Here is a 63,661-nt window from a genome sequence, read left to right on the forward strand (position 1 = left end):
AAACATTTTGCTTTGATTTGTTATATAAAAATATAATTCAACAATCTCCCCTTTTTGATATAACAAAATATTTGAAAAATTATTTTTGGGAAAACTCCCCTTAATAAAATATTTAATGGAAAATATACCAATTGTTGGAAAATGTATGAAATGTTCAACTCCCCTTTTTCATTAAGAAATTGAATTTTTCAAACCATACTTCTCCCCCTTTTTGTTATATAAAAAATAATTCAACTTTAAAGTTCAAAAATAACAATGGAAAGTAAGTGATAAATTTTAACATAAAAAGCATTTGAAAAATCAAAGCTCCCCTCAAAAACATCATTCCAAACAAAATTTGACTTTAAAAGCTTGACAATTAAACAAAATTGAATTTCAACAATGAATAACAAATATGTTAGTAGCATATGAAATTCAATATATCCAAGTCTAAAATACTTTATTCAATACCAAATGTTAAAATTAAGTGCATATGCATAAAACCTTCCAAAAATGTTATGCAATTGAAAATTTTGATATCAATTGTTAGAGAGATATCATTTGCATTTTTAAATTACATGCATAAACATTTAAATTTAGGTCAAAAACTTAAAATTTTTAAAATCAAAGCATTTGGAAAATTGATATCAATTGTTAGAGAGATATTATTTGCATTTAAACCCAATTTTGACCAAAATTCATTATGATGAACAAACATTTATGAAAAAAATCATTAAAGCTTTAAAGTGTTCATCATAACACGTTTTTAACATACATGAAATAGAAAACATAAAATAATTTAAAATCAAAACTCATGTATGCTTAAACTAAATGAGTAACCAAATAATCAAAATAAAGAACATTACGCTTAGAGGTTACACATTCTTTTTCTAGTGTGGCAAGAGCATTTGAATATCTTCATTTTCATCACCATTGCTCCCACACACCTACTAGAGACATTTAAGTAGATTTTGGTATCCAAATTGCTTTGGATCCTTGAACATTAGTTTCAATGCCCCTTGTTCCCTTAGGAACCCATACTTGTCTAATTTTAAAAGATTTTTTTTCTTTATAGGACAAGCATGTTCCAAATGACCATGAAAATGGTAATATGAACATTTTTCCATTTTTAAACATAATGAGTTGTTTGTAGAAATTGATTCTTTTTCTTTTTTTAAACTCTCAAGCTAAACTTTCAAATCAAAAGTTTCTTTTTCTAAATCATTTATTTTGACTTTTGAAAGCTCTAAATCATTTTTCAAAGATTCATTTTGCTTTTCAAAATCAACTTAGCTTTCAAAACCAAATCATTTTCAACTTTAAGTTTTGAAATTAATTTCTTATATTTGGAATTCATGGTCTCAAATTCCAAATACAACTCATTGTGAGGAACTTGTAACTCATCAAAAGAACAAGAATCTAATTCATTTGAGTTAGAAGTTACTAATGAATCTTCTTGGATGGCCATAAGACATAGGTTGGCTAATTCATCTTCATCCTCGAAGTCATCTTCATCACTCCAAGCTGCCACAAATGCCTTTTTCTTGCTTGATCCCTTATTCTTTAGGAGAGTACATTCATACTTGACATGCCCCGTTCTTTGACAATTAAATCACATTGGAGGACTCTTCTTCTTACCCAATTCATGCTTCACTTCCTTAGAAGTCATGAATCTATTAAATATTTTGAAGAGCTTAGCAATCTATTCTTCAACATCATCGTCTTCATCCATCTCTTCACTTGAATCTTGATTGCTCTCATTGGTGGACTTGAAGGCATTGTCTATCTCTTTCTTCTTCTTGGTTTACTTCTCTTCATATTTTTCTTCTTCCTTCACCATCAACTCATGCATGAGAAGAGAACCAATCAGCTCATCGAGAGTGAGAGACTTTAGATTCTTGGCCTCAATTATCGTCGTCTTCTTCGATTGCCAAGATTTTAGAAGAGAGTATATCATCTTTCTCACAAACTTCTCATTAAGGATTACTTCTCCAAATATCTTGAGACCGTTGACAATCACGGAAAATTTATCCGTCATAGCTTTGATGTCTTCATCAGGTTTCATCTTGAAATTCTCGTAGCTATGGTTAAGAACACTTATATTGGTTTCCCTCATTTCATCGGTTCCTTCATGAGTGACTTGGAGCTTATCTCACATCTCCTTGGCATTGGAACAAGAGGAGACTCTTCCATATTCATACGAGACTAATGCACAAAAGAGGATGTGCATAGCCTTAGCATTAAGTTGGAACTTCTTATTCTCTCCATCACTCCAATCATCCATCTCACCAGGTGGAGTGTAGTAACCCTTCATGTTTGATTTACAAGCTCCTAGATCATTAGCTTGAATGAAGAGCATCGTTATATTCTTCCAATAGGTGTAGTTTGCTTCATTGAAATACGGTGACTTATTTACCGGTTGAGAATCTTCAATATAGTAAGAGTCGGAGGTCGAAGCCATCTTCTTATTGGTTGCGTTGGGAATCGGTAGAACTTCTTCTAGGATTGTCTTAAGGTGGTTAAACCTTATAATGAGTCAAGCTCAGATACTAATTGTTGAGATTTTCGAAGCTCAAATTGGACAACAAAAAAGTGTACAAGGGGTGAATTGGCAAAAATTAGTTTTGGGAGTAAGGAGAATAAAAGATAGAAAAATTGACACAACGATTTATAGTGGTTCGACTTCTCAACTAAGTCAACCTCTATTACCTTAGTTTATCACAAAGGATTTTCCAACATATTAATTAATTTGTTCTTTTTTTTCAAGGACAAAGAGATAACCTTTACAAGACTTCCTAGCTTTTCAAAGGCTCATCTTGAACCAAAAACCCCTTTTTCAAAGAAAAATATGTAAACAAAAAAATCTCTAAAAGGTAGGGTGTTTACAAGAATTTTGCTCACAAGAACATAATATTTACAAGAGAAATGAAAATAAGAATGAAAAACTCTTCTCTTGTGTTTGAATGCATGGATAGGTGTTATAACCCTTCTTCAAGTGTCTTGCACTTGTATTTATATGTTGGAATGAGTTTGTGGTCATTTCTAGCCATTGGGGATGTTTTTATCTATAAAATAAAACTACCAGTATAGAGGGTATCGATACTCCTATAGGGAGTATCGGTACTATCTTTGCTATTTTTAAATAAAACAAGCAGTTACTAGCCGTTAGGTACTACTATATAAAGTAGCATTGGTACCCCTTTGGGTATTATTACCATTTTTGCATTCTGGAATTTTTGAGCCAACTGAAAGTATCGATACTCACTAGGTAGTTTTGATACTACCTAGTGAGTATCAATACTTCTTTACCTTTGGTATCGGTACCATATAAATAGTATTGATACTATTTATGAGGTATCGATACTGTAAGAATAATATCGGTACTTCTTATCTAGAAAAGCATTTTTTGCTCAATTCCAAGTTAAATGGACTTTGAATTATTTTTTAAAACTTTGAAAAACTTTAAATAAATTCAATTCAAGTCCAAAAACATTTTGGTTTAATTTGTTATATCAAAATATAGTTCAATAAAATTCTATGGAAAATCGAGATGTTTAGAGTGTAGCCAATTAAAAATTTTAAAGCAAAATAGATTGAGGATTCAGGGATAGGTAAGATAGTTGGCAGTCCTCACACAAACAAGCTACAATGAGAATGAATGGTGTGGTATTAAGGAATCCTAAGCCTTCCCTTTCATAATGATTTAAGCTTCTATAGTCTATTTGCTCAACATCGTTTACTAAGAGTGTCACTATGTTATCTCTAGTCATGTAACCTGACAGATAAAAATGCCACGATAATACCTCTCAGCGTGAATAGTAACATAAAACCTATCGAATAGGCACTATTTCTTTTAGTCGTTAAAATCCTATCCTTATCTCTAAGGTGGATTAGGTCTTAGTTAGCAGCTAAAACTCATTACTCACGTTAATATTCCCTTAGTTTCTCTTGAGCACTAATGATCTTTTACCTAGTTTCTCTCGAACACCAAGCATTCTACCTAAGAAATGGCTACTTTCATAGCTCTTACAATCATAAGTAATTAAAAACAATGAGCAAAGCAAGTAATAAGCATAAAAACTTATACCATTCATTAAAACAAACACTTAATCATCCGAAAATAACATACACCAAATAAGGTTATTTCATGGTGGGGGTACAAATCATCCATGGAAATAATTTGTTCCTACAACCCATAAAATAAAAATAAAAATAAAAATGAAAGCACAAGGATAAAGGAAACTTCCAACACGCGCACTGCCGTGAGCTCTCTTGGGCCACCGTGAACCACCTTAGTGATGCTAATTCCTCTCAGATACTTATCTCGCCACTCCCTTGAGCTTTGATAAGGAGGTTACCACCAAGAAGATAAAAGGGAAAAAATGAAAACTTTCAACCCCCTTTTCACTCTTTCCTACCTCACTTTTTCCCTCAAAGAATCCTATCTTGATTTTTATGGCATCATTTTCTATTTATACTAGGGGAATATCCTAGGGTTTTGTGCCAAAATTCCATTAGTACCCTAGGGTACTTTCCCATCATGTGAAAGGTAGTGTAAAGGTAACAGTGGTCCCCTCCTAGGTGGATGGCAGCAAGAATCACGTGGTGAAAAGGACAGTTGGCCTTGTGTGGAAATATCTTCAACTTCTTTGTACTTTTCTGCGCCCAGAAATGCCACGGTATGTTTATTTACACTCGCCACAGCATGTTTCTTTGCACACCCTTGCTCCTAAAACGTGCACATCAACATCCAAACCATACCTTCCCCGTAAAATAGCATCATTTACAAAATAATTTGTCACGACAAATTCAAACTACCAAATGCAATTATATGCTTCTAAATGCATCTAAATGAACCTACATGTACCTTAAGAAAACCAATAACTTTAGTGAAAAGACCCTAAATATAGCATTTTTACGGAGATATCAATTATGCATTTATTTGGTTGAAGGAAATTAAACAAAACTTATCTTAAATTACAAGCAAGTTTCTGTTTTAATTAATCGCATAAACGACAACTTTTACTGAATACAGGGAGGTTTTTTTCCATATTTAACTGTCTTTTATGTAATGAAACGGGTTATTTTTTTTATATTTTTGGAACTTCAATTGGGTCTTAAAAATATACATGTATTAATGTTATTATTTTATGTCAACTAAACATAATGTGAAACATATAAATGATTTCCATTGAAGTTAAATTTTAATTGATATTAGAACATATTTAAATATAAAAATATTTTTAATTTAGGTTTTTAAGGGATATATGCTTATTTTGTGGGTTTAAAGTATGATATGTTAATAAATAGTGTATGGATTTGATTGTTTTTATATATATGATTCTATATCTTTATCTTTTAGGAGATGGAGTTTACAGCTACACATTGAAGATAGAATCATGTTTAGGTTGAGTTCTTATGGTGTTAATGGATTTGGACTGGTGCACATTCTAGATTTCATAATTAATGCATGAATGCATTTTTTAAAAATATTTGGATGTATTAATTATGAGATAATTACAACATATATTTTATTTGATTAATCTTTTTTGAACATGTCAATGGAGAGCTTACTATTTGTGAGTTTTCACTCATTTTTAATAATCATAAATTGAATGATATCATTTTCATTATTTTTATATGTAATCCTAGGAGCTCGTGGACTCACCTCACAAAGCGAGGGCGGCTCCGCGTTCGTGTTTTTTAGAGTTGACTTAACTCCCCATCCCTCCATCTCCGAAACCCTTTTTTATACTGTATATTTTCATTATTCCTATTTATTAGGATTACAACGGGTCGGGTTAAGTCGAATTTTTGGTCAATTCAATTCGATTCGAAAATATGTATCATCTTCCTGAACCTAACCCGAATATTATATATCTTTCATCCGAGCCGAGCCAAGTCGACCCGATTAGAAAACTATATATCTCTGCCCAACTTCCATCCGATCTAAATTTTTAGAGTATAATTCTGAACAGATATAAAATAAGAACTTAATTTAAAAAATAATAAAATTTTAAAATAATTTACATTATTATCCCCAGGTCGGGTTGGGTCAGAATTTTTTTACGCTCCACCCGAATCTGACCTCGCCCCTTAAAAAATCTAACCTAATCCAAATTTAAAAAAAAAAATCAGATCCAATCGGATCGAATCAAATCAAAACCCATCGATTTCGAAGTAATTGCTGCTTGTAATTATTTGGACTTGAAATATTGGTTTTTATTAGTCTATTTTAAATATTTGTTTAATTAAATAATTTATGTCAACTCGAATTGGCTATATTAAATATTATTAATATGACTTTACATTTTAGCATATATATATATATTGTCATAATTATTTTTAAATCTATTTTTATGACTTATATAATAAGTTAATATATATAAATATATATAATAAGTTAAAGTTAGAAATGGGTAGGGGCAAATTCTTAGAGTTAAAATCAAATTGTTAGAGGGGACGGTGGGTGCTAGTTGTAAGGGAACTAGGAATCAGGTTTAGATTCAAATGACCAAATCTGTTGTGATCTTAAGTGCAATTTATTCAGTTTTTGACTCTGCAAAGTCATATATTAAAATAACCATTTCTTATTCCTTAATTTTGATAAAGTCCTAGCTAGCTACCACCTCATTCAATTATAGTATTATATATACATACATGTTATATGGAATCAAAATTTAACTCATAATCAAGTTAAATTTTATTATAATTTTAACTGTTAAAGATTATTTGATGGTTTAATTTATTTAAATATGAATTGTTATGAAGTCAGAATTTATTGTGAGAAATTTTATTTTCTTATAAATTTAGAGTATTTGTTTATCTTTAAAATCATGAGAGGATCATTTTAGAGAGATATTTTTTTTGTGGTCACTATAACTTTAAGGTGTCATTTGCAAAGATAAATCCTATATTTGTGTGATTTAATTTATATTAATCTCGCTTTAATTATTTTATTTACTTTCAAATCCTTAACAATTAGTATCACAATTATGATTGAATGGTAGAATTTCAAAGAAATTTATTGATGCATATTATTTTAGTGATATTGAAGACATGTTATAGGAGTCTTGGTACAATAAGTTTTCAGTTACTTGAATAGTAATTCTCAATCTATCTAGAGATAATTTTTTAAAGGTCAACGATTAAATTTCACTTAAAAAAAACCAAGGTTTGTAGATTAAATTTCATTCAATTAGTATTATCATTAATACAATGCATAAAAGGATATTGTTAATTCAGAGGAATAATTCTAATTATAAATCCTGAAGCAGACAACATTGAAAGTTATTCTGAACGAATTTGATGGACTAAACCCAGAATAATAAATTCAGTGTAAATAAAATGCAGAGAATTGACATTTATTTGAACTTAAAATTATAAAAGTCGGTTTGTAAGTAGAAGTAACCTGGTACGTTGATGATGAAATCTAGTTTTTTTTTTCCCATTTGGACGGGGATTTTGTCTCATTTTTTATTCGCTCGAAAGAAAAAGTCAGCTCCATTCCGTTAATCTTACGATGTGGGATCACCGGCAAAAGCGGCCAAAAAACATATTCAAGGGGCGGCAGCCGAAAACCACCTTCAACCCTCCCCCCTCGGTGCCTATATAAACAAATCAAATCCAAGCTGAAGCCTCATGCAACCCTACCTACATACTCTCATTTCTCTGCAGAAAATTAAGCTCTGAAAATGGCTAACACCCGATCATCTGCATGCAAGATACCCGTCATTGATATCTTTGATGAGAATTCCAAGCCTGGTACCAGCGCTTGGATCTCCAAATGCAAGGACGTTCGAGCAGCGTTCGAGCAATACGGATGCTTCTTGGCAACGTACGACAAAGTTTCTTCACAGCTCCAGGATGATGTCTTCTGGTCTCTGCAACAATTGTTCAATCTGCCTACACAGGTTAAGGTTCAGAACACTTCTGATAAACCTTATTTCGGTTACTTTAAGCACCCTTGCATCCCTCTCTCTGAAAGCACGGGCATTGATAACCCCACCATTCTTGAAGGAACTCAAAGTTTCACCAATCTCATGTGGCCTAAGAACAACAAAACTTTCTGGTATACACATACTACATATATTTATATATACATACACACACACACACACACACAGTCCATTTCTAAACCCTAAATTTTGACTGTCTTTTACTAACCCTTTTTTACATGTTTGATTAGTGAAAGCATACATGCGTACTCGAAGCTGGTGTCGGAGCTGGATCGAATGGTTAAAAGAATGGTGTTTGAAGCTATGGTGTAGGGAAGTACTATGGTTCCCACATTAAAGCTACTGATTATCTTCTTCGACTCATCAACTATAGGGTGCCCCATGAAGATGAACGTGACATTGATGCATGTCCCGATCACACCGACAAGAGCTTCATGACCATTCTTCACGATAATGAAGTTGTAGGTCTGCAGGTGAAAACTAAGGAAGGTGATTGGATCGGCGTCGAGCCTTCCGGTTCGATGTTCCTTGTCATGGCTGGCGATGCATTCTTGGCATGGAGTAACGGAAGAATACACTCTCCGATCCATCGTGTGATCGCGACGGAAGCTGGAAAGGAAAGATATAGCCTTGCGTTCTTCTCTTTTAGTGGGGAGATTATACAAACGCCCAAGGAGCTTGTTGATGAGGCTCATCCGCAGCTTTTTAAGCCATTTCATAATATGGACTTGCTTCGACTCTATTCCCTTGATGATGTTCAGAAATATGTCGACTTTATTTCACAAGCCAAATGTGGAGCATGACCACTTCTATGCTTTATATATATATGTATTTCTTCATTGAATTAAAAGGCTTTACCACATGTAATCTATTCCTCTTAGAATGGAAGTGTAATTATTGTTTTATTTTATTAATCTGTAAAATTGCTCATAATTCGATTGTCTTGGTTAAAATAATAGATTCCATGCATTATTAATAACCATGGCAATTGTGAAATCAATGAATTATTCGATCCACGAACATGTCTAGTTTGAATGTTGGATTTAAAGGAGAATTTTTTTTATTCAAGGTTTTTGAAATTCAAAAAATAGGATCACTTGTTTAGGTAAATATAATAGAGGATTTTTAATCAAGTTTGTCAAACTTAACCTGTGGGGCATCAACAATATGAAGATTTTGGAGGAAATTATCGTATCCGGAAACTTGGAAGGATAGAGAAACCACTTGTCAAATAAACTCAGTACTACGTAAGGATCAATAAATCAACTACGAATCCCAACTGCATTTAACTAATGATCCAATCTAATTAAGCTAATCAAGGGCACGTTATGTGCATTCAAAACACATGACAAGTTACATGCATGTTATCTTCGTTAGAAACAAAACTAGGAAACGATCCAAGATGATAAATTGATTGTTTAAGTCATCACATTTTGCCCATAATTTCTATTTCTTTTTTCAGGTTACTAGCTCCATTGCTCATTAAGTTGAAGATGGAGGCCAAGAAAGCATATTTAGGAAACGATTAAAGATGATAAATTGATTGCTAAAGTAACCCAACAAAGCATTTCCTACAAGATTAGAACATAACAAAGCGTTTCGTCTTGACATCCGACGACGATCTCTCCGATGAATTGGAGTTCACGGCAGAGAAGTCTGAGCATCCTTGCTCCCCAAATCCTTTTTTGAAAAATAAGAATAAATATTTGGTTTGAATTAGTTATATTAGATATTAATAATATGATGGGAAGTCCTATAATAAATTTTAATAATATTCTATTTGAATTATTTGATCAATAGATTAGATATCGATGATTATATATATATATATATATATATATGATAATGTGTTAAAATTGGAAATGGGATGCAGGCAAATTCTTAGCTGCTCTTAGAGTTAAAATCATTTTATTTGAGGGGACGGTGGGTGCTAGTTGCAAGGGAACTAGGAATCAGGTTTAGATTCAAATGACCAAATCTGTTGTAATCTTAAGTGGGAAATTTTTATTTATTTATTTTATTATTTAGTTTTGACTCTACAAAGTCATTTATTAAAATAATCATTTCTTATTCCTTAGGTAAAGTCCTAGCTAGCTACCACCTCATGCATACAATTATATATTATATAAACATGCATACATAGTATACGGAATGTTAATAATTTAAAATAAACATACTGTATACTGAAACTTATATTTAGTATTATTACATATTGATTCAATTTTAATTGATAATTTGTAACACCCCAATTTAGGGGCTAAAATTTAGAAAATATAAATTGATGGATTTAATTGGTATTTTTGGAAGAAATTGGGGATTACATTGTAAAATTTCAAAGTTGGCAGACCATTTTAAGAAGTGTAGGAAGTTCAGTGACTAAACTCATTGTTTACCCATTTTTATTATGGGATGAATTATAAATCCATTGCCGTGCCCAGTTTCCAGTTTATTTCCCAGTTTTCCTCTCCCGGTCAACCAACTTTGAACTCCGATCTACTCACCGTTCGACCTCCAAACGACGAGCCGAAACCACCATCGTGTTCGTTGTCAACCGAGGAACAAAACCCCTCAAACCTTTCGTCGTGAATCATCTTCGTTCATCGTTAATATCAGTCGGAAGTATCGTCAGTAATAACTCAGTTTTAGTTGGTTTTTCATCGATTCACGACGATCGGGTCATCCGTTTACGACACCTCCCGCACCATCGTGTTCGTTGCATCGTTCCGAGTTCGCCGGTGTCATCCTTGGTCTCCGTCAACGGCGGCGCGTGAGGAGGTAAAGCGGTCAAAGTTTCCGATTTGTTGAAATCGAGCTCTCCGCCGTTCAAAATTGTGAACCGAGCTTTGTAAGTATCTCGAAATCGCTCAAAATAATTTTTAGAAATTTTTCCGGGAATTAAGCACTGCTCACGCGCCTCCACTGCGCGTGGGGAAGAAAAAATGACCGGTTTGACCGGTTTTGTAACCCATTTGACCGGTTTGACCGGTCATAACCCGACCCGACCCATTTACCCGACCCGTTTACCCGACCAGTTAACCCGACCCGTTGACCCGTTGACCTGTTGACCGTTGACCGACGTTGACCACTGTTGACCAAAACTTTGACTGACTTTAACCGGGCATTAAACGACCTTTGACTTCGACCGAGTATACCTATCCTAACATTTTTCGACGTTCCAAATCCGATTTCGCTGTCTGTTTTTCAAAATTCAAACCCGAAGGCCCCGTAATTTCCGGTCAAACCCATTGACTTCGATTTTAACCGACAATTCCAAATTTCTGAAAAGTCATATTTTATGCTTTCGACGTCTTGAATCCGAATCCGAAGTCCGTTTCACCAAATTCGAACCCGGTAAGCCGTCTTTCAATGATTTATTACCCGATTCGATCCGTTTATCGCAATTAAGCTCCGTTTCTGATATAATTTATGTTGATATGATTCTGAGGAATTATTGGAAGTTGAATTGAAGATCAAAGGCGTTCGAATGGAATTTTTATGGTTGATCAATATTGCACGAAAATCGAGGTAATACTTTACTACCTCTTTATGCTTTATAGAACATGTTGGTATTGGTAAATGCATGAATGGAAATGTTTGGTCTCATATTTGTAAATAATGAAGTTATACACTCGATCTGAATACGGTAAAAAGGTTCAGTAATTGATTATGGTTCAGATGACTTTTATAAGAAATTAAGGGATTGTTAGAATTAAATTACAAGTTATGTGCTTAGTGATAAAGAAATCAACCTGGATCTGTAACTTATAATTTAAAGATCCTATGGTTAATTGCTTTCTCCAACATTCTCTAATCTTGAAAAGATTCCTTAACAGACTTCTAGCATCTTGCTCAACTCCTCTTGGGTTAAAACCGGTTATCCAAAATATCCAAGTAAAAATAACATTTCTTATGCACCTCAATATTTTTTTATCAGATCGATATGTCTGTAAAAACCTCTTATCCAACTTCCATATTCCAATCTTGTCTTTTTATAACACAAGGGTATTTTCGTAATTTTACCCTATCGGAGTATTCTCATAATTTCTCGTCCAAATACCTTTAACATTTAACCTTTGATGAAATAAATTATAAGTTACAGATCCAGGTTGATTTCTTTATCACTAAGCACATAACTTGTAATTTAATTCTAACAATCCCTTAATTTCTTATAAAAGTCATCTGAACCATAATCAATTACTGAACCTTTTTACCGTATTCAGATCGAGTGTAGAACTTCATTAATTACACATATGAGACCAAACATTTCCATTCATGCATTTACCAATACCAACATGTTCTATAAAGCATAAAGAGGTAGTAAAGTATTACCTCGATTTTCGTGCAATATTGATCGACCATAAAAATTCCATTCGAACGCCTTTGATCTTCAATTCAACTTCCAATAATTCCTCAGATACATATCAACATAAATTATATCAGAAACGGAGTTTAATTGCGATAAACGGATCGAATCGGGTGATAAATCAGTGAAAGACGACTTATCGGGTTCGAATTTGGTGAAACGGACTTCGGATTCGGATTCAAGACGTCGAAAGCATAAAATATGACTTTTCGGAAATTTGGAATTTTCGGTCAAAATCGAAGTCAACGGGTTTGACCGGCAATTACGGAGCCTTCGGGTTCGAATTTTGAAAAACGAATAGCGGAATCGGATTTGGAACGTTGAAAAATGTTAGGATAGGTATACTCGGTCGAAGTCAAAGGTCGTTTAATGCCCGGTCAAAGCCAGTCAAAGTTTTGGTCAACAGTGGTCAACGTCGGTCAACGGTCAACGGTCAACGGGTCGGGTCAACGGGTTGGATCAACGGGTCGGGTCGGGTCAACTGGTCAGGTAAACGGGTCGGGTCATGTTATGACCGGTCAAATGGGTTACAAAACCGGTCAAACCGGTCATTTTTTCTTCCTTACGTGCAGTGGCGGCGCGTGGGGGCACGTGAACAGTGCTAAATTCCCGGAAAAATTTCTAAAAATTATTTTGAGCGATTTCGAGATACTTACAAAGCTCGGTTCACAATTTTGAACGGCGGAGAGCTCGATTTCAACAAATCGGAAACTTTGACCGCTTTACCTCCTCACGCGCCGCCGTCGACGGAGACCAAGGATGACACCGACGAACTCGGAACGATGCAACGAACACGATGGTGCGGGAGGTGTCGTAAACGGATGACCCGATCATCGTGAATCGATGAAAAACCAACTAAAACTGAGTTATTACCGACGATACTTCCGACTGAAATTAACGACGAACGACGATGATTCACGACGAAAGGTTTGAGGGGTTTTGTTCCTCGGTTGACAACGAACACGATGATGGTTTCGGCTCGTCGTTTGGAGGTCGGACGGCGAGTAGATCGGAGTTCAAAGTTGGTTGACCGGGAGAGGAAAACTGGGAAATAAACTGGAAACTGGGCAAGGCAATGGATTTATAATTTATCACATAATAAAAATGGGTAAACAATGAGTTTAGTCACTGAACTTCCTACACTTCTTAAAATGGTCTGCCAACTTTGAAATTTTACAATTTAATCCCCAATTTCTTCCAAAAATACCAATTAAATCCACCAATTTATATTTTCTAAATTTTAGCCCCTAAATTGGGGTGTTACAATTCTCCCCTCCTTAAAAAGAATTTCATCCTCGAAATTCATTCATGTCACATAATTGCATAAATGACACTTCCATCAGTTTTTTTTATATCTTTCATGTATACATTCTCATCAGAACTCTCTTATTTCAAGTAAATAATCAAAACAACTTTATCCTTGTGGAATCAATTCAGCTTTAGTTACGAGAATAGACTCATGCATATCCAATTTCATTTCCAGAGTCGAGTCAGAATTTCTCAAATGAATAACTCTCACATGGCTCGTGAGGTACTTCACAGCGTTTAGATAGATGTTACTGGTATTCCTTTTTGTACAAGTATAGCCTTAACAGATAGAAACTTTGGTTTACTCGCTACAGATAGGGACTCAACCCTGGAGTTCCGGCTCAGAGAGGCACGATTGCAGTCTAGGGGCATGTACTGATCAGACATATTTTGACATTCAACCGGTCGGTATATCTTGAAAAATCTTGACTCAAACCATAGCTCTGATACCACTAAATGTAACCCCCAGACCGATGCGGGTAGCCCGATCCGATCCGGGAAGTCACATTAGGGCCACCGGAGTGACCCACTGTAAAAATAGCGGAAAATTTAAAACTTTTTTTCAGAACATGTAAACTTATAAAATCAGTTTTCACTATTTAAAAATAAAACAGATTTCCAAACTCGTATATAAATCAAAATACAATTACATGCCCCCTTATCACATGTACCATACTCCGCAACAACGCCGGACGAATTCCTTTACTGATGTCGATAACTGCACTGGTATAATTCTTTTAACCTAAAAAGGTGAGTAATAGAGTGAGCTTTGGAAAGCTCAGTAATACAGAACTACCAGATGATGCTGATGAACGTGCAGATACAGATAAACATACATATCCTTAGGGCCACCGGAGCGACCCACTGTAAAAATAGCGGAAAATTTAAAACTTTTTTCAGAACATGTAAACTTATAAAATCAATTTTCACTATTTAAAAATAAAACAGATTTCCAAACTCGTATATAAATCAAAATACAATTACATGCCCCTTAATCACATGTACCATACTCTGCAACAACGCCGGACGAATTCCTTTATTGATGTCGATAACTGCACTGGTATAATTCTTTTAACCTGAAAAAGTGAGTAATAGAGTGAGCTTTGGAAAGCTCAGTAATACAGAACTACCAGATGATGCTGATGAACGTGAAGATACAGATAAACATACATATCCTTATTATTTCTGAACATTTACAGATTTTTATACTGAGCAGAGATCCTACTGATATTTCAGATGGTAACAGACAATGAGCTTTCAGTTCAGAGAAATATTTCGGATGATTGAGTTAAGGAGATCAGAATAGATTTTCTAGTGTGTTCCCAAAAACCATGTAACTTTTTAGATCTTTTTAAAACATATATATATATATATATACCTCCATCCGTCACGAACAAAATGTGTAGGTTCCCCAGAACCATACAACCCCGTCACGTCCAGTAAGGCCCTGAGCACACAGCCGAGGAACCGGTAAGTAAGGCCCTGAGCACACAGCCGAGGAACCTCCAAGTATTCTTCCTCCAACAATACCCCCCAATAAAACATGTTCCGTCCGTAAACGGATATATCAAAAATCAAAACATAATTCAAGTCAAGTATCATATCAGAATCCAGGTCATGTATCAGATCAGAATCCATGTCAATATTAGATCAGAATCCAGGTCAGGTATCATAACAGAATTCAAATTTGAAATCATATAAAATATTCATGTAATTAGGGAACACACCAGAGTTTACAGGTATTATTTAGAGGTACTGTATCAGGCAGAGAAACACAGTTCTTCATTATGTTGATAGAATGTTGGAATTTAGAATCACTATTGGAAGAGTTCATTAACTGACAGAATCATCAGTTATTCAGAATGTGAATTATCGGGATATTATCTTATTCAGATAATTTTCAGAAGTTGTACGTAATCAGAAGGGTATTCAGAATCCTTTACATCAATGTCAATTGATCGGATAATCGAACAACTTGAGAACGAAGATTCAGAACCTTAACAATCTATGTCGACTGGTCAATTCATTTTCCTTCTAGGGTATTTACTCTTTAATACCACAAATTCTTGTCCGTAGACCATTTTCGGAATTATCGTTGAATAAATCTTCCAATGTCTTTATTTCATTTCCACGCTTCCACAATATCATGAAATGCTGACGTACTTGATTAATTTGTTCATAACCCATTATAATTGTACACTACGTAAACTCATCAGAGTTTCTAGACTTATCCAAATCACTTATTAAATCCTCAGTCATTGAGGTTACCTAGTTCATTTAGCAGCCATGTTCATTCCAGTTACTTCAGGATTTTCCAGAGTAATTCAAACGTTCCTGAATTTCAGATACATGTTGTACTTCCATTCTATTCAATTTGGTCTTCGTGGTTGATTTGTCGAACAAACGTCCAATACTTATGCTTACTTGGATTCCTTAATTAATCCAAGACATTTACTTAATTTAGGCCATAAGGGTATTTTGGTAATTTTGATGTTCAATTTTATTCCATTCATTTCAGAACTCGAGGATATTCAATCATTCATGAGCTTGGTGATATTCTTGAGTCATTTATATTAGAGGGGTATTATGGTCATTTTACAGATCTACGATATTTCAATCTTTTCCTTCCATCCGGTCTTATTATTTAATTCAATCTTATCATTTACTTTAGTCCTTTCGAACAATTCTGACAGCAGAATACCTCCGATAAATTATTCTTCAAGTATTTACTCATTATTCAGATATTTTCGAGTCAAGTGTCTTCTCAGATTTTACAAACGGAATATCATGAATTTTCTGTACAAAGACAGGATCTTAACAATTAAATTCTTACTTAATCGAGTTAAGTACAAATCCTCAAAGTACTTTCTCATTCAAGGTCAATTCAAACTATTTTATCTCTCAAGGGCATTTTCTTAATTTCTTAACCAGATAATTTCGATATTGGCTCTTAACGAAAATAATTATAATTTAAATATCCTATGGTTAATTGCTTTCTCCAATATTCTCTAATCTTGAAAAGATTCCTTAACAGACTTCTAGCATCTTGCTCAACTCCTCTTGGGTTAAAACCGGTTATCCAAAATATCCAAGTAAAACTAACATTTCTTATGCACCTCAATATTTTTTCATCAGATCAATATGTCTGTAAAAACCTCTTATCCAACTTCCATATTCCAATCTTGTCTTTTTATAACACAAGGGTATTTTTGTAATTTTACCCTACCGGAGTATTCTCATAATTTCTCATCCAAATACCTTTAACATTTAACCTTTGATGAAATAAATTATAAGTTACAGATCCAGGTTGATTTCTTTATCACTAAGCACATAACTTGTAATTTAATTCTAACAATCCCTTAATTTCTTATAAAAGTCATCTGAACCATAATCAATTACTGAACCTTTTTACCGTATTCAGATCGAGTGTAGAACTTCATTAATTACACATATGAGACCAAACATTTCCATTCATGCATTTACCAATACCAACATGTTCTATAAAGCATAAAGAGGTAGTAAAGTATTACCTCAATTTTCGTACAATACTGATCGACCATAAAAATTCCATTCGAACGCCTTTGATCTTCAATTCAACTTCCAATAATTCCTCAGATACATATCAACATAAATTATATCAGAAACGGAGTTTAATTGCGATAAACGGATCGAATCGGGTGATAAATCAGTTTGACTCTACAAAGTCATTTATTAAAATAATCATTTCTTATTCCTTAGGTAAAGTCCTAGCTAGCTACCACCTCATGCATACAATTATATATTATATAAACATGCATACATAGTATACGGAATGTTAATAATTTAAAATAAACATATTGTATACTGAAACTTATATTTAGTATTATTACATATTGATTCAATTTTAATTGATAATTAGATTTAAGTTTTATTATAAATTTAGTGATTAAAGATTAAATATTTTTAAATTAATCAAAAAAAGTTTTATTGATAATTTTCTTTTATAAATTTAGAGTATATCTTATCTTTAAACCATAAAAAATAATTTTTTTGGAGAAAGATAATTTTTTGTTGTTTCTATAACTTTTGAGTGTTGATTGTAGAGACGAGTTTTGTAAAAATATTAAAAAGAATATTTTAGGATATATCAGATTTTGATATATATATATATATAAAGAGTTTGTGAGATATAATTATTTTTGTACTTATATTGTTTCGAATCTTAATATTTATAATAGATTATTTGTCTCAAATCCATAAAGGTATGTAAGGGTAAATCACAATAAATCTCATATGATATGTGTGATTTATTATATGTTGATTTCACTTTGATTATTTTTTTACTTTCAAATTTTTAATAAATGGTATCAGAGCTATGATAAGAGTTGTAGTGTAACGTCTCGAATTTTGGGTTAGTAGTTCGGTTTAACCCGAGACCCGTAAATCAAACTCGATGGACCTATTAGAATAGTTTAGACCTAGTTACGTTGAAATTGGGCTTAAGTTGAGGACCAAGTGTTAGAGACGAGGATGAGTTATTAAGAAATAATATTTAAGAGGGACCAAAGGTGAAATTTACCCATTTCTTTAATTAAGGATGAAAACCCCTTATTTTAGGTGTTTTCCACGTGAAACACTCCAACCCAACACTCTTCCACTTTATTTCATCTTTTTTTTTCCTTTTTCTTCTTCTTATCCAAGGTGAAACAAAAGAAGGAAACTTTAAGAAGTTTAAGCATAGTTTAAGTTAGCCAAGGTAAGAACCTTAATCATCATCCCTCAAGCTTCATTTTAGGCCCCTAATCTTAAGTTTTGGTCATAGTTTCAAAAATGTGTTTATTAGAGGTTTAAGGGAATCAAAGGATTCATGCTTGTTCTTGGTATATTTAAGTTTTATGGAGTGTTTTTAACTTGATTCCAAGTTCTAGACAAGTCAATAATTCCTTTTCTTACCTTTGTTTATAGAAATAGGTAGGAGAAGGTTCTAAGGCTAGGGGAAAGAGAATGTGACTCCTAGTTGATTTGGGAGAGTTTTTAGCAACCAAGAAAGCAAGATAACACATTTACAACATTTTCATACCATTTGTGAGTCTTTATATTGCATTCAAGCTAGAAAATATAAGTTGTAAAGCATGTATGATCATTTATGGTAGGTCCTAGCATTTGATGTTATTTAACTTGTATGAAGCCCCTTTATGATCCATTCTTTTATATATAAACTTATATTGGTCAATTGGAAATGTTGGTATAGTTTTGTGAGGGTTTTGAAGTGTTTAAACGTGTAAAAAATTTAAGTTACAGAAGAGGTTTTGAAACCCCCTCTAGCTGGTTTCGAAACCTTTTGTCCAAAAGGTGAAATTTTAGAGAGGTTTTCGAAATCACTTGGGGAGGTTTCTAAACTACCTGACCAGAATGTTAAAAAATGCTAAGGTTTCGAAAACCCTTAGGCTATTTTTGAAACCCCTGTATGAAATTTGCCAAATAAGCCTAGAATGGTACACAGATGACTGTGGACTTATAGTATGCTTCTAATTGAGAAATTTCTAATAAAATTACAAGTGAGAACAAGAATATTGTTAATTACATTTAGAAACGAGATAAATTAGGGCGACATAAAACTAGTCTTATTTGAATACTAGGGAAACAACGAGGACACTGGGGTTACATTAATAAGTGATACTGGTATCGATGAATAGAATCAGTTCATATATCATTAGGTAGTGTGCAAGACACTTTAAATTGACTAACTATGGCCAAGGCCCGACACTCGCGAGGGGTAAGTTAGTGGAGGGTGTTGTGTCAGATGTAGAGATTTCGGGCCTCATCCTAGGTATACTAGAGAGGTGTGTGGGCTCCGAGATTCAGAATTGTAATACCATAAATTTTAACTAGTGACTAAAATGTAAGTTTTGAAAGTTTTATGGCTAAAGTATAAACTTGTAAAAGTTCATAGACCAAAAATATAATTTTGAAATGGGATAACTCCGTAAAATGACAATATTTTGGGTCTTTTTACTTAATTTATTGATTATCTAAAAGTCATTGTTGCATATAGTTGCATTTAGTACATTTATTGCATGTAGTGGAAAAGTTTTGTCTCTACTAGTTTTTCTTTATAAAACTGATGTTGTTGATAAGAATGGTTGTGTGTTGGTTGTGATGATGCAGGTGATAGGAAATGATCGAGAAGGAAATTATTTGCCATGACAAATTTTTTGTGAGGGCCAAAGAAACTGAAGTCGATGACCGTGAGGAACAATTTTTGCTACGCAAGTTTTATCTTGCAAACCTGACGCAGTACGAGACAAGATATTTGATGTCGTGTGACCAGCTGTGCAATGTACCTTACGTGAACCCCTGCCCTTGCCAATGATTTGGGACCGCTGCCAGCTGCTATATTATTCACAAATTGGGCATAAATTCAAGGTTATTTAGAGGAATTTCAAGGGCATTAAACCTTAGAAATTCCCCACTATAAATAGCACATCATGCCCTCCATTTTGAGAGACTCTTCCACCTACCCTAAAGCTTTGAAAAGGTAACAACAACACCATTCTTCTCCACCATTCTCCTCTATTATTTTCTTAGTGTCCTCCATAGTCGGGCTTCGCCGGAGTCGCGACTAGGCCCTTGAGAGAGGCCAACCCACTGGAGCGGTCCATGGTGGTGGTTTGAAAGTCACGACAACAACCTTTTTTTAGAAGTTTTTCTTCTCATTGTTATTCATTTTTTATATTTTTAATGGGCTTGTACTTAATGACGATTTGGGACGATTTTAGCCACACCATGAATTGATTTATTTGGTGTTGGATTTGTTGGGATGATATTTTATTTTGTGTTTAATAGATGATCAAGTATGTTTATATTAAATGTTGTTTTGTTCACTGTTTTAACTTTATGACATAGCATTGTAAGAGTTTTTAAGAGATTGCCTTATGCCACGACATAAAATTCTTACTCTTTGTAAGAGCTATTGAGAGATAGTCGTTTTTCTAGGAGTTGATGCCTAATATCGAGAGTTAGGTTAGATCTACATGAACAATTGAACTAATCTAGGATGGTGAGGTTCTAATCCTCCTTAGAGATAATGGGCGGGTTTCAAGATACTAGAAGGGATAGTACTCAATTGATAGGGTAGAGTCACAGTTTACACTAAGAGGTATTGTCGTGGCAATAGTTTTATTAGGTTCCTTACTAGAGATAGCCTAGGAACACATCTAGTAAATCCTGTCGGGCAGCATATACATATTGTACTTATATCATTCTAAGTATAGAATAATTTCTCACCGCACCAAATCCAACCCAAATGCTCTATTAGAAGTCTAATTGTGTGAGGTTTCTAGTCTATATTCAGAACTCAAACATTTTTTGCCTTAACAACTTTAATTTACTTATTCTTGCAATTAATTTTTTCCTTAGCAATTTTTATTTGTTTACTTTTGCATATTTTTCTTGCCAAGACAAAAATTATCTGCTCACTTCACACATTTCTTACCTCAGCAAACTTTTTCCATCTGTTCATACTATATGCAATAGCACATTTCTCATTTGTTTATATCATTAGATTTAGACACTTATGAATAGTTAATGACGCTTATTCCTATATGTAGCAATTTTTAAAGAATTTCCCCGATCCCTGTAGAGACGATACTCACTCACTATTGTATTACTTGCATTGATTGTGTATACTTGCACAGATTTACGTGTCATAGAACACACATTTACACGTGATCAAAAAGTTATATATTTTAGCCCGTAAACAAACAGATTGGCCTAAAACAAGAAATTTCATGGTAATTAGATTTTCGATACATGATTTGTATTAAAAGCTATAAAGCGAAAAAGTTTGGTATAGAAATTGGGTCATCAGATCGAGTTGGAATTTCATGAAAATTTGAAGGATGTTACTTAAGGGATGTAAATGTTATTTACTCATTTTATATTTGAGAAATTTAGCTTAGATTGATGTAATTTTTAAGATTTCTCTTAACAGTGGAAAATTTAGTGACTAAAATACAATTTTCAAAAATTGTATGGCCAAAGTAGAAAGTCAAAGACAAGTTTATTCATCTTTGACTAAAGAATATTTTAAAGGAATATAATGCAATGACATTTGGTAATTTTTAAGATTCATTCATGGAAAATTAGGGATTTCCCATAAATTGAATTTTATATTCAATTTAATTAGTTTAAATGTCATGTTTATTATGAAAATTACTAGAAAAATCAAGACATCTTCTTCCTTCACCAGCTGCTGTCATGAACCCCTATAAGGTGAGAAAAAAATTATTTTTTCATTTTTGAGTTATTTTAGTAGGATTTTGAATTAAGTTGTGAAATAGAAAAATGTTCTCCATCAAATTCTGTATCATTTGGTATAAGAAATTCATGTTAAACATGCTTGGATGTTGAGATTTGATGATTAGAGTTTATGATGAGTTTATGGAGTTTGAAGATTTGATGAAAGATTATTATGTTTTTGAGATTGGAGATTAATTCTAAGGCATGTATGATTATTGAAATTATTTTATACATGCTTATATTAGGTAGGTAAAATTTAGGGCTTATGGATAATTGATGGAGTTGTATTTAATTTGTTGTTATGATGATTAGAATAACATGAATTTAATGTAAGGAAGTTGAATTAATGCTTGAAATTGAATGGAAATCAAGCTTTATGGTTCTTGGAATATTCGAATATTAAAAGAAAAATAGGGGAAATATTGAAAATTTTCCTATGGTTTAGAAATTATATTAGAAGCATTCTATGCGATTTGAAGATCAATTTGAATCAATTTGGAAGCATGAGTTAGTAAAAGTGCTAATATACAAGTTTTGAAAATTGTGGGATATTATTGCAAGAATGTGAAATTTGGGGTGTTCAATGTTAATTATTAACATTGAAGTGATGGAATTTTAAGTTATAAAGTTGATTGGAATCAAATTACAAGTTTGGTAAAGTTGAGGGTGGAATTCGAAAAGTCTCAATATTATAGGGACTTGATTACAAGTTTGTTAAATGTAGAAGTATCATTTGGATAAATTATTGCAATGCTAGAAATTTTATTAGTATGCTGATTTTTGAGGTTAAATATTTAGGATTGAATTGCAAGTTTACCAAAGTGGGTGTTGAAATTGAAAAAGTCTAAGAAAGTTTCGAATGAAATTGCAAGCTTTTGAATGTTAAAGTGTTGATTTGAATATTTTATTGAGATGCTAGAAATTTTATGTAATTAATATGAAATTATCATAATGGTGAAGAGCTCTTATAAATTTAATGGAAAAGTGAAGATGAATTCTAGAAAGAATTCATAATTAGTGGCCTGATTATGCTGTCGAGGGGTTAATGTTGGAAATAAATATTTATGGAATTTTAAGAGTATGTTGAGAAGTTTGAAACTATGATGGAAGTATGATTTAGTTTTATATTGATTAAGTATCGATTTTATTTTTCTAGACTTTATATTTTAAGTTTAGATTATGTTAGTTCGATACTAACATATAGTTTAAATATGTTGTATTATTATGTTACATTGTTAGACTATGAAAAATCTAGTGATCCGAACGATATGAAAAGAAAGGATAAAGCTCGTGATTAGGAGTATTGCATAAAAGGTTCGGTAATGAGGCAAAGGTGAGTGAATTTTATTTATTTAATTATTTTGATCAAGGACGACTTGAGATAAGAATTTTTTCAAGCTTTTTTCTACTTTAATTATGGATTATTTCCATAATGTTTATATAAATTTTTTATGGATGATTTAGGGTATGAACTACCCAAGTACGAGTTTTATGAGAATGAATATTAAATGTTTATGATTTTCAGACGTTGATTAATAAATGATTAGATTATGAATTAAAAGCCCATTGTATGTTGCATTGAGAGTCGTAGGTACATTTGACATGCCATTAAGTTGAGTACTTTCAAGTCAAGATATGGTACATTCGTGTACTTTATGATTTTGCACCATTGGTGCATATGTTATGATCTGCACTTGGAGTGCATCTTATGATATGTTATGATTGGCATTGTGATGTGCCTAGTGTGCACCTTATGTTCTACTCGCGTACCTTATATTCTCTTAAATATACTTTGCGCTATGAAAATTAAATATAAGCTACGAACGTGTTAAGTTGGCACGAAATATGTTATATTTATGTTATCTTATATGATTTTATAAGAAAATGGAACAAGTTTATTTTCAGGTTACGAAGAAGTATTGGAATTGAATAAGTCGGTTTGAAAGTTTAATGTTTTATTCAAAATTTATTTTAATGTTTTACCGTATTTATGATATTTTCATGTTTTATCTCACCTTAGTTTATTACTGCCTCACTAAGTTATACTTATCGTGTGATGATTTTCATGCGTAGTTTCTGATAGATAAGAACGAGTAGTGAGAAACCTCTCAAACATCTTTTTAGAAGTCATACCTATCATCAGTATCAGTAAGACATCTATGATGTTACTTTTGACTTTTAGTGGCATGTATAATTATATTAGTAGTTATAGTTATCAAATTTGTTTTTAAATGGTCTGTAATAGTTAAATATGACTATTTTATCTTGGCCAGTTTAGTTTTATCAGTATATATATATATATATTATGTTTTTGAGTGGTTTGAAAATTTAGCAGAAGTTAGGCAATTTTTACTAGTTTGCGAAACATCACTAAACTGCCTAATTACTTTATGAAAATGGATTTGTTTTCGATGTTTAGATATTAGTTTATGACTTTATCTATTAAGAAAATAATTTTATAAATTTAAATAGGAATATTTTAAAACGAAATTTTTTTAAGTATTTATGTTCAGTGAATGTTTGTCAAGTTGATGTGACATATTTAACTCGTATTTTGAGATGTATACGGACTATGGGTGTTACAAGAACCCTCAACCGCACCATGATGTTTACCATAGAGTAGAGAGTGGGTATACGAGTATACTTACTAATGCATTGTTTTATATAGCTTGAGCATTGGATGAACATTTAGTATGACTTAATTGTTATTGTGGCACTCGGCTAGTGAGCTTAGTGTTTGGAATTTGTTTCCTTACGCAGGTTAGTTGGAGGAGCATTCGAGGATCCTTTTTAAACAATTGATGTCCGGATCAAGTGTAGCCGAGTACATCTCAAGTTCTACTTTAGAGGGCATGTATATTTGTGGACCCTTATTGAGTCGTAACTCTATTTAAATGATGGTCTGTTGATATACTTATTTTGGGAGCTCCCCAATAGAATTATTTGTATATATATACTTATGGTTGGTTATTTATTTTTAAGTGGCTTTAAATTATAGTTTTTAAATGAGTATTAAAAGGAAAAAAATATTGTGTTACCCACTCCAGTGGTTCCATGTGGTATTCTAATGGTCGATTATGTGTTGAATCGGTTTAGGGTGTTACATATAGAGTTTCAAAGAAATTTGTTGATGCATATTTTGTTAGTGATATTGGAGATAAACCATATGAGTTTTGGTGCAATAAAATTTTAATTGTAGAGATGTTAAGTCTCAATTGATCTAATGGTGCTTGAACAAATATAACACAAAAGTTGAAGTTGTCAAAGACTTGATGGTGATGCTTTAATGAATATTTGACTATGTGAGAATAAAAGTTATTGAAGACTACTAATATTTTGATAGACTACTAAACTATCATTTTTGGTCTATTTTAGTACCTAAAATTTAATGTTTTAAAACCATACCCAAAGTAAGTATTTCTTTCATTTTAGTGTCATCGTTCAAAATTTAACGTTAAGTTTAACTTTTTTTTGAAAGTTACAAGTACTAAAATGGATCAAAACTAATAGTTTAGGTACTAATCACGTTAAGTTTTTAATGAAAGGGTACTAAATGAAACAAAAATTAAACATTAGGTATAATTTTGAAAAAATTGAAAATTTGGGTACTAAAATGGGTCAAAATTGATAGTTTATGTACTAAATACGTAGTTTACCTGAAATTTTATTGTAATTATAATTATTAAAAATTATTTAATGATTAAGTTTCTCAAGGTAAGGATTCTTGATGATCAAGTTTTTTTTTAATATAGGGTATGTCTTAATCTTTAGAATAATGAAATGGAATTATTTTGGAGAAATTTATCCCTTTTGTTATCAGTGTATTTTGGGTGTAGATTACATAGACAAGTTTTGCAGAGATGATGATTAATCTAGGGTAAGTACAAGACAATATTTGTTCAAAGATAAGTACAAGGCAATATATGTTTAAAGATAACTCTCAATCACTTGACATTGAACGCTCATACTCCTGACATTTCTGATTCTCGAACCCGATATCTTGGCTTTTTTTGTGCTTGAAACCGGCCGGAACCTCAAGGAATAGTAACAATTCATTTACTATCAAGGTATAATCATTGATATTCTTTCTATTAATTTACCTATTGATATTACCACTAGTGAAATTAGTAAAAATAGAAAAGGGGGGATTTGACTTTAATTTGAACTTAAAGTAAGTATAAGTGACCTGGTACGTTGATCATTAAATCTAGTTTTTCATTTGGACGGAGATCTTGTTTCGTTTTCTTAAGAAAAGTCAGCTACATTTCGTTAATCCTACGTTGAGGGATCGCTGGGAAATATACAAGGGGCGACAGCCGAAAACCATCTTCAGCCCTCCTGCCTCGGTGCCTTATATGACCTAATCAAATCCTCATGCAACAAATATCAGCTCAAACCCTATATCTCAATATCCATCAACACCTACATACATACACTCATTTTTCTGCAGAAAATTAAGCTCTGATAATGGCTCACTCCAGTTCAGCTGCAAGCAAGATACCCGTCATTAATGTTTTCGATGAGAACTCAAAGCTTGGTAGTGAGGCTTGGATCTCCAAATGCATGGACGTTCGAGCTGCGTTCGAAAATACGGGTGCTTCTTGGCAACGTACGACAAAGTTTCTTCACAGCTAGAGGATGATGTCTTCTTCTCTCTGCAACAATTGTTCAATCTTTCTACAATGATTAAGGTTCAGAACACTTTTTATGAACCTTATTTCGGTTACTTCAAACACCCTTGCATCCCTCTCTCTGAAAGCATGGGCATTGATAACCCCACCATTCTTGAAGGAGCTCAAAGTTTCACCAATCTTATGTGGCCTAACCTCAACAAAACTTTCTGGTATACACACTTGACACACTCAATCTCATATATATATATAGTCCATTTCGAAACCCTATATTTTGAGCATGATTTACTAACCCTTTTTTTTGGAAATGTTTGATCAGTGAAAGCATACATGCGTACTCGAGCTGGTGTCGGAGCTGGATCGAATGGTGAAAGGAATGATGTTTGAAAGCTATGGTGTCGGGAAGTACTATGGTTCCCACATTAAAGCTACAGATTATCTTCTTCGACTCATCAACTATAGGGTTGAAGAGTGTTTTATTTGGTTAATATTTTTTTATTAATTAAACATTGTTATCTCCTTTTATAATGATAATTTGGGTTGTTTTGATTCGAATTTGTGCATGACTCTATTTTTCAGGAAATAACAATTAAAAGGCAAATTAAACAAATTTTCCTACATATTTGGGAAAAGTCGACACCAACTCAAATTCAAAGGTCGATCTAAGTACAAACTCTAATTAAATATTCCAAGTAGCAATATCAAAGGAGGAAAGCAAGGCGAACCATAATTCTTTAGGAATTTAAAAGTTGTAATTGAATTCAAACATTTGAGATTTTATTATTTTATTAGGAATTTAGTTTGCATATAATTTTTATTTAGGATTTTTAATATTTATTAATTAAGATTTTTAGTTTGTTAGAATTAAGAGTTTGAATATTTTAAGAGTTAGTATTTTATTTTCATTAAATTAACTCAAGACTATAAATACCCCTAGGGGTGAAGTTTGTGGGAGGTACAAGTTTAAAATACAGTATATAATTAGTTCTGGCCTTTTCTTTGTTTTAATTTATTTCAATAAAATTATTTTTCTTCTCCGTCTACTTTCTTTCTACAGACCAAGCGTGATTTCTATCATGCTTGACTAAACTTTTCGTTAGCTGATAGTTGAGAGACAACTCAATCCAGTCTCGTGAGAATAAAAAAGGTACGTTGATAGAGCACATTGGTTTGTTCGACGTTGTGATCTACAGTTGAGGAGAAGAATCTTCTTGTACCAAATTCAATTCCCTAATAACAATCTTAGCGGCAGTCCGCTAAGGGCAATCAAGATCGGGTTCGATTCTCATTGAGACACTATGATCTGAGCACGGGCTTTTCCAGTTCAAAACCATCATTGGCATTAATATCGATAGTCGATATTAATCCAAACAAGGGCTAATTTTCAAGCATTACCTTTGGAAATCAGTTCACAAGAGAGAAGAGCAAGTTACAAGGGTTGGGCCTTTTAGATTGTAATCGGAAAGTATCCGAAGAAAAATCTATTTCAGTGATCAAGACAGATTCAGGCGAAGCGAATATGGAGGCTATTTCTCATCTTTATTATTCTTTTACAATTTTCTTTTCTCAATTTTTCTTATTTTTTGCATCTTAGTTTTACTTTAATTTTATTTTACTCGTTTACTTTAAAACCATCTTTCTTTTTAATTTACTTGTTTTACAGTTTTCTTGGTTCAAGATCAAATCAAATTAGAATTAGAAATTTTCGAATCCCTGTGAACCGACACCCTTTTTCTCTATATTAATTTCTTAGCATAATTATCCATGAAAAATGCTTTTCAAATTGGTGTCGTTGTCGAGTATCACTGCAAAAATATTAATTAAAATTTGTTTTGATTTATGACAAGGAAAAATCCACGCGAACTAGTTAATTAGGTACCTGAGATCGAAGTACTAGCCCAAAGAATACGTTCACATACGCTACAAGAAAGGAGACAACAATCACAACAATCTGAATCCAATCTAGAACCTAATATGGAGACACCCTTTGATGTCAAAACCTTCTCTGACACTGAAGAAGACTTTGAGAAACCAATTCCAATGGATCAACAAACAATCCAATAATTAGCTGCGACACTTGCCAAACAACAACCGTTATGCATCACATTCCCTCATGGAGAAACACTGTTTGAGCTGAAAACGAGTTTAACTTATCTTCTACATACTTACTGTGGACTGCCCAACGAAAGTCCTCACAAGCATCTTACTGAGTTTCATCTAGTTTGCTCTAGCATGAAACCATAGGGAGTATCTGATAATCAATTTAAACTCCGTGCTTTCCCTTTTCCTTTAGCTGACTCGACCAAAGATTGGTTATATTATTTACCTCCTAATTATGTTAATACATGGGCTAATATGACTCATCTTTTTCTTGACAGGTTTTCCCTGTAGCAAAAGTGATTGAATTAAGAAGAAAAGTCTTAGGAGTACAACAAATAAATGGGTAATCGTTATACGACTACTAGGAACAATTCAAGAAACTTTGTGCAAGATGCCCACAACATGGACTGTCAGAACAAACACTTCTTCAATAATTTTATGAAGGATTACTTTTGGAGATGAAGATGATTGAAGCAGCTAACGGAGGAGTACTTGTTAATATGACTCCACTAGCGGTCAAAAATCTAATTTTAACTATGTCTGCTAACTCTCAACAATTTGGCTCTGCAAGTGAACCCACTCGACATGTTCACGAGATAAGTACAATTTCCTTGGAAAATAAAATTGATAAATTGGTTGATATTGTTCAAACTCTTTTTTTAAGGAAAAATGACTACAACTAGACTTTGTAGAATATGCACAATGTCAGACCATCCCACAGATTGATGTCTGATGTTACAAGAAGACTCTACAGCACAAGTCAACACAGTTAGAAATTTTTTTGGGACCTCCCCATGGACAATACAACCCTAACATAAATACGTATAATCCAAGGTGAAAGAACCATCCGAACTTCACTTATGTGCAAAACCAAAAGCTCCTCAATAACCATATTAACCGAGTCCACCTCAACAATAGTAGTAGAAACTAACAAAGTCTTCACTCGAGTCCATTGTAGAGAGCTTGGCATTATCTCTAGAAAAATTTCAAAACCAAACTGAAGTACATCTACAGGAAATAGATAAACAAATAAGTCAACTGGCTCAGACTGTGTGATGAATGGAATTGCAGGGAAAATGGTTTATCTTAAACCGAGGAAAACCCATGAGAGAACATTAGTGCCATCACCCTTCGAAGTGACGTTGTGATCATGCTAATCCCTAAAGAATCCGTTGCAAATTCCAAAGAAAAAGAAAAACCGAGATCCTAGAAGGATCAAGAAGGAGTTGAAGTAGAAGATGAAGATGAAGAAAAAGAAAAGAAAGAAAAATCTCAAGAAAAATGAAGCTAACACCCAAAAAAAAGAAATATTTAAAATCAACGTCTCTTGTAATCTCTTCTTATGCCACGCCACCTCTTTTTCCCTCCAAGTTAGTAAAACGCAAAAAACGAGACTAGGGAAAGGAAATTCTTGATGTTTTCAAAAAAATAGAGATTAATATACCGCTTCTTGAAGTAATCCGAAAAGTACCAAAATACACTAGATTTCTAAAAGATCTTTGCACAAATAAAATGAGACTTACCGGCACTAGAAAGGTAAATTTAGGTGAAAACGTCTCAGTTTTTGTTCAACGTATACTTCCAATGAAATTAAAAGACCAAGGTATGTTCACTATCCCTTGTAAAATCGACAAGGTAGGAATTAAACGTGCTATGTGTGACCTTGGTGCTTCAATTAAAGTTATGCCTTTATTTGTTTACAACTCACTTTCTACTGAGCCTTTGAAGGAAACTAGAGTAACGATTCAGCTAGCTGATAGATTCGTCATTTATCCCAAAAAACTTCTTGAAAACGTTCTTGTTAAGGTAAATGAATTATTATTTTTTTCAGACGATCGAACTAATTTTTCTTCCGAGATCCTTCTTGGTCACCCATTCTTAAGCACTGCACATACAAAAATCAACGTTAATAGTGGAATTGTTACTATGGAATTCGATGGTGAGGTTGTAAAATTTGATGTTTACAAAGCGATGAAACATCCAGATAATGTTGCAAGCATTAATTTTATTGATGTTATTGAACCTTTGGTGGATGATTTTATTGAGACTGACTTATCCGATGATTTGTATAGGGAAATAGAAAACTACGATGAAGAAATCAGGGAGCTAGAAAAAATATTTTCTATACAATCTGATTTACGCCTAACCCCGAGTAAATCTAAACTTTTACTTCAATTTTACAGGCACCATAGATTGAACTTAAACAATTATCGGGATCATCTCAAATATACATTCCTAGGAGAAAATGCCACCCTCCCGGTAATTATCTCAAATAAGCTTTCAAAGGAGGAGGAAGAAGACTTGGTGACAGTTTTACACGCACATTAGGAGGCAATCAATTGGACTATAAATGACATCAAAGGACTCAATCCATCGACATGCATGCATAAGATTAAAATTGAAGTAGCCGTAAAACCATCTCGAGAATGACGAAGGCATTTAAATCCTCCAATAATGGAGGTAGTGAGGAAATAAATTCAAAAACTTTTAGAAGCCAATATCATCTATTTGATATCCGATAGTAATTGGTTAATCCCATTCCATGTGGTTCCTAAGAAAACTGAAGTTCCCGCTTCCTTTTATTGATCAAATGATTGAACGATTAGCTAGTAAATCTCACTATTGTTGTCTAGATGGTTTTCAGGATTTTTTCAGATTCTAGTCACACCGAAGGATCAAGAGAAAACAATGTTTACATGTCCTTTTGGTACCTTCGCTTATTGGCAAATGTCGTTTGGCCTATGTAATGCACTATGTACATTCCAGAGATGCATGCTTAGTATCTTTTCTGATTATGTAGAAAAACGAATTGAAGTTTTCATGGGTGACTTTACGGTATACGATAATTCCTTTTATGAGTGTCTCTTGAATTTAACTAATGTGTTAAAATGATACCTTGAATATAACCTTGTGCTTAATTATGAAAAATGTCATTTTATAGTTGATAAAGGTTTAATTCTTGGTCACATTGTTTATATTGATGGAATTTTGATTGATAAAAAATGATATTATTTGCTCACTCCCATACCCCAAAACTGTGAGGGAAGTTTGTTCTTTTCTTGGACATGCATGATTTTATCGAATGGTTATAAAAAAAATTCCAAGATAGTGTAACTGTTTTGTATGCTTCTGCAAAAGGATATATCTTTTGAATTCGATGATGAATGCAAAGAAAGGTCACAACATCCTCAATAAAAAACTTATTTCGACACCCATAATCATGCTCAGACAAAAGATCGACAAAGAACCCCAGGTCATTGCCTATGTGTCTAAGACACTGGACACAACTCAACAGAATTATTCAACCATTGAAAAAGAACTATTTGCTGTCAATTTTACTTTGGATAAATTTTGTTCTTATCTTCTCGGTACTATTATTACTATTTATTCTGATCATGCAGCTTTGAAATATTTACTAAGCAAGAAAGAGGCAAAACCACACTTAATCTGATGGTTTTTACTCTTAAAAGAGTTTAATCTTCAGATTAAAGACAAGAAATGATGTGAAAATTTAGTCGTAGATCACCTAAGTCGATTCCCCACCTCTAATGTCGATGAACGAATTCAGGAAAAATTCCCTGAGGAAAAATTATTTTTGGCTCAGACAAATATACCGTGGTATAAAGATATTGTTAATTACTTAGCCATGGGTGTTCTTTCATTTGATATAAATCGTTCTAAAGTAAACTGTATCAAATGAGAGTTTCCATTTTATATATGGGATGATCCATACCTTTGGAAATATTGCTCAGATCAGGTAATTCGACGGTATGTTGACAAAAACAAGGTAAATTTTATCCTTAAATTTTGTCATTCTTATTCTTGCGGATGACACTTTGGACCAAAAAGAATTGCACATAAAATTCTTGAATGTGGATTTCACTGGCCTAAAATTTTTCATGATACATATATATTCTGTCAATCTTGTGAAAATGTCAGCTCGCATGTAATTTAAGTTGACATAATGAGATGCCTCTTAATCCGATACACGTTTGTGAAATATTTATTGTATGGGGCATCGATTACATGGGTCCATTTATTTTATCTCACAGGAATTATTACATAATTCTAGATGTTGATTAAGTTTAAAATGGGTATAAGCTAAAGCTACTCGTAATAATAATGCTAGAAATACCTCTAAATTTTTGAAGAATTCTATTATTTTTAGATTTGAAACCCAAGGGTGATAATTAGTGATCGAGGAACATATTTTATCAATCGCATCATCAATGCATTAATGAAGAAATATGGAGTCACCCAACGAAACTCCATGGCTTATCATCCTCAAACTAATGGACAATAAGAAGTTTAAAACCGATAAATTAAATTAATTCTTGAGAAGATTGTGAAACTGAACAGAAAAGATTGGAGTTTGAAACTTAACGATGCCTTATGGGCATATCAAACTGCTTACAAAGATCCCATTGGCATGTCTCCATATCACCTAGTCTATGATAAACCTTGTCATTTACCAATTGAATTGGAACATAAAGCTTACTGGGCAGTTAAAGAATGCAATATGGAGATGGATGCAATCGTTGAAGCACGAAAGTACACATTCAAGAACTTGAATAAATTCATCGCAATGCTTACGATATTGCTCAGATTTACAAAGATAAAACTAAAGATTTTCATGATCGTCGAATTTCATTTAAAACTTTTAATATCAGTCAGAAAGTCTTACTGTTTAATTCTAAATTGAAATTTTTGTAGAAAAATTACGAACGAAGTGGTCAAGACCTTATATTGTGACTCAAGTATTTCCCCATGGCGCAGTTAAAATTCAAGTTGATTTAGAAACTTGTTTCAAAATAAATGGTCAGTGATTAAATCCATATTACGAGAACAATCAAGCATGTGTGATCAAGGAAATAATTTTAGAAGAAGATGTAGTATGAATCAAGTCATCGAGCTAAACGACATTAAACAAAGTTCTTGATGGGAGGCAACTGTCCGCTGTTTGTGAGTACTAAATATGAGTGCGGATATATGTGCAAGTATACACAGTCGAACAAGTAATACAGTGATAAGTGAGTATCGTCTCCATAGGGATTGGGGAAATCAAATAAGTTTTTAAAGGCATTTTACTTTGTCACCCAAGTAAAGTTAGTGATGGTATGCACAAATGAGAATGTTGTGGCAAAATGAAATAGATGGTGTGAAAATGGAATGGTGGTAGTATGAAAGCAAATGGATATGTTGTGGCAAAATAGATTGTGTTAAGTGCAAACAATTGGAAATGTCAAGGCAAAAAGAAATGTAAATATACAATTTGATTAATATGACTTTATTTTTCTCACACAACAAGCAACTTTGGGAATGATTGGTAGGACTCACTCTGGAACACCTAAGTTTACATCTCTGAATGGTATTCCTTCTATGCCTAGTCTGCTCGACAGAGTCTACTGAGGTGCCCTATGGTATCTTAGTAAGGGACTCAATAGATTGATGATTCCCTGGAAAAACCGATTGGCGTAAACCCATGCAGTGATCCTATTGGTCCAGATAACAGGATATGTCTCGGTAATACCTTTTTGTGGTAGCATTAACATCTAACCTATCGTTCATGTACAAATCCTTTTAGTCGAATGAAATCATAGCCTTATCTCTAAGGTGGATTAGGCCTAGTTACTACCTAGAACCCCTTGTTTATGTAGTTCCTCCCTAGTTTCTCTCGAACACTAAGGATGTTTTATCTCGGTATTCTCTCGAACCCAAAGAATCTTCTAATGAATGACAACTCTCGTAGCTCCTACAACCTTAAGGAACTAAGTCTCATAAACAAAATAGAATATAGCATATAAAAACAACCATTCATTGAAATAAAACTTAAACATCCAAGTGAGCTCCCACTAAATAGGCTTAGTTCATGGTGGGGTTCGAAATAAACAAGCACAAAGCAAGTTTCATCCGTTCCTTACAACCCAATAACAAAATATGAAAGCAAAGAACTAAAGGAAGGAGAAAAAGCCTTCGACGTGCACTGCCGGAGCTTCCCTCGGCCACCACAAACTGCCCCCAACGAACTAGTGCCTCTCGAACGCCTTGAATGCCACTCACTCAGGCTTGTCAAGGAGAAATGCCACGGTAAGTAGGATTGACGGAGAAAGGTGAGACCTTCTCTCTCTAACTTTTAAGCTCAAATCAACGTGGAACCAAAGTCTATAACATTGTGGCTTCAACCTCTATTTATAGGGGAAAATTAACCCTAGGACTTGGTGTTTAAAATCCTAGGAAACCCCAAAACCATGGTTAAATTGCTTGGGAGTCGGGCAGAGCTGGCTATGATCTAGCCTGGGTTGCTGGCTGAGTACCATGCATGATCCCGCTGAAGAGGCCAGAGTACAAACAAGATCTTCAGAGCATGTGGCGTCATTAGCAGGACCGGTTGTAGCAGTGTTGATCCCTCTAGGCAGATCTTCGAGGCAGATTTCTCGGGTAGAGATCTGGGAGAGTAGGAGACAGTTGGTTCAAAAATATGTTCTTTCACTTTGTTCGCTCTCAAAATGCTAGTCCAACGTGGCATTTTCATTCTGCTCAGCAGTCTTAACATGCCACGGCATTTCCTTTCATCTTTTCCTTGCTCTCAATTCATGCACATCATCAAACAAGCACATTTCCCATAAGGCTACACCGCTTTTAAAAAAATAAAATGCCACCGCAAACCAAATTCCACTACATGCAACTAAATGCTTCTAAATGCATCTACATGGTCCTAAATGAGCTCTTAGAAATTCAATAACTTAAGTGAAAAGGTCCCAAAATGTGACCTTTTACGGAGTTATCACACCCCAAAACTTAAGCTATTGTTTGTTTTCAAGCAAAGGATAGTAATAAGCAAAAAAAATACCATGAAAGTTCAGAAGCATAATAGTTTTATGGAATAAAATTTCAGCCCTCAGCACATATGGCTTCAACATGCTAGACTAGGTCGAGAAATCTAGTATTGTTCCCTAGAACAAGATTCTTTGTGTAGGTGTGTGCGTGTTTGTATCCAATCCATGCTTAACAAACTTAAAAATTTTCTAAGCAAGTTTTTTTAATTTACCATGATATTTACAAATTTTTACTCCCACCTTGTTTTCTTTACTTTAATTCTACTACGAGGGGAGTCAACTCATCACTTTACCATCCCACACTCTAGGTGAAAGGGAGCATACCTTTCACCCCCGAGCTAGTCAGGTAGAGTCATCCCGTGACATCTTTTATTCACTCATATGCCATGGCACAACATATAAGAATTCTCTTATAAAAAATTTCTAAGTTTCTCAAGCATAGAAAACATACAATGGTGTATTCAAGGATTTTAAAGAAGCAAGTCCTAGAGTTGGCTCTATCATCCTCAACCAGTCATGTACATTCTATCATATCCATCAATATTCATCATCATCGGGCATCCTTAACAAATTGTAGAAAACTATTCAAACATTTACTAATGTCATGGCATATTTAATTTACTAATATTATCATGTAATGATGCGAGAACCCTACTTCCCCCAAACTTGAGAGAAGCATTATCCTCAATGCTTACTAAAACTAGGGAAAATGAAACTACATGCATTGAATACAATGCAATGCAATGTACCTTGTCTTCATGCGGGTGGTGTGCAGCAGTCCGCGACGAGTGTGCTTTCTTAATTTTGTGGGGCTGGAGTGTTCGGAGTCAGAAGAGGGTGCAGCAGGAGGAGTACTGGGACAGTTGAGATTTGGGACTCCTCGCGCTGAGATGCCTTCTTCAGGCGGCGTCGGCTCCTACGCAAAGGAGTTTTCCGTGGCATCTCAGATTATGTCTCCTCCATTGACTCGGTGGGCTACAGTACTTCAGGGTGCTCTTCTTCCATTGGTGCGGCAGGTTGCGGTATATCAGTATGTTCCTCTGCTAGGGGTTCAACAAATTTTGGTGATTTGGGAACATGTACGAGTTGGGGGTTGGCTTCTCGATCTGCTGCTGGCGATACAGCATGGAAAGGTTCATGGTCAGTAAGCTCTGCTTCTGCGACGGGCTAAGTAACTTCTTCACTGGCTGATTGATGAGTGCATTCGGTGGCAGGATGGGGCGCATCTGCGGATGCCTTGGTATTTTTATTTGGAGGCACGAGTGTTTCAGGGAAGACATGAATGGTGAAATTCACATGTGGGAGAAACTCCAAGAAGGCGTTAGTGAGATGTCGGAACTTGGCGTAGGCGAAGTATGTCATCATTTTGTCGGACAGCTGCCCGACTTGCTCTTGAGTACGCTGAATGGCCTATTCCAAGGCATCTGGTTTTTCCCTGGCATGTGGAGATGCTATAGCGCGAGATGTGGTCGCCACTTTTTCCTTCCATTTGGCTTTCTTCAAACCCAACAACATAGGGATTTTTGCCTTGGTAATTCCAGCAATACCCGGTAAAATCTCGTCAAACTGTTCTTCAAGCATATTCTTTTTACAGCGTAAAGCTGTGATGAGATTCAAAAATACCAGGGCACTTGCAGGTCGCTTCAGGCATAAATGAGCCTGCTCCACAATGATTTTCCCTACATCGATGGCTCGCCCAAAGATGATTGAGTGCAATAGAAGCATTCGCTGGCAGGAAATAGTAGTGTTGTGGGAAGTGGGTAGAAGCTTGTGCTTAATAAAGTGGTTCCACAAATTTACTTGCGGTAGAAACCGCTCTCGGTCCACAGTCCTGTGGCTAAGTTGCTGGCCATTCCATTGGGTATCGAGAAGACAGAGGTCTTTCAGAATGCCTTGGTATATTTCATTATCTCTTCTTGTGCGAAAGTGGTATGGCAGTCTTTAGCAACCTGCAGTTTAAAGTAACGATTAATAGCAGTGGAAGTAAATCGAATAGAAATGCCACGAACCACAACGACATACTGGTTTGGCTCAATGTTGTTTGAGTAAAACTCCTTCACTAACGACGCATTGACATCACTCCTTAAGTCAGCCTCCTCCTCATTGGAGAAGAAAAACCCCAACTCAAAAAATACTCTTCAGTTTTTTATGGTTTAGAACCAGTCTCGGGCGGCATCATCCACGAAACATGGTGGAGAGATAGTAGTAGAGGCAAACGGACGAGTTCGTACCATGATTAAAGCAAAAAATAAATAAAGAGGAAGAAAACTTGAAGCTTGGTCGACTATGGAGGTTCGGTCACAAAGGAGGGAAGAAGAAGATGAAAGAAAGTAAAAAGTTAAAAGTGAAGTGAAAAGTAAAGAAGATAAGAACAAAAGAAAGATTTTTTGGGGGGGGTATTTAATTACTCGGTGGGGCATAGGCGAGAAAAAGACAAATGAAAAGTGAAAAATCTAACCCTAAAGGAAAATTAAAAATAAAAATGGTTTTCCCTCCCCTTTTGTTTTAATTGTCGCCCAAATTTCCTTTGCTTTAACCGTACGCCTCATGTACTAGCCAAGTGGGATATTCCTTGCAACAAAAATAAAATAAAAATTATTAATTAAAAAGATGATATACTAAAATAATGGCAAAGTAAAAATTATTCGCGCATATGAGTAAATTTAAAATGTCCTGGCATCCTCAAGATGATGGGCCAGTATCGACGTCACGCAAGAGAAACGCCGACTTGTCATGCAATGGTGGGACTCCTTGGTAAGCCTTCAGGTGCTGGTCATTGACTTTAAAGATGGACCCATCGTCTATGTTCTTGATATCAATAGCGTCATACGGATAAACATTGTGAACTTCAAATGGTCCCGACCACCGTGACTTCAGTTTGCCTGGGAAGAGTTTGTGTCTAGAGTTAAACAGAAGAACTTTCTGGCCCACATGAAAATGTCGTGGCAAAAGCGTTTTGTCATGCCACTTTTTGGTTTTTTCTTTGTAGAGCTTGGCATTTTCATATACTTGCGCTCGAAACTCTTCCATCTCGTTCAAATCGAGCAACCGTTTTTCCACAGCTAGTTGCGCGTCAAAGTTCAGTTTTTTGATCGCCCAGTATGCCTTATGTTCTAGCTCAACTGGCAGGTGGCAGGCTTTTCCATATACCATCTTGAAGGGCGACATTACCAGAGGAGTTTTGAATGTCGTCCAGTAGGCCCAGAGTGCTTTATCAAGTTTTGGGGACCAGTCTTTCCTTCGAGCGTTCACCACCTTCTCGAGGATTTGCTTGATTTCTCGGTTGGACACTTCAACTTGCCCATTTTTTTGTGGGTAATATGCCGTGGTAATTTCATGTCACACTCCATACTTTTGTAATGCCTTGGCGATTAGCTTGTTATCAAAGTGGGTACCCTCATCACTGATAATAGCCCTTGGTACTCCAAATCGAGTGAAGATGTTCTTGTGAAGAAACTTGAGCATCGTCTTCGAGTCGTTCCTTGGTGTGGCAATCGCTTCAACCCATTTAGATACATAGTCCACCGCAAGCAAGATATATAAGTCTCCAAAAGAATATAGGAATGGTCCCATGAAATCATTTCCCCAAACATCAAAAAGTTTTATCTCCAAAATATTTTGCATTGGTATTTCATGTCGTCAGAAAATGTTTCCAGTGTGCTGACATCTGTCGCATGCTTTGAAAAATTCATGGGCATCCTTAAACAGTGATGGTGAGTAGAAGCCTGATTGGAAGACCTTTGCAGCAGTCCTCACACCTCCAAAATGCCCTCCACAGGGTATTGTGTGGCAATGGTGTAAGATCTTTCGGTGTTCCTCTTCGGGGACACATCGTCGAATCATTTGATCGGCACATTACTTGAACAAGTATGGCTCGTCCCAAAAATAGAACTTGGCATTATGCATAAACTTATTCTTTCCCTGGCTGCTCAATTCATAAGGAAAAACACCACTAACAAGAAAATTAACAAGGCCAGCGTACCACAGAATTACCGTGGCATATAAAATTTTCTCGTCAGGGAATTCTTCTTTAATATAAAAAATGTCATGGCATTCTGAAATGCTTTGTAGCCTAGATAAATGGTCTGTAACCTGGGTTTTAGTACATTTCCTATCAATTACCTCTAAGTCGAACTCTTGCAGTAGTAATATCCACTTAATAAGTCTAGGCTTGGCATCTTTTTTGTTCACTAAGTATTTTATAGCTGCGTGATCGGTGTGAACTATGACTTTGGTGCCTATCAAGTATGGCCTAAACTTGTCAAATGCAAATACCACTGTAAGTAATTCTTTCTCAGTGGTAGTATAATTAAATTGTGCCTCATTCAAGGTACGACTAGCATAATATATAACATGAAAAAAAATTACCTCTACATTGCCCAAGCACAGCTCCCACGGCAAAATCACTTGCATCACACATTAATTCGAACGGTGCTGTCCAATATGGGGGAACCACGATCGATACAGAGATAAGTCTTTGCTTCAGCTCTTTGAATGCACCATGGCATTTCTGATCGAGCACGAATGATTGGTTCTATTGTAGCAAGGTGCATAAGAGGTTGGATATTGTGGAGAAGTCCTTGATGAATCGTCTATAAAATCCAGCATGTCCAAGGAAACTTTGAATGCCCTTGACAGAAGTTGTGGGGTAGCTTCTTGATCACTTTGATCTTGGCCTTGTCTACCTCAATGCCCTTTGCAGGAATTTTATGGCCTAGAACAGTGCCTTCGGTCACCATGAAGTGGCATTTTCCCAGTTCAGCACGAGATCATCCTCCTCGCATCGCTTCGGTACCTTCGCCAAATTGCCGAGGCATTTTTGAAAGTCATCTCCAGAAACAGAAAAATCATCCATGAAAATTTCCAGAAAATCCTCAACCATGTCAAAAAATATGGCATGCATGCAGAGCTGAAAAGTTGTTGGGGCATTACAGAGTCCAAAAGGCATTCTTCGAAAAGTATAAGTTCCATAGGGACACGTGAATGTTGTCTTCTCTTGGTCCTCCGGTGCGATGGTAATTTGGTTATACCCTGAGTATCCGTCCAAGAAACAATAAAATACCTTTCCAGTAAGTCGATCCAGTATTTGATCGATGAACGACAAGAGGAAATGATCCTTCTTGGTGGCCTTGTTGAGCTTGCGGTAGTCTATGCAGATTCGCCACTCGGTGACTGTGCGTCTAGGTAACAATTCATTGTCTTCACTCATCACCATGGTCGTGCCTCCCTTCTTCGGCACACATTGGACAGGACTCACCCAAGAACTATCTGAAATGGGGTAAATCACTCCAATGTCAAGCCATTTGAGAATCTCTTTTATCACAACTTGCTTCATGATTGTGTTTAATCTTCGTTGTGGCTCTATGGATTTGCCATGGCATTCTTCCAGCAGGATTTTGTGCATGCAAATTGTTGGACTTATTCCCTTTAGATCTGCCATCGTTCATCCTAACGCTCTCTTATGTTGTGACAAAATACTTAATAAACTAGATTCTTGGTTAGGAGTAAGGGCAGAGGAAATAATCACAGGCAAAGTTTCATTACCACCTAGATAAACACATTTAAGATGTTGTGGCAAATTCTTAAGTTATAAGGTAGGAGCATGTTGTAATGAGGGCTTAGGAGGGACAAACTCTTCAAAATTCAAAGGTTCAAAATGCGTACCTGGGCTAGCTTTGAGGAAGCTAGCATGTTGTTCCTCGGAAGAAAAATTATTAGGCTCTTAGGCCTTTAGGTCTTCAAGTAGCCTCTCATCAGGTCCCAGCTGAATAAAATTGTCCTGGCAAAATTGATCTGCTTCTTTTATGATTACTGTATCCACTTTTAAAATGCTCTGGCATTCTTTAGAATCATCCATGTACTAGAGAGATCAGAAGACATTTACAGTGACATGTTAATCAGCCACTCTCATAGTTAGCTTGCCCCTTTCGCAGTCGATGAGAATACGACCGGTAGCTAGAAAGGGTATCCCAAAATTATGGGTGTTATGGCGTCGGCCTCACAGTCCAGAATAAGAAAATCAATAGGAAAAATGAACTTGTCAACCCACACGATGACATCTTCAATTCGCCCTTCAGGACGTACATGTGAACGATCGGCTAATTACAAGATGGCATATGCTAGTCTCGCATTTCCTATCCTAAGCTTCACAAAAATTGACTTAGGCATCAAGTTTACACTTGAGCCAAGCTCACATAGTGCCTTCCCAATAAATTTGTCTCCTACCGAACATGGGATGATAAAACTGCCCGGATCATGTCTCTTTGGTGGTAGCTTGCTTAAGGAAGAGCAAAATTCTTTTGCCGTGGCAATTGTCTCGTACTGCTCAACCTTTCTCTTCTTGGTAACAATTTCCTTGAGGAATTTAGCATATGTAGGCATTTGTTCCATGGCTTCCAGAAAATGAACATTGATTTGAAGTTGACTCAGAATGTCAACAAACTTTCTGAATTGAAAATCCTAGTTATGCTTTTTCAGTCTTTGTGGAAAAGGAGGTGGGGGTCTGACTTCCTGTATTGATGGGTCTTAACAGAAGTTGCTTGGAATTTTCCCCCCTCATTCATTTTACTTGATGAACCCTCAGCCTTGTCCTCTTTCTCTGGTACTTCTTCCAGCACTTCTTGCTCAGCTTGCACGGTCTCTGAGGTTCAATTATCCTTCGGGCTTCCCCTAAACTTGTCTTCAATATTAATTTGTGTACCACTTCGGAGTGTTAGCACACTGCATTATTCTCTACCATGAGGTTTTGTGACTTCAGTGTCACTCGGCGAATGTTCTGGTCTGCGTTCTTGTAATGCAGCAGCAATTTGACCAACCTGACTCTTCAATGCCCTCAGCGACGAACTATGGCTCTGAAGCAGGGCACCTTGATTTTTTATGGAGGTCGAATGGTCTTGCAGCATTATCTTCGTTGTTGCTATGAACTCTTGCATTGTGGCTTCCAAATAACTAGTGGTAGATGAAGATGGTTCTCCTTATTGGAATTATGCCATAGCATATTTGATTGAAAACCCTAGGAGTCATTGAAATTCTGCTGCCAAGTTGGTTGATGTGGATTGTTGGTTCCTTGATTTCCCCATGAAAAGTTTGGATGTTGACGCCATCCAGGATTATATGTGTTAGAATAAGGGTTGTTGTTACCTCGGTTGAAGTTATCGACATAGTTGATGGATTCTTGATTGGTCGGGCAGTCACTCTCATTATGATTATCGTGGCATAATAAACATGCTGAATTGGCTGCCTTCACTTCTCTCACCTCACTCGGCCTTTGCAAATTCTTCAGCATATTGGAAATAGCAGCAAGTTGGGCGGACACCGAATCTTTATAATCTAGCTCGAAAGCTCCATGTGATTTACGCCCAAGTCCAAGCCTTGTAGATAGAAACTGATAATCGTTGGTGGCAATCTTATCCAGAATGTCAAATGCCTCTACTGTTGATTTGTTAATTAGTGTCCCATTTTCGAGGCATCTAGCATCATCCTCGTGGCGCATTAACTCTATTGTAGAGCATCACCACTTGTGTCCAATCTTGAAAACCATGATTCGAACATTTACGAAGCAATCCTTTGTATCAATCCCAGCACTCATACATCGACTCGTCATCAGCTTGACGAAATGAAGAAATGTCGTTCCTTAGTTGGGTGTTCATGTTCGGAGGATTATACCGCAGCAAAAGTTTTTTGCACAGATCCATCCACGACTCCATTGAACTCACTGGAACGCCACTTAACCAAGCCCTTGCTTGGTCATACAGGGAATATGGAAATAATTTTAACTTCAAAACATCTTCGTGCACTCCTTGTAGGCGAAATGAATCGCACACCTCTAAGAAGTTACGAATATGCTACTTGGAATCTTCATTTGGCATGCCCCAAACTGCCCTATAAAATTCAGCATATTGAATATGACAGGTTTGAGCTCGAAGTGGGCTGCCTGAATTTCTGGTGCCACTATTCCAGGATTTAAGTCATCTAAGATCGGATTTAAATGATCATGAATGGCACGAGGTCTGGTTGTATTTCCAGCATTTAGATTTACCTCAGTATTCTGATCTTCCTCGTGACCAATGCCTTGATTTCCGATTTGATACATGTTTGCACGTTGAGTTCACCTTCTTCTCCTAAAGAGCCTCTCGATCTCAGGTTCAACCGGTTCTAATGGCTCGTCAGGATTTCCTCTGGTCATATACCAAGAAAAATCTGAAGAAGATAAGAAAAATAAAAGGTAAAACTATATAAAAGAAATATAAACAAGTAAAATAAAAATGCTATGACAAAATAATTTAATTTCCAGTTGCCAATCCCCGGCAACGGTGCCAAAAACTTGTCCGTTGTTTGTGAGTACTAAATATGAGTGCAGATATATGTGCAAGTATACACAATCGAAAAAGTAATACAATGATAAGTGAGTATCGTCTCCACATGGATTGGGGGAAATCAAATAAGTTTGTCAAGGCACTTTACTTTGTCACCTAGGTTAAGTTAGTGATGGTATGCACAAATGAGAATGTTGTGGCAAAACGAAATGGATGGTGTGAAAATGGAATGGTGGTAGTATGGAAGCAAATGAATATGTCGTGGCAAAATGGATTGTGTTAAGTGCAAACAATTGGAAATGACAAGGAAAAAATGAAATGTAAATATACAATTTGATTAATATGACTTTGTTTTTCTCACACAACAGGCTACTTTGGGAATGAGTGGTAGGAGTCACTCTGGAACACCTAAGTTTACTTCTCCGAATGGTCTTCCTTCTATGTCTAGTCTGCTCAACAGAGTCTACTGAGGTGCCATATGTTATCTCTAGTAAGGGACTTGATAGATTGAAGATACCCTAGTAAAACAGATTGGCGTAAACCCCTGAAGTGATCCTATTGGTCCAGATAACATGATATATCTCGGCAATACCTTTTTGTGGCAGCATTAACATCTAACCTATCGTTCATGCATAACTCCTTTTAGTCGAATAAAATCCTAGCCATATCTCTAAGGTGGATTAGGCCTAGTTACTACCTAGAACCCCTTGTTTATGTAGTTCCTCCCTAGTTTCTCTCGAACACTAAGGATGTTTTATCTCGGTATTCTCTCGAACCCAAATAATCTCCTAAGGAATGGCTACTCTCATAGCTCCTACAACCTTAAGGCACTAAGTCTCATAAACAAAACAGAATATAACATAGAAAAGCAACCATTCATTGAAATAAAACTTAAACATCCAAGTGAGCTCCCACCAAATAGGTTTAGTTCATGGTGGGGTTCAAAATAAACAAGCACAAAGCAAGTTTCATCCGTTCCTTATAACCCAATAACAAAATATAAAAGCAAAGAACTAAGGGAATGAGAAAAAGCCTTCGACGTGCACTACCGAAGCTTCCCTCGACCACCACGAACTGCCCCCAGCGAACTAGCTCCTCTCGGACGCCTAGAACGCCACTCCATCATGCTTGTCAATGAGAAATGCCACGACAAGTAGGATTGACGGAGAAATGTGAGACCTTCTCTCTCTAACTTTTAAGCTCAAATCAACATGGAACCAAGGTCTCTAACATTTTGGCTTCTTCCTCTATTTATAGGGGAAAATTAACCCTAGGACTTGGTGTTTAAAATCCTAGAAAACCCCAAACCATAGTTAAACTACTTGAGAATCGGGCAGAGCTGGCTATGATCCAGCCTAGGTTGTTGACTGAGTACCAGGCATGATCTCACTGCAGAGGCCCAAGGACAGACAAGATCTGCAGAGCAGGCGGCGTCATCAGCAGGACCGGCTGTAGCAGCGCCGATCCCTCCAGGCGGATCTTCGAGGTAGATTTCTCGGGCAGAGATCTCGGAGAGTATGAGACAGTTGGCTCAAAAATATCTTCTTTTACTTTGTTCACTCTCGAAATGCCAGTCCAACGCGGCATTTTCATTCTTCTCAACAGTCTCAATATGTCACGGCATTTACTTTCCTCTTTTCCTTGCTCTTAATTCCTGCACATCATCAAACAAGCACCTTTCCCATAAGCAGGACCGCTTTTAAAAAAATAAAATGCCACGGCAAACCAAATTCCACCACATGCAACTAAATGCTTCTAAATGCATCTACATGGTCCTAAATGAGCTCTTATACATTCAATAACTTAAGTGAAAATGTCCCAAAATGTGACCTTTGACGGAGTTATCAGCAACCCATTATATTTTATTTTTATTCTGATTTTTTTTATTTTATGCATTCTTAATTATTTTCATATGAAGCAATTTTTTTAGGTACCCAAGCACCTTGATCAAGCTAAAGTTGAAGCAAAACAGGTGAATTAGAATTTCACAAGAAACAAAATGGCGCACATTAGCAAGTTGGTGTAGGTTAGCAATTATATATATATATAATTTTAAATCAAACCCCATTACTGCCGCCCCTACCCATAATTTTTTTCCTTTTCATCGATTATTATTATTATTATTCTTTTAAAACCTTTTTTAACCAAAATAACCTAAACCTTTTTAAACTCCTTTAAAGCTCCATTATTATTATTATTATTATTTTACTCATTATCTTTCTTTTAAAACACCTTAATCCACCAAAATTCTTTCTTTTATTTTAGTTCTCCTAGAAATAATTAAACATCTTCAACACAAACTCTTTTCCTCTCCTTATATAAACTCACTAATTTTTCTTAATCTCACAAATCAAATGAACTACTTCTCTTGTTTTCTTTAAAATCGTTAAAACCTTTTTCTTATTTTCCCCTCTTTTCTATCGTGCACCACCTCTCGCACGCCATCAATCGCAACCGCTTGTCAATCATCAAAAGTGTCACCGATCTGCGATGCTTGAACACGATGTGATTACTTACTGGAACACCTGATGCGCCTTTCACTATACCTCTTGGCACCACAATACCTTGAAACGAGTGTATCTTCCTCCGAAGACATGAGCCACCTTTGGCATCGATAGACAATGCATAACCGAACATGCAACATCAATTTAACGAAATTCACGATCGTCTCAACTCCCTTGAGTCTACTCTTGAAGAGATTCTCTCCTATCTTCGCCCGACTACCTCTAGCCAAAGTCGAGGCCGTCACTAAACACGGGGAATATCTTTATTTCTTCTCCTATGCTTTAATATACATATTGGGACAATATTCTTTAAGTGAGAGGGTAGAGAACATAGATAAAACCTACATCGAATTATCTCTCAATTATCTACATTCTTGAAATTGAGTTCCATTGATTAAATTGTTGAAATATCTTGTTATGAATTTTGAATATTGTTTTGTCTCATTAAATACCTTAGTAGTTTGTGATCACACTTTTATCGGATTTAAGGTGCATGATAGTAAAAATGGCATTCCTAGTATTTTTCCTAAAAAAATTTGCTTGATATTCCATGAATCCTTTAGTTGATATGTTTCTTGACTCGATACACATTACCCCTTCTTGTGAGATTAAAGTCTAAATGAACATATCTTCTTATTTTTGCTCATTTGTTTGATTGAGTATTCCAGATTAATTTTGACATTATAGAACTTGTGATTAAATGCATATCGAGACCACATGTTGAAACTTGATTCTTTAAAATAATTAGGGCTCTTAGGATTACCACTTCTCTACCCAAATGGCCTACGCTTTCATTTACATTCACTAGGGAACCAACTTTGAGCCATTACCTTTTTCTTTGTTTTTTTACGACATTACAAAACCTGAAGCCTTATTTATTTATTTTTTCTCCTATCTTGTTACCCTTGTCGAGACATGATATAGATTTCCTCCACGAACAAAAAAATTAAAAGAAGAAAGAAGAAGCAGTTTGAAAAAAAATCTGGATCAAGCAAAGAGTCGAACAAAAAATAGAAAAAAAAGAAAAAAAATTATTTGGTTACGCTTCCTTGAGTGTGTTTACTTTGTTGAATTTGTGGCTTGAACTAATATATTTTACATATCTTGTTTTGACCTTTGAACCCAATATTTCGTCCTTTCCCTACCTCAAACTAAGCCCCGTTACAACCTTGTTACCTTTGATTATATGTATCTTGTTCGAACAAGTGGTGGAGACTTGATTTTCTTTCAAGCCTTTGGTAATGTCCTTATAAATCCTGACTTTGAGAGATTTCTTTTACCCCAAACACTTTGAGTGATAATGAGTGATGCCTTGGCTTTTACTTAAAATTCTTGCTAGTTATGCCTATTTACTTAATTGTTACCTTGCTTCTGATACTCGATGTGATCATTAGCTTGTTTGGTTTTCCTTGGTACATTGTGAGATAAAAGATTAATGATTTGAGATTTTTACAATTCATTGAGGCATGCTTGAGGACAAGCATTGAATAAGTGAGGGGGAATTTGACGAGTGTTTTATTTGGTTAATATTTTTTATTAATTAAACATTGTTATATCCTTTTATAATGCTAATTTGGGTTGTTTTGATTGGAATTTCTGCATGACTCTATTTTTCAGGAAATAACAATTAAAAGGCAAATTAAACAAATTTTCCTACTTATTTGGGAAAAGTCGACACCAACTCAAATTCAAAGGTCGACCTAAGCACAAACTCTAATTAAATGTTCTAAGTAGCAATATCAAAGGAGGAAAGCAAGGCGAACCATAATTCTTTAGGAATTTAAAAGTTGTAATTGAATTCAAACATTTGAGATTTTATTATTTTATTAGGAATTTAGTTTGCATAGAATTTTTATTTAGGATTTTTAGTTTGTTAGAATTAAGAGTTTGAATATTTTAAGAGTTAGTATTTTATTTTCATTAGGTTAACTCAAGACTATAAATAACCCCTAGGGGTAAATCTTGAGGGAGGTACAAGTTTAGAATTCAGTATAAAACTAATTCTGGTTTTTTCTTTGTTTTAGTTTATTTCAATAAAATTATTTTTCTTCTCTATCTACTCTCTTTCTACACGCCAAGCATGATTTCTACCATGCTTGGCTAACTTTTTCGCTAGCTAATAGCTGAGCGAACAACTCAATCCAAGCTCGTGAGAATCGAAAGGTACGTAACATCTTCAGATTTCTTTCTTGATTTTTCTGCAAACAAGGAGAGGCAATTGACCTTTCTTCAACATCTTAATATCTTCAATCCAAGGAGTGTATATAGCACATTGGTTTGTTCAAAGTGGTGATCTACAGTTGGGGAGGAGAATCAGCTTGTAGCAAATTCAATTCCCTAAGAACAATCTTAGCGACAATCCGCTAAATGAAATCAAGATCGGGTTCGATTCTCATCGAGACACTATAAGTCGTGCACAAGCTTTTCCAATTCAAAACTAGCATTGGCATTAATATCGATAGTCGATATTAATCCAAACAAGGGCTAATTTTCAAGGATTGACTTTGAAAATCAGTTCACAAGAGAGAAGAGCAAGTTACAAGGGTTGGGCCTTGTAGACTATAACTGGCAAGTATCCGAAGTAAAACCTATTTTAGTGATCGAGACGGATTGAGGCGAAGCGAAGCTGGAAGCTATTTCTCATCTTTATTATTCCTTTACAATTTACTTTTCTTAATTTTCCTTATTGTTTGTATCTTATTTTTACTTTAATTTTATTTTACTTATTTACTTTAAAATCCCTCTTTCTTTTTAATTTACTTGTTTTACAGGCTTCTTGGTTCAAGATCAAATCGAATTAGAATTAGAAATTTCTGAATCCCTATGGACCGACACCTTTCTTCTCTATATTACTTTGTTAGCACAATTATTCCAGAAAAATTGATTATTTATTTGACAATTACGTCACTTGTCAAGGGTGCCCCATGAAGGTGAACTTGAGATTGACGCGTGTCCCGATCACACCGACAAGAGCTTCATGACCATTATTCACGATAATGAAGTTACAGGTCTACAGGTGAAAACTAAGGACGGTGATTGGATCAGTGTCGAGCCCTCCGGTTCCACGTTCCTTGTCATGGCTGGCGATGCATTCTTGGCATGCAGTAATGGAAGAATACATTCTCCGATCCATCGTGTGATCGCGACGGAAGCCGAAAAGGAAAAATATAGCCTTGCGTTCTTCTCTTTTAGTGGGGAGATTATACAAACGCCCAAGGAGCTTGTTGATGAGGCTTATTCGCTGTTGCTTAAGCCTTTTCATAATATGGACTTGCTTCGACTCTTTTCCCTTGACGATGTTCAGAAATATATCGATTTTATTTCCCAAGCCAAATGCAGAGCATGAACACATTTATGTTTTTTATATATTTTCTTCCTAGGATTGGCTTTATCCGGTGACTGAGCCAGAATTAAATATTGACATGGTCGAAATATTAGACAATTTAAGAAAAATATAAAGACTTATTAGGTATTTAAACTCGAAATTCAGCATGAACAAAACGATCTTAGTGATTAAGAGATTATTATTATCATTGACATCTTAGGTTTAAGCATTGTGTATGTAGGGGTATGAGCGTTCATTGTCAAATAGTTGAAACTCTTTGTACATATACTACCTTGTATTCACCTTAAATTTATAAAGAAAAAAAACTCAAAATTCACAAGACAACTTCTATTTTTTTCTAATATTTAAACTTACAATGACCTAAATTATAATTAGACAAAAAATTTGAGAATACAGACTTATCATTCTTTAGTTCAACCCCTACTTGATTAAATATTTAATAATTTTTTATATTTTTTAAAATTAAATATTTATTTTTATATGAACCAAAATACTATTAAACGAAAATTATATTGAATATACAAATTTTAACAAGGGCCGGACCCGCTCCGTCTCTAGGCTTTATCACATGTAATGTGATCTATTCTTCTTAGAAAGAAAGTGTAATTATTGTTGTCTTTTTAATATGTAAAATTGTTCATATTTGATTGTCTTAATCAAAATAATGGATTTGATGCATTATTAATGACCAAAATTGTGAAGCCAATGAATTTAAGGATCAATAAAAATCAACTGCAAATTCCTACTGCATCTAACTAATGATCTAATCTAATTAAGCTAATTAAGGGCTATGAGCATTCAAAACACATGAAAAATTCCATGCATGTTATTATATTCATTAGAAACAAAAGCATACGAAATTCTTTCCATTGCTTTTTATACTAACTTTTGTTTACTATATTAGAATTTTTGTAATTTTATGCGGGGTGTGTTTGTTTCTTGAGAAAGTTCATGCTCATTATATATATTGTTATGTTTACCCTTCACAACGTTAAATTGCATATTATTGGCCATTTATCCACATATTGAATTGCGTCACACTTATGACTTCTTTGCTAGCTACATTGCTCATTATGTTGAAGATGGAGGCCAAGAAAGCATATTTAGGAAACGATTAAAGATAATTGATTGTTAAAGTAACCAACAAATTCTTTCCTACAAGATTAGAATAGAACACAACTACAGACAGATAAATTCTAATTCTACATTAGTTTTCTGGAACATGAAACAACAGAGATGCTGTTTCAGATAATGCCCTAAAGTTCTATTTCCACTCTTCACTGCCTTCATGGAGAGACAATGTCTGCACGATTTTGGATTCTGGCTGATCGTCTCACCGGAGTTATCACCTCGTTGTTGCTTCCCAACTCTTTCCCTAAACGTTTCTTCTTGGCAGTCGACGTTGATCTTTCGGATGAATTGGAGTTCACAGCGGAGAGGTGTGTGTGTCCTTGTTGATCCTTGCTCCCCAAATCCTTTTCTGAGAAATAAGAATAGCTGCTCACTTGATCTTTCATTCTTCTGTTTATAGCAGAACTTCTAACTGATCTACTTATTTCACCAAAGTCAAATTCAGTCAGCAACTCAACTGAAGGTGCTCGGCTCCTAACTGCAGAGGTAGTACTAATCAACGGCATGGTGTTGGAAACAGCAAGCTTTATTGGATCATCTGCAGGAAGTGGCAAACTTGCCTTCTTCTCCTTCACAATTGGTTTGATCGAATGCTTATCGACCGGAGAAGAAGACGGCTTTGGTGCAATTCCCTTTCTCCTGATGTTAAAGCCAAATACAAAAGGTGCAACAATGGCAGCACATGTTAGAAACCCAAACATAACTTTGAGAAACATTTCAGTTTCCATGGCAGCACATGTTAAGAACAATGGATTTTCCCCACTTCTGCAGCATACTGATTTGCAATATTATAACTTGAACCATGTCGGTATCACTGGTTTCCTTGTGAAGATCTTCATCTTCCTCCTTTGGAACCTCCCTGATTTCCTCTGAAGATTCTGTTCCTTCAGAAAAAAGACTTGCCTGATGATCAACTTGTAAGGATTCAATGTCTTCATCTACATCTTGGGTTTCTTCAATCTGCTCCTCAGTTTCTCCCATCTCCTGCAACTCAAATTTCTCCGATTCATCTTCAATCTTTTCTACACTTTTTATCTCGGTTTCTTCCATCTCTAGTAACTCAATGTTCTCTGCAAATTCCTCAGAAGCTTCTTCAACCATCTCTTCAGATTCGACAACTGTATTCTCTATCTCCAAGCTAACTACGTGTCCCTTTATCTCAGTTTCTTCCATCTCTAGTAACTCAATGTTCTCTTCAAATTCCTCAGAAGCTTCTTCAACCATCTCTTCAGATTCGACAACTGTATTATCTATCTCCAAGCTAACTACGTGTCCCAAGTTAGCCTTTTCCTCCTCAATTACCTCATCTTCCATAGTTTGGGTGATGCTCAATAAACCCAATTGCTCTTTTTTTCCATCCAAGAACTTATACCCAAAACCCTCAGCTATTCCAAATGAATGGTTTTGAAAACCAAGTGCATGAACCTCAAAAGCTGGAGCAGAGACGGGGGAATTCATGGAGGAAATATGTGATGTACTCAGTAATAACACAACCGACAAAAGGAAATATTTCAACACTCCTCCCAGACTCCATGCTGCTTCATCCTCTCCCTCTTCGAATTCTTCATCTTCATTCTCCGAAAGACTCTCACTTTCGGCGCCGAATTCTTCATCTTCTTTAGAAGAAGAGGCCAAAGAACTGTCACCAGAAACAGCGTCGGCTTCATCAGATTCAACAGTGGGATCATCCCCTTCTTTGTCTTCCATTTCAAGGCGTAAAAATATCTCCTTTCGCCTTTCGGGATTATACCTTAAGAATTGAGGCCTTGGTGAAAGGTAATTCTTCAATGGGTCGTAAGGACTCGGTGAGGGTGTCCCATCCCTGGAACTGTTCGACAACGGTGTCTTGTGGGAGACAGGCTCTTTAGAAACGACTTTGGGATCAAGATTTGGGGAATTCTTTGAAATGATCTTTGGCGAGGGGTTTGAATCAAGATTTGGGGATTTGGAAAAATGGGTAATGGAGGAATTTGATCCTGGAGATTCATTTCTTTCACCCAAGACTTTCTTTCTTGGAAAACTGGAAGTCTTCACATTTTGTTTCATCGGTTTCTGCAAATTCAAATCCCTTTGCAGATTGGGTCTATCATTCTCATCTGAAAAAAATCCCAAATTAAACAAATCTTAGAAAAATTTTTTATCCAAAGTAAACAAAAGAAACAGAAGAAGAATCGGAGAAAAGATTACCATTGGGAGAAGCAGATGATCTCATCGGAGGAGACTTAAAATGTATTTTTTTCATCTTTTCTCTTTGTCGTTGAGTTTTGATTGGAAATGGATTTCTTTAAGTTGTCTTGCTTGTATATAGAGGGAGGAAAGAAGCACAAATTTTGAACCTGGTGACCGTTGGGAATAAGATGTATTTTGGAAATTTTAAAATGCACTACATTTTTTAACCGTTGGAAGAGATAGCCGTTGTCCAACGGTATAATGGAGATCCACGTTTACCTACTCGGCTACTCCCAGCGATATGAACAAAGTCTTAACCACGGCCACATATTATTAAGGTAAATTGCACATTTAGTATCTAGACTATTATTTTTGTTCTATTTTAGTATTTAGACTTTAATTTTTTAAATTATATATAATGTTTAGTTTATATTTCATTTTGGTACCCATCATTAAAAACTCAACATTGATGTTGACGTATCACCATAAAATATTGCACAGTCATCATTGAAAAAAAATCACATTAACAGTTCTGTTAGTTTTTTAATGGCAGAATACAAAAATAAAAGTTTTTTTAAAAATAAATAAATTTTAGGTACCAAAATGAAACAAAAGTAATAGTTTAGATACTAAATGTGTAGTTTACCCTATTAAATTTTAAGGCAAACTATACATTTAGTAACTCAACTATAACTTTTATTTTATTTTGATCACTCAACTTTTTTTTCAAAATCATACCTAACATTATATTTTAGTTTCATTTTAGTCACTCAATGTTAAAAAATTAACAGAATTATTGATGTGACATTTTTATTTTTTTTTAATGACAACATGACATTATCTTATAATGACATGTCATCATTACCATTACTTTTTAACAATGATGATCAAAATGAAATCAAAACTAAACGTTAGATATGATTTTTTTAAAAACAATAATGGGATTATCAAAATGAAATAAAACTTATTGTTAAAGTATAAAATGTATAGTTTACATTAAATTTTGATGAAATTAAGGTAATGATCTTTAAATTAAATGAAGAGTTAAAGGTTACATCAAATGTAACACTTGGATAATGCATATTCTAGATTATTGAATTTTAACTTTCACTTCAATTATAAATGTGTTATTGAAATATTGTGATAGTTATTTATTTTTAAATAAAATTGATATATACATTTTTTTTGGTTTTTAACACATTTTCTCATTCTTTTTTATCTTGAATGATATCAACGTTAAAAAAATCATCTAAAACATTTATCACGTCAATAAAGATGTCTCCTAATTAGGGATGGGCATGGGTAGGGTTTGGGTCGGTTTAAGGCAACCCGACCCGACTCAAAAATTTTACATCCTTCACTCAACCCGACCTGATACGATCCGAAAAATATATATCCTTCACTCGACCCGAACTCAACCCGACTTTTAAGATAAAATCTAAAACCGATCTGACCCGACCCGAAATAATAAAAAAATATTATTTTTATTCAATAAAAATAGTGATTTAATTGAAAAAAATAATATATAGAGGGGTATTATTGTAATTATACCTAAATATATAAGGTAAAATTATATTTTTTAGGGTGGTTCGGGTAGGGTATTTTTCACCCTAAACCCGAATCCGACCCGACCCGAACTTGAAATTTTTTTAAAAAAACCTACCCAATCGGGTCAGGTCAGATCAGAACCTGTTGGAGTCGGGTCTCATGCCCATCCCTACTCCTAATACTCCTACAAACTATGCTTTTAAAAAATCTTCCTACCTGATACCCCTTTATTAAAAGAATAACATTTTATTAAATATTAATATTATTTGAGAGACGTTTGAATAAATAAATAAATAAATATAGAATAGATATTACTTACATAAATTAGCCTTTTTATTAGTTTGTGAATAATAATAAAATCGTTTTCATTGTTTGAGTGAATGTTATATTGTAATCATGAATGTACAACATGCATGTCATCAATATTTTTTTTGTTATATCAATGGTATAACATGTATGTAACACCCTAAATTTGATTAGGCTTAAAGTGTCACACTGGGTTGCCAAGGCAACCCCTGATTTTCAAATCATGTTCATTTTTTCAAACATACTGAATGATATCATGTTAAAACATAAATAACTGATATAAAACATTTTACAAAACCGGAGCTCCATGACACATAATTTAAAACAAAATAATACATCTTGAAGTTACAACTCAAATACACAAGTAAGGTTTTATGAATACACATGCCCACTAAAGCTACAATACAATACTTTATCAGAGTTGATGAAAATCCTACTGCGACGGTGCTCTACGAACGGCCCAAGCTATTGACTTGGCAACGAAAAGCATCCAAAGGTTGAGCTTACAAAGCCCAGCAATATAATCACTAATCTACAGCATCATAAGAATTCATAAACACGAGAATGTTGAAGACATAGTACTAAGAAGTATATACATGCATGATCTAGATCAAGTGCTACCTACTTAAGGCTTTATTGTTCTATCACTGAAGTAGGAGTCTCACGCTTCCTTTAGTCCTCTACTAAGGGCCTCGCTATGAGTACGCCTCTAAAGGGTTTCTAACCCCAATGCCTGTAACTGCTACGCATTATCTGAATACGACAATGATATTCCTGTGCATTATCTGAATGCAGACCTAAACATATTGTGCATTAATTGAATGCTAACCTGACTAGTATCTGGTCTCACATAACCGTCAGACACTAGTTACTGAGGGAACTCGATGTCACATAGCATCGGTACAATTCTCGCCCATCTAAAGCATTGGCTCGGTTTCATATAGCCTTCAAGCCAAGTTTTAACATATCTATTTTACTGAGTGATGCAACTATACAAACATGTCTAAGGCCTAAAGGACACACAGCACTGACATCGCTAACCCACTAATCGCGAGTGTTCGGGCCTCACGCCCTAGTTTTCTCCTGAAATGCCTTGCGCACTGACATGACCCACTAGAGAAATTAGGCTAACATGGCTATACCTTAGCATATTTGGACTCACTAAAGTGAGTTTATCCTCTCACTAATTGTTTTCTCACTCGTTTTCTCATCTAGAACATTATGTGAAGGCTTATTAGTTTGTTACTGTTGTTATTTATTAAGCTGCTCTATTTTGGTCGTTCATTACTTACGGGTGTTTAGTCATTTTCTGCCTCTAGAGAAGTTTCTATGTGTATCTGGGTTTTTATGACAATTACTGAGTTTGTACTATTTCGTCATACTATTTACTAGCCTGATACCTTACTCAGGTCCAACTCTGAGTAATGATACTCTTATATTTTTTAGTCTAATTAATTCATCATATTGCTTCTCGGTATGTACTCTATAATGGTCCTTCATTCTTAGTTACTCGCTCTGAGGCCCATAAGAGTAAATTGGTAATTTAAGCCCTCAAGGGCATTTTCATCATTTTCATACCCAAGATAGATGTTCGATCTTAAACGATATTAAACTCCTCACTCTTGAGTATAATTGACATCTTGAAGTCACTCGACCACTTTGGGTATTGATATCGAGTCTTCGATATGGAGACCAGTTCATCGATATGGAGACCAGTCGGTCTCGAGATCGAGCATCCGGTATCGATACTACAACCCACAATATCGATACTAAGGGGTTAGTACCCTAATTTTCCCCCAATTTATGTAATGGATATTTTGGGTTCAAATAACACCAAAAAATACCTTAAATCCATAGTTTGATTTTACAATTTCAGCCCTCAAGGGCATTTTAGTCATTTTTTCATACTCGATATAGATGTCTGATCTTAAACGATATAAACTCCTCACTCTTGAGTCTATTTGATATCTTGAAGTCACTCGACCACTTTGGGCATTAATATCGAGCATTTGGTATGGATACTCAATCTTCCGTATGGATACTAGTCATTCGGCTTGGAGACTAGTTCTTCGTTATGGAGACTAGTCCTACAGTATGGAGACCAGCCAATCTCGAGACCAAGCATACGATCTCGATACTGAGCATCCGATATTGATATTACAACCCACAATATTGATACCAAGGGGTCAGTATCGATACTACTTCCCTCAATATCGATACTACCTATCAGAAACCCTAATTTTCACCCTAATTCATCCAGTATCAATATTTTCATCCCAGTATCAATACTTGAACTCTAAAATGGATATTTTAGGTTCGAGAAACACCCAAAAATCACCCCTAAAGTCCATAGTTTGATTCTAAATCATGAACTAAAGTTTTTAGGAGTTAACTAAGTTCACTATGTGTCATAAAATACATTAATAACACCTAAAAATTCTTTTAATCTTGAAATCAAAATTAAACTCCAATATGCTCAACTACAAAAATCTTAGCAAATCCTTGAAATTTATGAAAACTTGATACTTTTAAGGATTAGAAATACAATGTCTTGTTGTTTGAACCCCGAAATTAGGCTCTTTGCTTAACCACACTCCATTTCTTGGAGATTTGAATGAAAACCTAGCTAGGATTAAACCAAGACTTTGATTATTTAAAATGATGTTGCAAGGGGAATTTATAATGAAAATGAAACAAGAAAAAGGTTCAAGACCTTACCTTAGAGCTATGGCTACTTAAAGAAGATGAATGAAGAAGATATGACGAAGAAAATGAAGAGAAGACATGAGAAATGAGACCCCATGTCCCAAAATATATAAAACCCCTAAATTTTAGCTTCAAAATCCAAAAATGGTCTAATTACTCTTTTAGTCCCTTACATCTTGACTACTAATTAAAAATCCATTTTTATGGTTAATTAGGCCTAAAACCAACCCAATTAAACCTAATAACTTAAATCATAAAATCCACGAGGTCCACTTACCTCTCGGGTAAACTTGAAACTACTAGCCCAAAATTTTGGGTATTACAACTCTCCCCTCCTTGAAAGAAATTTTGTCTGTAAAATTTACTTGGTCCAAATGATATTATCCATATGTCAAACGCTTAGGAACCTTGAAATACCTAAAATTATATCAAAACTAATTCTGAAGGAAGAAGTCCTTACAAACTTACATGCTGCTCGAAATTCGTAAAATCATTCTAAATGCGATACCAACACCAAACTTCAAGTGAAAATCTTCGAAAAGTACAAAGCTAAAATCAATCTGACACTATAATCTTAGAACGTTCCACAAGGATGATGTTACCCTAAGATTCACTACTATAGCTAAATCCCTGTTCTAGTTAACTTTACTCAATCGAGTTAACTCATTGCATAACCCAATAACCTCTTTTATTTGTTGAACATAGGCAACCCATCATACCACACCTTGAGATCTTATGACACTTGCCAACACTGTCTCGATACTGACTACTAAAGAGGTGATAATAATTCTCGACCAACGTTAATCCATATGCTTCTGTTGTGTAACTCTAATTCAATACTTATCCACAAAACTTGGATATTTCTCATATAACTTGCAACCTACATTTGCTATGCTCACCTGATCGAGCATCTAAGAGGTTCACAACTGAAAATCAGTTACTTGACTAGTGAAACTAGCAATATTTGACTCTCTTGGAGAGTACACAACACAAAGTTGTGATCTTACATGGTCGAACTTTGAGTTAAAGATTCTGAGACTTTACGTCTTGCACTCTCTAATGTTTACCATCATTGAGCTAGTCGATGACAGTTATTGCTAGTCATACGACACTTAACAAACTTGATTCCCTTTAATCTAAAGCACCCAAAGTCTACGATACTATGCAATGCTAAATATTGATATGTGTTGTATATAGATCACATTCATATACCAACACCAAAAAATAACTAATGAGGGTTGGCTCATTTAGTTGATTCACTTATTGATCGTACACGAATACACATTGATGAAATCCTAGAGGTCTCTGCACCTCGAGATGGGAAACTTGCTACCTGACTTACGATACCCTTAAAACTTAAGGTGTGAGTTCCAAAACAGCTACATCGTAATATGCACCATGCTAACTTACTCATCGAGAGTACTTAGGGCATCTGTGCCCAGTTAGCAACTGAAGTGCCTTGGCACTGACTGAGATATTCTTGATCTTTCTATCAACATGGTGATCGACACATTGACTAAGGAGACTTTGGTGTTCTTAACACTCACATAGAGATGATTGTCTTTAACACTAAACTTAGGGTTTCAAAATTTTCTACAGCCTGATCACACGAACACTCGAAGAATATCTAAGACAAACTGTGGTTACTCTGCTAAGGCCGACCTACTCGATACTTGGGTCTCCACACTAAGATCATCTACGTGAATACTTTTCTTACCTAGCGCACTGAACACTATAAGGAATGCATACACTCATATTGACTAAAGCAACATAAAAACTAAAACATTTGAAAACATACTTGATATCCCATTTGCACCATCAACATACTGACCCTGCCTTTCTATGATCTGATAAGCTGAACCACATACTATCGAACGGAAAATAGGTCGATCGACTCCTCTGCTCTCCTATCTGAGTATAAAACCAACATAATCGGATGTAGGCAATCCATCACCATATACGCCAAAGATCTGCATCTATAAAACTTCTTACAAAGCTTGAAGAACCTTCATCGATGATTCTTTCCACAATACTAGCACTTTGGATACCTCAGAACGCTATCAGAGCCTTCAAAGCTCACCGCAGACGGTGGAGTTGGCAGTCTCCTATAAGACACTATGTCTAACCTTTGACTCGGCTGGAGTGACAAAGCTGATGTCACTCTCCTATATTCTCGAGGACCTTTAGTCCTCTCTTCCACTAAATGGGAATGGTCTACTAGCACATAAGTCCTCATACTTGGGCTACCCGATTCGCCCAACAAACTCTTCCTCATAGCTTGTACCCTCTCTACAGTCTTATCATGCCATATCAACTCTAAAAATACCTTAGGCGGGTTTACCGCCAACTGCTCATGAATATCAAGGTAAAGTCCCTCAAGGAACCTCTTACACCTCAAGGACTTAGTCGCAACTACCTCTGGAGTGTAACAGCTCAACCGAAGAAAATCTCTCTCATACTTGAACACTAAGAAGTCTCCCTGAACTTGTTGAGAGAAATGCATCCTAATTTATCCTCTGGGGTAAAATAAAGCTACTTCAAACTCCTCATAGTCTCATTCAACCACTGATCGGCCAAAATCGGATCATTATCATTTGAACCATAGAAGTCGATTGTCTTATACCTCATCAGTCTCTCTACTAGGTCTCTGACGGCATTAACGCACTCTAGGTGGCCAGCTGAACAATCTGTTATCTAGGAATGGAATCTACTATCTCTTGAGAGTGAAAATCAAACCTCTAAAGAAGGTCACCTCTACCACTTCTACGCCTAATGAAATCCACTGATCCTCAGCCCTAGGCAAGAACTCCTCATTAACATTGTGTGGATGAGAGGATCTACTCTCTATCTTGTCCACAAAACCATGCTCGAAACTATAAGCCATCGCAACACTCTACAACACTGATTAAGAAATGATGCATCATCAGGATTCCAGACTTATACAAGTACTATAAGTACCTAGGGGTAAGTATTCACTCACACCTTACAAAACCTATCATTGGGTCCTAGGATCGACTCAACCTGATGCTCTGATACCACTAAATATAACACCCCTAAACCAGATTAGGCCTAACGTGTCATATTGGGGTGCTGAGACAACCTCTAATTTTCAAAACATGTTCATTTTCTATTCAAACATATTGAATGGTATCATGGCAAAACATAAATAATTGATATAAAAATATTTTACAAAATCAAAGTTCCGTGACACATAAATTAAAACAAAATAATACATCTTGAAGTTACAACTCAAATATATAAGTAAGATTCTATGAATACACATGCCCACTAAAGCTACAGTACATAACTCTATCGAATATACTGTAAGTCCTAATGCGACGGTGCTCCACAAATGGCCCAAGCTACTGACCTACCAACGAAAAACATCCAAAGGCTGAGCTTACAAAACTCAATAGTATAATCGCTAATCTAAAGTATGATAAGAATTCATAAACATAAGCATGTTGAAGACATGGTACTAAGTAGTAGATACATGCATGATCTAGATCAAGTGCTACCTACTAGGCTTTACTGTTCTATCATTGAATTATGAGTCTCAAGCTTCCCTTAGTCCTCTGCTAATGGCCTCATCATAAGTACGGCTCTAAAGGGTTTCTAACCCCAATTCCTGTAACTACTACTCATTATTTAAATGTGACACTGACATTCATGTGCATTGTCTGAATGCAAACCTGAACATACTATACATTGTCTGAATGTAGACCTGAACATATTGTGCATTATCTGAATGCAAACCTGACTAGTATCTGGTCTCACATAGCCATCAGGAACTAGTTACTAAGGGAACCCAATTTCACATAGCATTAGTGCAATTTCCACTAAATATATTGAATGATCTCTTGGTCTTCACATAGCCATCAGGTAAATCATTGAAGGAGATCTTTGTGTCATATAGCATTGGTACAATTCCCCCTATTTGAAGGATTGGCTCAGTCTCACATAGCCTTCAAGCCAGAATTTAACATATCTGTTGTACTGACTGATGAAACTATACAAACATGTCAAAGGCCCAAAGGCCACACAACACTGACATTGTTAACCCACTCCTTACGAGTGTTAGGGCCTCGCACCCTAGTTTGCTCCTGTAATGCCTCGCGCACTAATAATGCCCCACTAGGGCAATGTAACCTGGCAATACCCTAGCATATCTAGACTCACTAAAGTGAGGTTATCCTCTCACTAACTGTTATCTCGCTCATTTTCTCATCTAGAACATTATACGAAGGCTTATTATTTTGTTACTATTGTTATTTATTAAGATTATCTATTATGGTTGTTCATTACTTAAAGGTGTTTTAGTCATTCTCTGCCTCTAGCGAAGTTTCTATGTGTATCAGGGTTTTTACAATAATTACAAAGTTTGACGCTCGTTAGTTGTACTATTTGCAAGCCCGATACCTAAATCGGGTTCAACTCTGAGTAGCAACACTCTAGTCGCTCTTGCTACACTTTCATTTAATCCACCCTCGAGTTAAAGGAACGATTGTATATCCACTATTTGCTAACATTCTCGTATTACATGATTTTTATATTTTGTAATCTAATGAATTCATCATACCGCTTCTCGGTATGTCCTTTATAATAGTCCTTTGTTCTTAGTTACTCGCTCTGGGGCCCATAAGGGTAAATTGGTAATTTCACCCCTCAAGGACATTTTAGTCATTTTCTCGTACTTGAGATAGATGTCCAATCTTAAACCATATTAAACTCCTCACACTTGAGTCTATTTTTCATCTTGAAGCTACTCGACCACTTTGGGTATTGATATTGAGCCTTCGGTATGGATACTCAATCTTCGGTATGGATATCAGTCCTGCGGTATGGAGATCAGCCTTAGTCGATCTCAAGACTGAGTATCTAATCTTGATACTGAGCATATGGTTTCGATATTACAACCCACAATATCGATACCAAGGGGCCAGTATTGATACTACTTCCCTCGGTATCGATACTTCCTACCAAACCTTAATTTTTGCCTCAATTCATCCATTATCGATATTGTTTATCCTAGTATCAATACTCGAACTCTAAAATGGATATTTTGGGTTCAAGAAACACCCAAAAATCACCTTAAAGTATATAGTTTGATTCTAAATCATGAACTGAAGTTTTTATGAGTTAATTAAGGTCTTTAAGTGTCATAAACACATTAATAACACCTAAAACGTCTTTTAATATTAAAATCAAAATTAAACCCTAATATGCTCAACTACATAAATCTTAGCAAATACTTAAATATTATGAAAACTTGATACTCCAAAGGATTAGAAATACACTACCTTGATGTTTGAATCCCGAAATTGAGCTCATTACTTAGCCACACTCCTTTCCTTGGAGATTTGGATGAAAATCCCCACTTTTCTTTATCTATGATTAAACCAAGACTTTGATTCTCTAAAACGAGGTTGCTAGAGGAATTTAGAATGAAACAAGAAAAATGTTCAAGACCTTACCTTGGAGCTATGGCTACTTAGAGAAGACGAAGGTAGAAGATATGAAGAAGAAGAAATGAAGAGAAGATATAAGAAATGAAACACCATGTCCTAAAACATATAAAACCTCCAAATTTTAGCTTTAAAATCCAATAATGGTCTATTTGCTCTTTTGGTCCCTCATATATTGACTACTAATTAAAAATCCCTTTTATGGCTAATTGGGCCCAAAACCAATTCAATCAAACCCAATAACTTAAATCAAAAATTCCACGAGGTCCACTTACCTCTCGGGTAAACTTGAAACTACTAGCCTGTAATTTATGGTGTTATATTATAACTATATGTCTTATCTTTTATGTGATTGTTGAGTGTATGTGTTATGTCAATTTGCATACATGTAATATGTTCTCAAATTAACTATGGATTTAGATAAAATGCAGAGATCGAGAGATGAGATAAATCAAACACATTTTAACTCAAGGCAAATAAAATAATTAAGTGGTATTTGATTCGCTAGAGACCCTCAAAATTATTAGTTAGTATTGGAAAGTTTAGAACTGAAAGAAATATCGTGTATTCATTGAACAAAAGTATGATTACAATGAGAGATCTCTTCTCTTATTTATACAGGAGTTAAAGCTGATAACCCTAATTTTTCTAAGCTCAGTAACCTAACAAACTAACCTCAATTAACACGTGACATCTTTTCTTGAATTAACACGTGA

General features: G+C 35.1%; 1 protein-coding gene and 2 pseudogenes across 1 annotated transcript; 2 read left to right on the forward strand and 1 right to left on the reverse strand.

The window, feature by feature from the left end:
* Positions 1 to 7,664: 7,664 nt before the first annotated feature.
* Positions 7,665 to 8,756, forward strand: LOC120154635 (annotated as a pseudogene).
* Positions 8,757 to 26,355: 17,599 nt separating this feature from the next.
* On the forward strand, positions 26,356 to 49,620 carry LOC120154642 (annotated as a pseudogene).
* Positions 49,621 to 50,906: 1,286 nt separating this feature from the next.
* On the reverse strand, positions 50,907 to 53,012 carry LOC120154643. The gene is made up of 3 exons (XM_039166319.1): positions 52,939 to 53,012; positions 51,488 to 52,847; positions 50,907 to 51,390 (listed from the first exon to the last, which is right to left on the reverse strand). Exons 1-3 carry the CDS (start codon positions 52,991 to 52,993, stop codon positions 50,907 to 50,909), a joined length of 1,899 nt encoding a protein of 632 aa, XP_039022250.1. The 5' UTR covers positions 52,994 to 53,012.
* Between the last annotated feature and the right edge of the window lie 10,649 nt (positions 53,013 to 63,661).

The sequence above is a fragment of the Hibiscus syriacus genome, unplaced genomic scaffold (assembly GCF_006381635.1).
Source record: "Hibiscus syriacus cultivar Baekdansim isolate YM2019G1 unplaced genomic scaffold, ASM638163v2 tig00111138_pilon, whole genome shotgun sequence".
NCBI classification, from domain to species: domain Eukaryota; kingdom Viridiplantae; phylum Streptophyta; class Magnoliopsida; order Malvales; family Malvaceae; genus Hibiscus; species Hibiscus syriacus.

Excerpts from the sequence above, each read along its gene's own strand:
- LOC120154643 (XM_039166319.1), bottom strand. The coding sequence starts at position 52,993 with ATGAAAAAAATACATTTTAAGTCTCCTCCGATGAGATCATCTGCTTCT. Across the intron at positions 52,848-52,938 it reads ATCATCTGCTTCTCCCAATG|ATGAGAATGATAGACCCAAT; the intron begins GTAATCTTTTCT and ends GATTTTTTTCAG. Across the intron at positions 51,391-51,487 it reads AAATCCATTGTTCTTAACAT|GAGAAAGGGAATTGCACCAA; the intron begins GTGCTGCCATGG and ends CTTTAACATCAG.